This window comes from Salvia splendens, chromosome 1 (assembly GCF_004379255.2).
Source record: "Salvia splendens isolate huo1 chromosome 1, SspV2, whole genome shotgun sequence".
Taxonomy (NCBI): Eukaryota; Viridiplantae; Streptophyta; class Magnoliopsida; order Lamiales; family Lamiaceae; genus Salvia; species Salvia splendens.
In genome coordinates, this window is record NC_056032.1 from 44,250,408 (window position 1) to 44,318,709 (window position 68,302).

A 68,302-nucleotide genomic window follows, 5' to 3' on the forward strand; every position below is an offset into this window, starting at 1 on the left:
TGGCATATTTTGGCAAGGGGGCATGTGGTGGATGTAGAGTGGAAACAATTGGTAGTGGGGACTCATTTTGGAACCTAAAAAACCTATATTAATTAGTTAGTTTCTGATTTTGAGGTAGAGTAATCTATTGCATATTCATATTCTTTTTTATACTAAGAGCATCAGCAAAGGCGTCCATCCCGGCGGAATTCCGACTGGCGTGCCGGAATTCCACGGCGGACGTCCGCCATTGTGCATGGTATGCACGGATACGGAATTCCGCCGAGGACACCGTAGTTCCGCGGCGTTTACGCGGAATTCCGTCGCGACGCCGCGTGGACGTCCGCCATTGTGTTGACTCCCATGGACGTCTGGCGGAATTCCGGTTTACTGCATTAAATGTTTTTTTAAAATTTCTATAAATACGTCCCGTTGAACTTCATTTCATTCACACCACTTGTATTAACAAGTATCTCTCTCTCTAAAAATACCTTTCTTTCGAAGAACAATGAAGCACCACGATAGCGATTCCCACGCCACTAGCGAGTCACCGGCGCCTTATTTTCCCATCGGCGGGAGTGCCGGAATGCCGGGGATGAGGCCCCAATCTCTAATGCCATCGGAAATGATGCCCGGGTACTACAACATGTACCCGCAGTGGTATGGGATGATGCCCCAGATGCCCGGGGCGAGTGCCGGAATGTCGAGAATGATGCCTGGAATGATGCCCCAAATGCCGGGGATGATGATGCCCGGGATGATGCAGGGATCGCATGTCGCTGCGGGGGGAGGGGGTAGGCAGGGGGTCCCCCAATCGCCGGTGGACAACGTCTATCGGCCATATATGGATTTATTGTCGACGGACAACCCGATGAGTTCTCCTCTCGAGACTCAATTCACTGGCAATGACACGTTCTCACTCGAGGAGTTGGGGCTTTCTCCGATCCGAGATTCTCCCACCGACGCACCACCTATGACAGTGAGGAGGGGGAGGACAGGGCGAAGGAGGGGCAGGGGACGGGGCGTCCCGATGTACGGTGGTGAGGAGGGGGCCGCTGAGGTGGGGGAGGGATCCAGCGGGAACATGAGGACCGTCTGGATCATGGACGAGTGCGTCGCGCTGGCGAAGGCGTGGATCAGTGTAGTGGAGGATCCTTACGTAGGGGCGAACCAGCACATCGACCGGATGTGGTGGCGCATTAGCCAAAGCTACCTCTAGTTCAAACCGCCAGGGGGGAAGCCTCACAACGGAGAGCAATGCCGGAAACAGTGGGATCGGCTGAAGAGGCAGCTCAGCCGATTTGCCGGCATTTACACAAACAACCTCCGCTCGGCAACCAGCGGCATGTCTGCCGAGGATGTGAAGCTCCTGTCTCATCAGCAGTTCCCCGACACTCAGTTGGGCTTTGGGGAATTCAAATATTGGGCGGTGTATCTTATGGTGCAGTCTTCGGCCAAGTTCACTGTGGGTGTTGAATCTGGCTGGCCGAAGTGGACGAAGATCAGCGACTCCGGAGAGTACAGTAGCAGTGCCGGTTCCGCGGAACTCCCCCCTGCCGAGGCAGAGTTCCCGACACCCACATCGTTGGCCCGCCGTCGTCGCACGGTTAGGCAAAAGTCCGCGGCGAGGATGGCGAGAGGAAGCACCAGCCAATCCGCCGAGGCTCAATCGGCAGCACCCGCCCAAAACGATCCCGAGAACCCCTCATTCGCCCGCATCGTGGCACATGAAACCTTGTTACGTGCAATGGTTGAATGGCGCCAATCGACCGACCCCATTACAAGCGGTCGCTTAAACCCCTCATCAACAGTATGCGGCGCGATTTGGGGTTCGGAGACATGTCGGACGGTGACGGCGAAGGGGGTGGCGGCGCGGGGACGGCGGGGGGGATGGCGGAGACGGGGAATCCGAGGAGTGAGAAGTCGGTTTTTATTTTAATAATGTAATTTTTTTTAATAATTATGTATTTTTTTATAATGAAGTATGTTTTTTTAAATAAAGTGGTTGCATTTTCTCCAGTATTCGTGTCGACTATTTAATTCCGTAAATTTCTTACTTCCGGAAATTGTTTAGTTTGTGAATTTTTTTAATTGTGGGAAGTCCTTCGGGATGTCCTTGGGAATGTCCGCCATTGTGCAGTGGGAATTCCTTATGACGTGGCAGTGCAGTGGGAAGTCCGTATGACGTGGCAGGAGGTGTTTTTGGGAATTCCGCGCCATTGCTGATGCTCTAATGGAGAGTTTTTATAAAAATTAATACGGTAAAGTTTGATCAAGTTCTAGTTCCGTTCCACAATTTTAAAAACCAACTGAAAATTGAATTTGTTTATAGTAATTATTTTCTCATGGCAATTTTAATGAAATTGTATCTTATATACATATGATAGCTAGGAAATCATATATAGAGACTAATGCCACTAGGTTAAACGACGTCATCTATTCATACAGAAAATAACATTATTTAGGTGAAAATTATCAAATCACATTTACGTGCGATTAAATTTCACCATTGGATAATTGCGATCAAATCAAAATTATATGCTTTTCAGATTGATTATTAAAGTTACAAGGCACATCAGAATTGGATCACGTGTTCCTATAATAAATATATGTATGGAGTATGTAATGTCAATAGATGCTTTATTTGGAGGTGGATTTTATATTGAAGTGTATTGTAGAACTCTATAGTGAAATAGTGTCAAATTTCTCATTTTACTCTTGTCGTCAGTGGAGATTTTGTATGACACATAAATTGCTTACTTTCTTGATGTGTGAGATTCAATGCATGCGAACACTTTTTCAAAAGTACTATTATACATTTGACATGAAATTTGATTAAATATATAGGGTAATGATTTAGTGTCAAGTAAATCATCCTAGAGTTGTGGAGATGTGTTGGTAGTGAATTTGAAAACTTAGGAAGAAATCATTGATTCGATTTCAACGTTGATGTGGGTTTTACACTTTTACTAATTTTTGCTAGATGACAAATTACTTAGGAAATTGAGCGTAATCTATTGTAGTATTGCTGCAACGTCCATAGAAAACCAGCTGTGAAGAAATTTTGTGGTTAATTTTAAAACTATTTGTAGTGAATGAAAAGAGTATAATAGTTTTGACAGGTCAAGATTGGTCAATGTCTATATTGCGATTAAATTCATGAAATCTTTATAATATTTTTATCTTTTTAGCATTAATCTCTATTCCATTCTTACATCTATTGTTGGGATAATTTATTGGCAATTTCGAATCTTCCACTTGAAATTGGTACTTTCTCGTATCACATTTCATTTTATTCACATATTTATGTCCCAATGAATACTTACTTTGTTCCTAAAAAGTGTGAATGTTTAGGTTGGAATTGGATAATGTATAATTGATAAAGTAGAGAAGATATAGAACAAGAATAGTGAAAGTAGTAAGTAATAGTCAAGACTTGAGATCCACATTATTAGTAATGTAGCTGAATTTACAAAATTAAAAAGTTTATATTTCTCATAGAAGAATTAAAAAGGAAATAGTCAATGCCTTTTAAGAATGTAAGAATATACTTATAAAAATACTTTTTATGGAATGTATGTAGGTAATTGAGGTCATTTCTGAGATGAGCAAAATTACTGAAATAGGGCTTAGGCTACATCGATACAACAATGATTACATTTTTCTTTCCATTTGGTGTTACGACACATCAGTGTCTGATTGCTGACAACCATGTAACTATATATCCCCTATTTTCACCTGTCATTTAATTGCAACGAACAAAGGAGTATAAGTTTGGAAAAAGAGTGTATGGAATTCCTATATCAATCGAATCTAGATATTTTATTCAATTAGAGGAAACAAGACTAGCCACATGATATACTTCTATTGAATTGAGTTTAATTACCATAACATCTTGTGATGGAGATGGAGTATCAAATTGCTGGAAAACACTGAAATTTAGTCATATTCTTGTTCTATAATTTCAAAAATTAGTTGAAATTTTTTATGAAGTTTTAATTTGTTTCTGATTATACTATAATGAACTTTTTTTAATGAATTATATCTTATATTGGAGTCAGGATATCGTACGTAAACATTATAACCAATGAGTTAAGCAATGTCGTCTACTCATACAGAAACGGTAGATAACAGTAGATAAGTTAAAAAGCATCAACAATATATTGCATATAATTATCAGATTTTTTTATCATCAGATGTTTGCAAATAAATTCAATATTCAAGATTTTTCTGTCTGATTTTTAAAATTTTGAGACATGCCAAAATTTAACCAAATTTCCTGATTTATCCACCCTATTATAAAATACTTACCAATCTTGTGGATCAAGTTGTCACTAGTTTGCGGAGAAGACGGTGAATTAACAATTCTTTGATGATTACAAATCATACACTAATAATTATGTCACCAAAATCTTCCTAAATAATGCAAAAGGAAGTTTCTTACTTGCAAGCTTAGTAGCTTATACATTCCCCCTACTTCAAAATATTTTTTTTCATCTATTGTGTTAGTAGGAAACGGACCAAGTAACACATGTTTCTTTTCTTAAATCTTAATTATTTAATTATTTTAAATAAAAACTTTCTACTCTTAATTAAAGCTACGAACCGATCTAATTCATTGGTCTGTCATACGAAAAAATACATAATGTGAAAGTTGATTATGGTCATATATTTGATTATGTGATTCTTCTAAAAGTATTTCAATACTAGAAAAAATGGTAGGTATTTAATTTTTAAATGAACGAAACAAATGCAAAAAGGTATTATTATAATCTCGTGAAGAAATCATGGGAGATAAAGGTGTTTGGTGCCTGAATTTCAAGTCTCTATATAGTTAGATTCGATTGGATATTGTACCAACTAATGTCCAAATGATTCCTTGTCCGGAAAAGACCACTTTGTCCCCACCATAAACATGCATGAACAACCTTCAAGTTTCAACTATGAATCTCCAAATCTCCAAAAGCTAAAATGGTTGATGAGTCATGACCATGTGTTGAGGGCAAAATGGTCATTTCACACCTCTAATACGATAAACTCGAGTTTTACATGCATTTCGGGGTTAAAACTTGATGTATCTTGTGCAATTTTCAAGCTGTTTAGGTTTAATTCTCGTTAAGTTAGGTAGTTGGCGAGTTTGTCGAGTTTTAAAGGAAAATAGATGTTAAGATGACACATCGAAGAAATGGACCATGTGTCCATCGAAAACGTTCGTTAGGAGGTATCCCATCAAGCAATTTGTTTCCAAGAGTTTGTTTCAAGATAACACTACTCCATTGAATTAATGTGTGCCCAAAATCATGAAAATAATAAAAGAAAAGGCTTCAATCATCAATGGTCCAAATAAAACTTATCATAATTTCAACAACAATCACTCAAAAAATTCAAACCTAGTTAGGCATGGGTTCATTTTCATGGTTCCACCCGTCTGACAAGTTAAAGAGCGCACGTACAAACCTATGATCTAAAGCTCGGTTTGGTTTGGGGTTCGGGCACACACGTGTGAAGAATGGTCCATGAGACCATCTTGTCGTCCAAAAACTTTGTTCGCGTAGTTAACGTCGACATCTCAATCATGGAGGAATTATTTGTTTTGGGTGGGCAGACTCACTCAAACAACCATTTGGTACCAATCAAAAAAGATAAGAGCAAAGGTTTCTTGTCTTAATTCACGTTGCTTGCTACCTTGTCTTCCTATAACTCTTTCCCTTCTGTCCGAAGAGAGTTCACAACTATTTCTAGTGGCTATTGACAAGGCATGATTGTGATATCTCATGTTTGCTCTTCTCTACCATTCATTTTCAAGATTCCGGCACCGGAGCCAAACTTTTCCCAGAGCCGACCATGGAAGACGAAACACTGTTTGGAACGTTAGAGGCGATGGGGTTCAACGACCATGAGTTGGGGGGGTTGGTGAGGACCATTTGATCTTTCATTGAGGCAAAATGGAAGCATGAACCATTTTGTAACAAAAGTGTTTTGAAAAAGAATATGTTTTATTGAAGGAACTATTCTTCATTTGTCACTTTCAATATCAAGTCAAAAAGTGGCAAGAGACTATGCCTTTATATTTAATGCCAATCTTGACAACGACATCGTCTGCACCGCGACGAGAAAAGCCAGATGTCGAAAGAAAGATGCGTAAAGCACACAAAAAACTTGTGTCGGACTGTCTAACGGGTCAAAATCCGGACCCGAACTCGTATCTTGGCCCACAATAACCCTTATTTTGAAGGAAGAAAGAATATGAAACAATGTTACATCAAGAAATAATGTTGTCCAAGACAAGTAAAAACCTAACAAACTCTAGTGAAATATTACAATGGTGATAGTTTTTTCACTTGTTAGCTCTGAGGGGTAATTAATGAACTGGATCAACAAATAAGTTATCTCTGGTCTAGTCTACGACGATTGTACACAAGGAGACTTACTCGTTTCGGGCAGGATTTAAGGGAAGTTATCCGTTGCTCATCAAGCGCGTGTAGAACTTCATCATCTTCAATTCCAAACCCGAAAAAAAGAAGTAAAAACATGGTCTTCATCTTAGCTATTCACAACAGCGGTTCCAATTACCCTTACTAGCTTATAGCAACACAGATAGTAGAGTTGGTTCTTGTCATGCAACGGGCTTCATTGTTATAGTCCGTTTGAACACTCAGTATTATGAGGGATGAACGATATCAACTAGTCACTTCCACTACTATACCTAGAACCTGGTGAAAAGGAGAAATACGAAAGAAATGACTACGTTGCAAGAACGCGAAAAATGTTTTCGTTGGAGTTGAGAAACAGAGTGAAGGTGTACCTCTGGAAGCTCTTTTCCCTTCCATGGCGTCTTTCTTCACTTGGCAGCTCGTGCAGAGGAAAGGGCCGTCCCAAGGCCGTAACTTTTTCAAATCGGTTGTTCCTGAGTGTATTGAAATGCCCTCTCCGGGTTTTATCTCCGCTTGGCAAACGGCACATACGAACAGCTTGAACATGTTGCACACCGGGTACTTCGAGTCCAACCTGTGCAGTGTGCACCACACAATGAACGAATCAAGATCCACTAAACAGAACCCGTATACGGATCCAAGTCCTAGCGAGTGGTCTATTTGTAATTTTGGTTGTGTTTAAATCCATGTATAGATACATCAGACGGTTTGGGACAAGATTCCATCGTTTGGGAATAGAAAAATATTACCTTTCCGATAGGAAGGCAGATCCTTCCTCAAACATTTCCTCCACCGTATCTATTTCAACGTGTTCTTCCTTTTCGGGGAGAGAAGTTGACTCCGAGGACTTCTTCCGGAACATAGACTTGATGCCTCTTTTCCCTTGCTTCTTAGGGGGTACTTTTGGCGGGTCGTGCTTCTCGGGAGGGAGTATGTCTACAACGATACACGTTGTATCATCTCGAAGCCCTTTCACCTGTACGGCTTCCTTCACCCACGAAAATTGAACACTCAGATAACCATATAAAGGTTGTATATGAAATATGTAAGAAAAACAAAAAAGTTATAATTACTTTGACAATCTGTGAAGCTGCAGCGTCTGGCGGCATTCCTCTGCAACACTCAAAAGCTGTTTCTGCGGATATTGCATCCCAAACACCATCGCTCGAGACAATAAGCCTTCCACCAGTTGATGATAGCTGCTCGTCACAAATGAAATGAGATCAAATGACCAACAAGAACAGAGAGAAATAAGTAGTATCTCTGATATTCCATTCGATTAGGTAACATGTAGTGTTTCCGTAACATAGTTTTTTTCTCGTGTAATAAGGTTGTCACAGGAAATATATATTATGAAGCAAACAGACCTTGACTTGCTTCACATGAGGTACAGGAACAATGTACTCCCCAACATCCATATCACCAATGGATCGTGAAAGACACAAGCCACCGGGCCAACATCTCAATGGACCAATCTGCATAGCACCAAAGCATCCGTTAAAAATCTATATCTCGACTTAATAGAAAAGTAAGCCTAAAGTGTAGGTACCTCTGTGCCACCTCCAGTATTGAGGCGTCCAACTTCACCGCCACTTGCAGTTATCCGTTCCCTCCTGTTCCGTAATTAATCAGAGAACTGGGTTTTATAGTAAAAACACCAAGGAAATTGCGTATTGGCTAATAATGGTAAAGTGCATACTCTTCTTCACTGCATTCAAGTCTATGATCTGCCGAGAGATAATATATCGCCCCTTCAGCTGATTCAAGCACACCACGAGAATCACCAACTGAAGCAACAGTTAAGACCCATCCCTCTATCATTACAAAGGTTACCGTTGTTCCTGAAGTTCGAGCTGAGAACAAAAGGCACGAATTAGCATCCATTTGCAGAAAGAGGGATAGAGAGAATGTATCAAAGCATTATGCCATATGCATACGATAATACTTAAAGCAGACAAGTTTATTCGAAGTCCTACTGACTGAAGTCATTTACTACTCCGTATAATATATGCAGCAAAATTTTTCCATATGCAAACTGAAAGATTATAATATACGTAGCAGATTTTTCCATATGAAAGCTGAAAGAAATGCAGATATGCGATTGAACAATAAAGATTCTCAATTTGCGCTTGAACGATAAAGATTCTCGATTCGCACTTGAACAATAAAGATTCTCCATTTAAAGCTGGATCTTTTACTATTTCACATTAATATATGGATACACATAGTTAATATTTATAACAGTTCTTCAAAAGCTTCCAATTACTGAATTTCAAAATCCAAAACCTTTTCCATTTTTAATGGATCCAGCTCAACTTCTAATGTGTCCGATGCAAATTAATGTTCTGCCAATCAATTCTACAACTAAATCTTACTCTGTCAGATTGCGTGCTAGAAAAACACTTATACCTCTTTCCTGGAAATCTTTGTCCGTTTTGACAAACCCTGCAACTAAAGCCCTGGGTAAAGCCGCCACCCACTCTTCACTGTTAAGATCTTGTGGAATAGCATTCAAAACATTATTCAAGAGATTCTCCTTCGAATAGATTGCAGCTGCAGATCCATTATGACCATCAAATAACTACAAACAAGAATTTGGAAAAAATATTAATACTGGTGAGAATTTTTTTTAAAAAAAACAAAAGACTATAAACTACCAATTTTGGCATATGTAATAGCTTTCGATAATCACTACAAAGCATGGGAGAAAAGTTTCCACCATATGCTCACATAGCAAATATGACGTGTCAGTAAGTTAATCCTGTTATTTAATTCCGATAACTAAAAAGTACGATTTTCACATTCGAATCTCCGAACACTGCTACCTTTTATGAGAAAAGCCACTCGTGAAAAGATCACGACTTTATGATATGAAGTGAAATGGAGGCGACCGAAAGCCAAAAAAGCTCGATAATCAGCAATTTCTTCCATATCAATGAACTCAGACTAGTCTGATCCATTTTTTTCAATCTGAACACTATCTTTCATCCATATAGTCCATTTTCCCGCATAAAAAATCCTTAAAATAAAGAATTAAAGACGCAGCAACTAACATTTTAGACACTGTCTATTTTTACAAATTCCTCATGAAATGAAAACTCCAATCCTCCGTAACAAGAACCAACCAACAACTATATTTATGCAATAAATAGAGGCAAAGGGTGATGGCAGTATACCGCAAAAACAGAGTACGTGGTGACTCCATCGCCTAAGACTCGTTGGCATTCAGTCTTGATAAAGGTCAAGTCCTCGCCTTTCTTGCTCTGACTGGCCTGGCCGTGTGTGATCTCCGGCCTCTCGATCTTCTCATTCGCAAGCTCCCGTTTCAACAACACCGATAAAGGGACAGTCTGATGGTCACCACTCTTAGACAACATTGCTATGCTCTCCCCTTCCTAATACCAATAAATTCCCCCTTTTCGTCCCTTCCTTTTCCTTCACCAAATCCCAAAAATGAAATCCCTTTTCACAGAAAAACAAAACCTCCCCTCTCTCTTAATCAGTGCCAATTCCACCGGATTCAATCAACACAAATCCAAATAAATCCTACACACACAAAATTGAAAATTCCAATCAACAAACAAATCTACAATAAGAGAAACCCACAATTGCAGTGATCAAACTAAAAGGGGGATAAATCGAATTCATATCGAAAAAATGCCAAACGTTACAAACAAGATCCTCTTGCATTCCGGCAAACCCAACACAGACAGCATAAGAATCACCCACAGCTAGAGATTTTGATGAAAAGACAGCACGATGCGGATTTAAAACAGATAAATTGGCCTCCCCCATTTATTGCTAAACATATAAAGACAAAAATACAAAAACAATAAAACACCCAGAAAAAAAAAACTTGGAAGGCACGAATGATCGATGAAAATACCTTGTCGGGTTGCAATCATCAAGAAACGCAGATCCCGGCGTAGTTGGGTTCGATAAAAATCGGTTCTTGTGCATTCCAGTGTATCTCAGAGAGAGAAAGAGAGAGTTAATGGTGGGGAGGAGTGAATTGAAGAAGCTGTCCGGCAAATTGCTGCTATTTTTAGAGGGACAGAGTTGCATCAAATGTGTGTGATTTAATTGATTTAAATTGAGATAATTGGATTTAATTGATTTAAATTGAGATAATTGGATTTAATCGATTTGCGAATGAATTTAGGGAAAGTTTTGTTAATTTTATTTAATTTTTGACGAATGAAAGTTGACAATGTCTGAAATGGAAATACTTTTGTTCGGCAAATTAGAAAGCTGGAATCTGAGCTGTCAAAAATAATGTATTTATTTGTTCGTTTATTTATTTTCTCCAGCTTTTACTACGCGCCTAGCCGGCGCGTGTCATTCAAACTATTTCAGTCCACGTAGACAATGCTTTAGAAATTATAAATTTTGGCTTGCATTAGTTTTCGTTGTATTTAAGAGCATCCACAATGTCTCGGACGTCGGACCGGCGTGCCGGACGTCCACTATTAGGCAACATGCATATGGATACGGACGTCTGCTGCGGACAACGGAGTTCCGCTGCTTTCCGGGAAGTCCGTTGGGATGTCCTCCATTGCGTTGACACGACGGACGTCCTGACGGATATCCCGATTTTTTATTGTTTTTGTGTATGTCTGCCATTTTATAGTGGGATGTCCTTATGACGTGACAGTGCAGTTGGATGTCCTTATGACGTTGCAGGGGTATTTTTGGGATGTCCGCCGGGGCATCCGTCCCATTGTGGATGCCCTAATTTAAATTGTATAATAAATATGTGATGTTTATTTAAATGTGAACGATATACGACGGATTGAATTATAACTTTTTCCCCTCATGCATCATAAATTATTGCTACTTCCATTATTGCTATGTATATTTAGAAAAATAAAATAATAAAAAGGCTACCAAGTAGTGATATTTATCAAATGGAAGCATATAAAAGAAAACACTAATAAGTAAAAAATATCTGGATAATGAGATTTCTAGACTTTTTTATTGACGGTTTCAAAGAAAATTAGGCTCTTATGTTATTACATAAGGTTTTCCAATCAATTTCGAAACCTAAAGTGATAAATGTCCTAGAAAGATTAATTAATGTGGGTCATTAGATATAATAACTAATAAGGTTTATCTCGTGTATTTATCAGTAATATTTTGGTGGATAATTTTTTCACAAAAATCAAGCCGGCTATAAATAATGTGAGAGGAGTAATATATATAACTTATAAGTCATGATTATACGATGATGAATAAAAAAATATTCCCCGTCCCAACTAAGGTGTATAATACATATTTGTGGCGTTCGGTTGCCATGACTAATATCATGATACTATATTAAATTGTGGGATTATTTTAGTTGGAGGAGGGAGGCTATGACTAATTATCATGAGACTATCCATCTATGATTAAGTTGAAGAGTTCAATCTTATGAACCAAACATGATACATATTTAATCATGAGATTTAATCTTGCCAACCGAACACCCACGTGGTGGTGTTACAAACCCTTATACTTGGAAATATTATCAAATCAAAAATTGTGTCGCAATCTCCTACAAAAAGTTACAACTTTTTCTCAATTAGAATTAGTCAAATCAACAAGCTGTACATTAATCGGAATAAGTTAATAAAAACAAAGAAGATAAGATTAACCATTGTTTTCCAAGACTTTAACATCATTTACGTAAAATGATTAACTATACATAATTAAACACATAAACAAGCTATATCTAATGAGGCGACAATGACACATAATAATAATTAGTGTATTTTTTTCATATGCATATAATTACACATAGTCACACGTACAATATACTCCATATATGCATGGCTATATATCTTTTCATAGCCATATAATTACTAATTTATTAGTATAAAATAATACAAATTAAAAGCGTAATTGAAAAAAAAATATGCCACTGAGGCATGGCTTGATTGTCAAAGTTGAGACATTATAAGAGCATCCGCAGCGGTGCTAGCTGGGACGGACGCCATCCGTGCCGCTGGCCCGGCAACGCGGTGTCTGCCGCTGCGCTCTCGCCACTGGCACGACGCTGCTCGATGCATCGAGATCGTCCGTGCCACTGAGCAGGCGACGTGGTGCATTTCTATTCGCCAACGGATTATCCGTTGGATTTTTTTAAAATAAAAAATAATACCAAAAATTTTAAAACAAATATTTTCAGATTCTCAAAAATATAGCCGTTTTATTACCTTTTGAATTTTTTTTAAATTTTTTTAGATCCCAAAATCATTTATAAAAGCACACATTCATCATCCATTTTTCACATCAAATTATCTCTTATTCATATTTTTTCGTACAACTCATCTATATCTTCCTCTCTCACTCAAACCCTCTCTAAAAAATTCAAAAATGGATTTCACCGATATCATTGCGGAAGCGGAGCGCGAAGAATAAGAATACTATGAGCAATATCGTGCCGCCTATGAAGCCTATGCCGCCGCCACTATCCCCGCCCTTCCTCCTCGACCAACTAGATCAATTCGCCGCTACATCCCTCGTGACCGGGAGGGAGCCAACGAAAGGCTCATTGCCGACTATTTTTCCGACCAGTCGCGGTTTCTGGAAGATTACTTTCGGCACCGTTTTCGCATGTCAAAACGGTTATTTATGCGTATTGTCAACACATTGTCCGTCCGTATTGAATACTTTCAATCACGTAGATACGCAATCGGTCGACAAAGTCTCTCGGCGTTGCAGAAGTGTACTTGTGCCATTCGACAACTTGCTACTGGGTAAACAACTGACCTCTTCGATGAGTATTTGCATGTGGGTGAGTCAACTGGAATCCTATGCCTCAAAAATTTTTGCGACGGCGTTCGTTCTGCTTTCGGTGAGGAATTCCTTCGGGCACCCACACCGATGATTGTCAAAGGTTGCTTCATTTTCACGAAACTGTCCACGGTTTTCCCGGTATGCTTGGCAGCATTGACTGCATGCATTGGAAGTGGAAGAATTGCCCGACTGCTTGGACGGGGCAATACTTAAGCGGCCACAAAGGCGGCGGCCTAACGCTTATCCTTGAAGTGGTCGCCGACTACCGTCTATGGATTTGGCATGCATATTTCGGTGTTGCCGGATCCAACAACGACTTGAACGTGTTCTATTCTTCACCACTCTTCAATGATGTTTTGAATGGTGTAGCACCGGCGATCGACTTCACCGTCAACGGAAATGCATACCACATGGGTTACTATCTCGTCGATGGTATCTACCCAAGGTGGTCGACTTTCGTGAAGACGTTCAGCAATCCGCAAGACCCGAGACGGGTTCTTTTTGCGCAGCGTCAAGAGTCTGCTCGGAAAGACGTCGAAAGAGCTTTTAGGGTCCTTCAAGCCCGATTCAACATTGTGAATGCCTCGTCTCGGCTGTGGTACGTTAAAAATATCGCTGACATCATGTACACGTGTATTATCTTTCACAACATGATTATAGCTGACGAAGGACCGAGGGCGGCTAACTTTTACGGCGAGTATGAAGCCGGAAGCTCAACCGCAAGGTCTCCCCCACGCCGAGGTGTGCATACGACGGTGGGCGAGATGATCGAAACAAGACACACAATGCGTGATATCAGAACCCACATTGAGCTACAAGAAGACCTAATCAAACACATTTGGGCGAAATTCGACCACGAGTAGTGGATTTTTTTTATTTTTAGGATTTTAATTATGTAATTTTTATTTTTTTTTGTAATTTGTAATAGTATTCCGGGTATTTTTAATGCATTTTAATATTGTGAAAATGTTTTTATTCAAATTGAATAATAGAATGGTGAAACCCTTGAGTATGTCCTTGCGGAAGATCATGGATGTGGGTGTTGTACTCTTAGGGAAGAGCAGGAAGTAAAAAATTAATAAAAATGGGTTCGGGCTCACATTCATGCTCTTGCCAAAGAGCATGGACGTAGATGCTCTAAGACTCTTACGAACAAAACGTCTTGGTTTCAATCTCGTCTATATTAATTAATTTATACGAGTACATTATACTTTATTCAAAAACACATAAGAAAAGTGCCATAGTCATATAGAGATTTTTTATCAAGTCAATTTGAAATATACTGTATGAAGGTGTAGATCCATTAATTATAAATGAATTGAACTAAAGCGACTACATGGATGACTTGCATGAAAATCTTCACAATAACGTGTTTGCTGATCATATATATTACCAAACTTTTTTAATGATAGTTGAAGAAAATACATTAATGGATAAATTTATAGATTAACTATGTAAACAATTTTATGTTTTTTTATTATGTTTTTCATGATTGTGTATATTACTTTATAATAACGTTGGGATATTTATAGTGAGAGATCTATGTAGGTATGGGTCTTTTTGTTTGGATTTTCTTTATAGTTTTTTTTTTATAGTTAGGTTATTAAAATTTCAACTAATGTATTTTTCTACTAATTTTTTAGGCCAACAATATTGGTTAATTGTTATAGGAGTATTTACGTTGAATGAGTATATGGATAAATGATAACCAATTAATTGAGGGCTTATTTGAATTGATTCATAAATTTTAAATCACACCATTATATTAACATTTTAATAGTCATTATGAAGATTTTAATCATACCGAATCTCACTCTTTAAACGTGTTTTATTGGTAGTAGTAATTGAAATGTATAAATGGTGAGTAAAAGAAATTGAATATTTAGATAATTTAGTTGGTTGGGTGACAGCTGGGGTTTGACTCCACTCAAACTGGATTCCCGAAATCCGCGGCGCCTTCCCTATCTAAAACCTTCAATCGCCTCACCGGCGCGTGATCTCACCGCTCAAGTCTTCTTTTTTAATTGACTTATCAATTAAAAAAATACTCCTCTATACTTGGACTCGTTCCCTTGCTTGGTTGGATAGCCCAAGACATGATAGTGTGTGTACGAGGTTCGACAGTGGCCAGACTGCCCATTATGCTTGGGTTGGCGTCCTACATCGCTCGATATTTTGAAGTTAAATACCGATGTTTCACTAGAGATTGTGCTTGTCGAGCAAGCATGATCGGGGTGAAAAGTGATAGTTCTTTTTAAAGTATTCATGATTATGTGTCGTTTCTAAAGTTTCTAATAATTGTGTGTCCATAATGCAAAGGGTAATTATTTATTCTATGTGGGGTATATCACTACTTAGAAAATTGAATTGTGTTGCTGATTTTTTTTTATCATATTATGCTTTTATATTTTATCAAAACTCAATAGCAAATGTTCCACAATAGATGAGTTCCTTATATAAATATTCATAAGTTGCTTTGTATACAGACTTTGCATACTTTACTAACAAGAAAAACGATGTTGGGGTGTGATTTAATCCCCCCGTCTCATAAGAATATGCATTCTTTTTTTTAGTCTGTCTCATAAAAGCATGTATTTTATAATTTTAGAAACTTTTTTTCTCTAATGAGAAGGAACAAGGAACTTATTCTCAACTTACAATACTTTAATTATTTTTTTCTTTTTATCTCTGTTATTTTACTAATTGTGTATTAAAATTCATGTCCAACCAAAAGTGCATATTTTTGTGGAACGAGAAAAGAATATTATAGTAATTGAAAACGTAAATAAGTTGTTATATCAAAAGCCCAATAACCTTAATACACTTCCATTAAGTTTTGCATATGGCACGACAAATATATAGGACTAATGACGCATACATCACTAAATTAAAAATGTATTACAACCTAAACAGACTCAAAATACTTCTTGAGTTCACAACCAAATTCCAACTACCAAAATACTGGAGTCTGCAAACCAATAGCTTCATAACTCAATGCACCATATACACTATTCTATTCTCCTCCAACCTTATCATCACATTCACCATCACCAACTCTTGTTATAAACACCTACAAAAAAAAGCCTCACATTTCAAAAAAGACTGAAAAAGCAAATAAGCATTTGTCAAAAAATACCTTAAAAACAGTTGGTTTGATGAGCTGAAAAACAAGAGCATCACCATCCACCAAGCTATGATCAACCGCAAACTTCTTCCACCCGCCACTAAGCCCGGTTTTCCGACACAGGTACACCACCGGCCACTCCTCGCCCTGCTCGTCCACCAGCTGAACCACGCTGTCGTTTCTTGGCAGCCTCCGCCTGCAGAAATCCGTGTACAGCCCCTGCAATTTGCCGGTTAATAAACAAACCGATAGCACCGCGAAAAAAGGGTAATATTAATTTCACAATGCTGACCAGCCAAAAGCCTCCGCTGACGTGGGAGGGGAGCATTGACCTCACGAATGAGGGGTGATCGGAGCCGAGGGACGATTCGATCTCCTCGGCTTTCTTCATTGCGATGTCACGAGCTTCGCTGGAGGCGTAGACGCGGTTCGAGAAATCCCTCGTTCTGTGAGTTGTTCTGTGGTTTTTGGAAACAAAGTTAGATAAAAAAAAGGGTTGATTTTTTGTAAATGGAAATGTGGTTAGTGATTAAACCTTCTAGGAATCTGCACACGGTCGTAGACAGTAATCTGTGGAAGGTTTGTGAAGATTGAGAGAAGGGAAAGAGATGAATGAAGTAAAACATAATGTGAAAAAGGCATTGTTGTTACTATACCTCTTTGTATTCGGGAGCTGATTTGTTGGAAAATCGAAGTGATCTTCTAACAGGAACAAGCTCTGTCCTTGCAATCCGAGGTTTGGTCTTCTTCATCTGAATCAAAATGGCCTATTTTTGAGAGAGATACACTTATACAGAGTGTGTGTGTGTGTGTGTGAGAGAGAGAGAGAGAGAGAGAGAGAGAGAGAGAGAGAGAGAGAACCGGAGAGGGCTTAGGAGAGGAGGCATCTTTGAAGGCTTGAGTGAGAAGAGGGAGATGGAGCTCCTCCATTCTTTTCTTGTTCTCTTCCAATCTCTGCTGCCGTACAGCCTCATACTTCGTCTTTGCCATCACCATTTTCCCTTTCCTGCTAGAGAGAGAGAGAGAGAGAGAGTTGAACTTAAATGAAATATACTCAGAATCTGGTTCAAATATTGGTGGCAAAAATGACCGTTGGAGTCCCACTTATGAGTTATGGCTGCAGAGTGTTGCGGTAATAAATTTATTGATTTTACCACTTTACCAATGTGTTTAGATTATTTATTTGATTTATTTTGAAATATAGTACTCCCTCCGTCACATGTTACTCGCACTTTTCATTTTAGACCGTAAATTTGGGATTGATTTTTTAATGTAATTAAATTAGAATTTTAAGGGTAATGAGACATCACTTAATAAAGGAGCTCTTGACTTAAATTAACATATTAATTAAATGTAAGGAGTTTGTGACGAGCTGAAAAACAACAGTGCAAGTAACATGAGACGGAGGGAGTATTAGGTTGAACTGGATTAATGTGTATATATATGGTTAGTGGCGACTGTTACTACATTAAAAAAATTAAACTTGGATTTTCTTTTGCATTCAAGTATGGTAAAGTTGTACGACCTAATTTAGACTCAAATCAAAACAAATCATTTAGGTAAACCAAATGATGAGTACATGATTTATCTAATATTTGCAATTGTATCAATTGTGAAATCAAGAAGAATTATTAAAATCTCACTGTTGACGATTAAGGGTAACATAATTACTCTTATTTTATTTAAAGAAAATTGTCAGAAAAATTATTATATGGTCAGGTCAAATTTGGGTCTATTCCGAAACTTAAAAATAGCATGGAAAAACCATCTAGTTTGGATTTGTTCACAATGATCATACAATGAATAAATTTGACCAATCACTTGTGATATTATCGATGATACTTTGAATCAAACGACGTCGTTTTCTGTATGAATAAACAACATCGTTTAATTCACTTGCAGTGACGTTCACGTATAATTTCATAACTGTATATCAGATACAATTTCAACAAAAATTTCAGTGTGGGATCATTGCGAACAAATCCAAACAACATAATATTTTTGGCTGATTTATAAAGTTGAGGGACAAACCGAAATTTGACCATGGTTTTTTGGACAAATAGCCTTATCATTTACATCTTCCAATTTTCTTGACTGAATTTCCACCAATGTTGAATATAATGTCACTATGTTCTCAGTCAATAGATCCAATCATCCAACACAGTTTACAGTCTATGAACATTGCAATCATGCTCACTCACTCAATCAATCTAAACCAGAAGGCACATTGCTCTGCTACTAAATGGCTCTTGGGAGATAGAGAATGTAACTGAGACTGAAGTTAGCAAGAATATGCACGGCAGATACTGGTACAGTGATATGTTGATGATGATCATTCGGGAAATATAAGTAGTTAAGTGTCGCCAACAACTTTATTCAACTTACCTGCTATCACGGCATAGCCTAATATTTGATCAAGCCCAAGCTCTTTAACCAGGGGACCATCTCTGAGAGACCTTCTCTCAGACTTCTAGGGTTGTAATCCAGTTCTTTCTTTGCCTTCTCGCAACTGTACGCCCATTGATGCCTTAGAACATCAACGGTCTGTTCAATGCAATACGTATATAGTCTGTGAGTCGAAAAGCCCACCAGTATAGATCATAGATAGTCTTAAAACCAACTCTATGTTATACGACATTGCAAACATGCTTTTTTTTAACAAAGTAACTATTGCATAGTAGGAACGATACAAATGAAACTATTTATGCAGGACAAGCAGGTCACGTACAATGAGCAATATTACAGAGTAAATAAAATAATAGTTCCTCACCGGGGGGCTGATTAGGGGAAGCTTCCCAGTTATTCTGGAGACGAGGACGCATATCCATCCATATGCATCAACAAGAAAAAGTGGGATCTTGAATTGAGGCTTCGATGTCTGAGTGATCTCTGCTGCTATATCAAAAACATCTTTGAAGGATGCATTTTCCCCTGTAAGAAGATATCTTTCACCTTTCTGACCTTTAGCTAGTGCAGCAATATGCCCCTGTGCTACATCATCAACATGACAGAACGAGAACCCTTGCTCTTGGCCAACATAGCCTGGCATCCGGCCACTAAAGCGTTCCACAAGCTGCCACAGAGTGCAATCATTTTAAGAGTAAACACATTTGGATGAACATGAACACCTCTTACATCATCATGAACATCAAACACTTTTATGAATGTCGAACCAAAAAAACACGCAAAAAAAAGTATGAAAAAGCACCTAAAGATCAATATAGCATCAAGTGAAAAGACAACATCAACAAGAAACCTGTTCGGTTCCAGAGAGGTAAAAACTCCCTAATTTTCCAGTTCAAGCTTCGCACATAATCAAACATGTTTCACCTTAACCACTGACATTTTAATCTCAACTGCTAATTCATCCTATTTCACCAGCACGAAATTATCATACAATCAACTACCTAAATTGGACACCAAGCAAAAACTCCATGGTCAAACTTTATTAGAACGAGCACACATCATCATTAACATGGAACAGTTTTATCAAATTCACACCAAAAGAACGCACAAGAAGTGTGAAAACACCTATAGATCAAGACAGAATCAAGTAAAAAGACAGCATTGATAGGAAACCGTTTCAGTTCCAAAGGGGTAACAAATCCCTAATTTTTCAGTTCAAGCTTCACACATAATCAAACATGTTTCAATTTAATCACTGACATTGTAATCTTGGCAGAGGTTCATCCTTTTCCACAACATGAAAATATCACAAATCAACAACCAAAATCCAGCTTTCTTAGAACAAGCAAATGAGTAACTTACCAACTGAGCCACCATATTGCCAGTTGTGACTTTTCCTGGACCATAAATAACTCCAGGATACACTGGCACAATCGGCACCCCCTCAGCAGCAGCATCCAACGCAATCTTATCTGATAAAGCTTTCGACTTCTCATACTCAGTACAGAAATGCTTAGCAGGATGCACCTACAAACACACATTTCTCCAACAATTTTCAACAGAAATAAGAAGCCATATTTCTCCTAAAAACATTAAACTGAACTGAATTGAACAGAGTATAATAGACTACAGAGTTTTTAGTACTTGAGTCTCATCAGCAATGTACCCATCCGTTGACCCCAACGCAAAAAACGATGACGTATAAATGATCTTCTCGATCGTCTCCGTCTCCGTATACGCCTTCAACACATTCCTCAATCCTCCAACATTAACCTAACAAACTTTAAGTCAACACAAAATCTATGTTTCATTTCCACTACAAACCAATCACCACATAAAAAATCCAGCTATCAATTTAACGACTAGCAATTAATCCAGCTATCAATTTAACGACTAGCACTTGATCCTCTTCGCATCTAATCAGAAACCAATAGCATCAGAGAACCTACTGCTCAGTCAACTAATCATCAACTAACATTCCACAGCATGTTAATTTCCGATTAACGACTAGTAATTAATCCTCTTCGCATCTACTCCGAAACCAACAACATCGGAGAAGCAACTGATTAGTCAACTAATCATCAATTAACATTCAACAGAATATTAATTTCCGTTTAATAAATCAAAACATGAAGCTGAGCTCACCGAAGTGAATCTGGCGGGATCAGGAAGCCAGGGTTCGACCAGGGCGGCAGTGTGGAAGACGAAGTGGCAGCCGGAGAAAGCTTCGAGGAGCGATGGATAGTCGGTGACGTCGCCGTAGACAAGTTGGAGAGATCCATCGGCGGCGTCGGAGGGCGGCAGCAAGGAGGAGACGTCGCTGGTTTTGCGGACGAATGCCTTAACGGAGTAGCCTTGGTGGAGAAGCGCGTGGCAAAGCCTCCCGCCAAGGTAACCGGAAGCGCCGGTAACCAATGCTACTTTCTTCATTTTTATTTGCAATTTTAATTCAATCTGTTTCGGTATCTATTTATAAAATTGTGTCTCGGTCCTCGATTTATTACGATTTCATAACACGTGACATATTTTCAAAAATTATATTTTGTGCAATTTCATTTTAGACCAAGATCTAAAATTAGTTCTTTGTATTTAAAACTAATATATACAAGTGAGACATCTATTCCACTAACTTTTCTTCAACCACTTTTTTTTAACATTTCTTAAAACTCGTACCGCCGAAAAATGGTGCTCCTAATGGCGGACGGAGGGAGTAGTATGTAATTTGATTTTTATTTATATTTTTTACCCTACAATGTAGTTAGACATTTCGACATGCCACTTAAGACCAAGACGGACATTCCGGCATGCCACCTAGTTAGACATTCTGACATGTCGATTTAGAACCGAAACCCAGAACCACCGCTAGCCTTGCCTTTGATCCATTCATAAAAAGAGAAGGTAACAAGAAGTGATATGCAAATTATTCAAGAATTTAATTCATTATTCCCCTCCAAAACAGTGATACACAGTTAAAACTTACAAGTTAGAGAACGATATTACTATACATCGTGTCAAAAGTTAGAAATTCGACTTACAGTCCAAGTATTTTCGGGTGGAGAACTCTCTATAATCTGGCATTTCTTCGTATTCTTGCCCCGAATGCCATCTTGAACCGATAAAATACGGAGTATATTTCACAGGCAAGATGTTTGCACCGGAGAATAAAGCCGAACAACTATCATAATCTAGATCGAAGGATGCACTTTATAGGATTGAAAGGAGAAGACCTCCGCCCCGAAGCAAATGCAGAACTTCTCATGGAGGGCGAAAACCTCAGATCCCAGTCCTCAACATTCTTTGGAACACAAGCATCGAAGAGGAACTGACCTAAAACGCCATGGGCGCTGATCTTTGGAGGGCTCGACAGAGGTATGTAACGTCCTTTGGATTCATCCGGGATAGACCCGACATCCCTGTCCTCGTGATACTCTACAGAGCTTGGCACGTGAAAATAATCATTCAAGTCGAGGTTAACTCGGTGGAGGCTGTCTCTTGACATTGCAGCTGCTTTTCTTAGGCCGTTAAATGGATAAGAAATTTCGTCATGTCCACCTTCCATGCCCATCTTTTCGCCTTCAAGTTGTCGTATTCGTTGGGAATAGGTAATAGCAGCTTTGCTCAGTAGCTCAGTTACGGCCGCGCTGTATTCTTCTGGATGATGTCGAAAATGACCTATGGAATTGTGCAAATAGGAAAATGTGGTTTATAAAGTTTCATATCCACGAGCCCAAACAGTATGAGAGAAATCATGATCAGAGAAAAGTACAAAACCGACGGGGTTTAGTTTTCATCAGTAAGTTGTGAGTTTAACTTTAACAGAAGACAGTGTTACACAAGTTTTTTTGTGAAATTTGTTATATAGAACCTACAGATATCATTTAGATTTGTCAGCATGACTAAAAAATAAATCACAAGCGCAATATACGTATGACAGATTGGAACGGACCAAGAGGATAATGAGAGAAAAGACCAGGTATGTTTAAAAGCTTACCAACGTGTGATGATTTATTCCATTTAACCAATTTAACATCAGCTCCAAGGTTTTTCAGCCTAGTTGCGAAATTGAAGATTATTTGAAACGGAGCAAGCTCGTCATCCTCGGAGCATAATATGAGATATGGAGCCCGAAAACTCTGGTAGCATCAAAGTAACAACTGGTCACTATGAGCCAAAGAGTAAGACAACTAATACCAATAGAAGTTCTGCAGATGCTTACGACTGTTGAGTACAGAGTCTGCCAATATTCAGCACGCTGTGATTCGAATCTGCTAAGAAAGAGTGCGTCCAGGGTGGAGGAAATGCCACTTGTTATCCATGACGCTATGAGTGGAGGGCGTGAAATTGTAAGACCAGTTTGATGGAGAAAAAAACGATTCCCTGTGTCACTTACGAAATCCACAGGACAAGAATCGAATATGTAACCAGAAATTGAGTCTCTAACAAGCCGACATTCATCCTTCATGGTAAAATAGACCAGAATATGAGTAAATCTCTTTGACAAGGTTATTGTACAATGCAGAAATGAAGGGGTATATCTGTTTAATATATTTGGTTCCTAATCACCAATTTACATTTTTAGCAACATAATTTCACCGAAAGAAGGCAAAGGATTATCCTGTCATCGTAAACAAGCAGAAACTCTGCATAATGTTTCTTTTAGTGTGAACTACCCCTATATTTAGACATATGGACCATAGTATAAGGATAAAAAAACATCACATTATATATATAGCATAATATTATTAGGGTATTCAATGAAGTTACCAGATTGATTTGCTCTTCACACTTCCCTTCAATTATCTGCAACCAAATGGAAGAGGATTATTCTTTACTAGTATTATTTTGCCAAGCTTAAACAAAGAACTCGTTATCAACGGTTTCTATGATAAAATAAGTCATTAGATATAAAAAATAATCCTATATATAGGCTTTCATCAGACAAGCAAGAATACTAGAATAGTATTTACCTGGAGAACCTTGTACATACAAGCTTTTGGGCCACCAGAAAAAGATGCAAATATGATGGGGCATGGCCTTATTTTTAATTCCTGCAGGTGAAATGGAATGGAAACCAAAATCAAGTACTGATATAAAACAAAGTACTAAGTTTTGGCAAACATGTCAGATTTCATCACTTATTCTTAGGAAGGAGTTTGGTATGACAACCATGCTTTCACAAATTCAAGTAACAGGAAAGCCTAATTAAGGTCTAATGTTTTTTATCATTGATTGTTTGCAATTGATAAAATATTCAACTTCCCTTCTTATTAAGGTTGGTTGTCTTATGTGCATTTAACTAAATTGTTATCTTATTCTTATATTATCATGAAAGCTATTTTACATTTTCAGATAAGCCAGAACGATTCCTTTAAGGTTTTCCTGTACGAGACATCCTTATAAACTTAGAACAGATTGCACGAGAAAGCGCTATTATCTATTATCAGAGTGTTCGAAGTTCCAGAAGACAAAACTTTAACAGCCACTGAATTTCATAAAAACTGACCTGAATGAGCTCATTAACTATTTCCTGAGCCAACGATGCAGCCTTATCCGGAAAGAATCTGCTAACGAAGAGAATATCAGCAATTGTTATTACAAGTTACAATTAACAAGAGATGCATGCGCGCACACATGTCCATCAAATAAGAGAGTAAAGGGCATAGGCTCAAAAAATAGCTTCCGTATCAGTTATGCAAGGATCAAGCTTGCTCAACCTAACATCAAACAGTCAACCTAGCTTCCACCCGCCACAGCTAGGCATTTCCATTTCAAATGGAGTGTTCAATAATGAGTCAGTGACAAGTAACTTAACAAGTATTCTGATGGAGTATAAAATGACCTGAACCTAACAACAGAGTTTAATAGTACCCTATTTTTCACACGAAGAAACTTTGTTCGGTTTCAATTAGAAAACCGATTTAGAGAATAGCTTGATTTCCCAGAGGTTTGCTATCTTCAATAGAACATTTTCTGGAAAACACACATACCACCACCTGGTCAACCATTAGAATTTTCAACTTTATCAAGGAATAATGTTAATCGATCACCAATACCAAACCCAATGGGATTCAAAAACATCTGCAGTTAAATAATTAACCAGATTTATTCGATTAACGAGGTCCCCAACCTCAAGCACCTTATTCAAACTCCAAAACCGGTAAAATTAGTTATCCTAACTCTCCTAATTCAACCAACTAACAGATAAGCACAGAAGCTAACAATTCACACACACAGCTAAAACAGCAATTAAACCTAAAAATAGACAAATTCTAACTTCAATCAAGCATCAAACCTAAAAATTCAGCAAACAAGATCATCAAAAAAATCCAAATTGCGGAGCACCAACAAAGGGGATGAAACAGAAACTTACAAATTGAGGAACTGAGCTTGGCAAACAATGGAATTCCATCCACGAGAGGAGTACATATCAACATAATTCTTCAAATGCTTCTCCTGACTGGACATCCATGCAAATACCACAACTATTCCTTCCACTTTTCCCCTCTCCTTTCTTCCCCAATAATGACTTCCACCTAATCCCCACATCCTCTGAACTACTCAGGATCAGATTTCCTCGGATATTGGAAGTGGAACTTTGTAAATTGCAGAGGTTTTTGCTGGGCTCAAGATAATTTGATGGGGTTGCTGTTATCGAGGTCTTTATTTATACGTATATAAAGCTGTTTATTTAACTATTTAAGGAAAATTTTATGCTTAAAGATAAAGCTTATAAAATGCGGTGCTTATTCGTCAAATTGTAATTATCAATTATAAATGTTAGATTAATATTGGATTAGGTACTACACGGAACGCTGTGCTTCGTGGCAGATCAATCAGTCAACTTCCTATTTTATAATTTCCTTTGTTTTTCTACTTTTTATTACACAAATACTCGTATTCATTTCCATGTATTACACACAACAATGTTGATAGATATTTTTCATATTATATGGATGATTAAAAACAATAAATTTTTTTGTGATAATGTAAAATACTAGAATTAATATAGGGGTATAAGATAATAGGATTGGCACTCAAAATTCAATTATATTGAAAAAATTATATACAAAAATCTACATTCATAATACGGCTGTAAACCAGAGTTAGCTCTTGTTTTTATTTTTGTTTGGATTGTGTTTTATCAATCAAAAGTTCTATAGATCACCTTTGAATTTGGTCACTATCTTTTTTATTCTCATAAAAAATTGAATAGAAATAATACAAATAAATAAAAAAAATGAAAAAATAACGGCGTACGTTAGCACATTGGACAATAGACACATTATTTTGGCAAGCAAGATTAACGTAAAAGTAGTAATCTTTAATGTTTAGATAAATTTTCAAAAGAAGAAAAAAAAGTACTAGTGCACAAATTCATTTAAAAACACATTAGCAAAAAGGCCCTGCCAATTCATTGATCTGCAAACGTATGGTAGGAGTAAATCAGTAAATTAATAAACAAAATTTACACAGACAACATTCCCCTAAACTCTCTCTCCCTCCAAGAAAACTGCTGAATTCCATGTAGAGAGAAAAATGGTGAGAGGAGAGTGGGGTGTGAGTGGGAGGTGGTCTTACAAAAGGGCCACTCTCATAGTCTGTTGCATCAACGTTTTAGTTGCTTTCCATGTCATTCGCTCTCTCTATTCTTCTCTCTACACCTACCCTCTTGCTGACTCTCACACCAGTAAGAATTTCGCTTGCCCTTTTGTGAACCTTCATCAATTTTAGGATAGCTTCTTGAAATGTGTGTTCTTGCCATTTTAAACAGAATTTTATGTTTTTTTTTTCAAATTGGGGGTGTGTTGGTATGAGGTTTCTTATGCTTCAATTGGTTGATTTCTGAGTTTATTAGCTGAACAGAGGTTTAGAATGAGCGCTGTGTTCGGTTGATGTAGGTCAATTGCTTGAGATTGTTTAGCCTATAATGTGTGTTCTTGGCTTTTTTCAGATTAAAGTTTGGATTTTTATCCCAAATTTTGGAGTTTTATACGTTGATTTATGCTTCAATTGGTTGATTTTTGAGTTTATTAGCTAAATTAGGGTTTGGAATGAGCACTGTGTTGTGTTCTTGTAGCGGCTAAGTACACCTTAGATCAGATAAGGAGAATGGAAGAGTCGAATCGAATGCGAAGGGCAGCACGACCTACTGAGCTTATTGAGCTGGTGAGATGGCTCATCCCTATGTTGGTTTGGAGATAATTTGGTTTGTTTGCTGTGAATTTGAACGGCGTTTGTGTTTGAAGGTGATGCAGCTCGAAGAAAAGATTACGAGGGAAGAAAGGGTGGAGCTGCCAAAGCACTTGAGGCAACGGCTAGTAGATGAGATCCATAGTAGGTTAAGAAGCTCGGATGCTGCTGGTAATGCAACACGCCAAAATGGTGGGTAAAAATTTGATCTTGATGCGGTGTTTTGAATCACTTGTTCTTGACAATTGCTATCAATTTGTGGCTTGGAAGATCATTTATATATATACATTTTTTTTTATTTGTGGCCTTTTTTTTCGTATCGTAATGTTGAGGAATGGATGATCAGTAGGTTTCATGAGGGTGTATAGTGTACTAGCTGAGGCATGATCACACAGGACGATATGGGCTGCAATTTGCTTGCATTTCTTCATTCTTTTCTTGGTTGGAGGCAGATATTCGTTTGTGTTTTTTACCTCAATCGCTAACTTAGGTATGGGATTTCGAACAAACTCTAAATGCTTGCAGAGTTTTATAGCCGTGTTTGCAAAACATTAAATAGTGTGGACTACATATTAGTATGGTTTTCCTCTTAATATATAGTCTTGTCGACTTTATTATTAGGACACTTATGTCACGCCCCAATCGCTCGCCCTCTTTAGTAGTTTAATCCCTTTTTCGTACGAATATGTGATCTGGAGAGGCTTTATAGGAAGCTAGAACTTGTCAGTTTGCTATATAATTCTCTCTCTATAGTTGTCACTTCTTCATATACTATCTTATATACTACTAGTTTACTATTCCATTTTTTGCGAATATAGTTAGTCAGCCTCTCTAACATGCTCTTTAATATCGATGCTCGTGATCAGAAGCAGTTAGAACCTGGCATCACGAAAAGCTAGAAGAAGCACAAAGAATTAGTGGTGGGGAAACAATAAATTCGACAACCTTGCAAGAGGAAGCTGGTAAGATCGATACACTATTATTTCAATGTCAATTCTCATTATTGCATCCATCATCCTCTGATATCTTTAGCAGATATTCTTGTAAGAGCATTGAGTTCTGGTTGGGTTGAGTTTACGGAGGGGATTGGTCTCTGGATCCCGATTTCAGTAACGAACACGGAACACGACGACAAGCCTGATGGAGAAGGCGAATTTGGTATGAATTTTAGAACTTTTCTTTCTATTGTTAAGATTTTTTCCTGTTAGATAGTTCTAAATCTAAAGGTTTTCTGATCAAATTCCTGACCGGTTTCATTTCTTCGGACCGAACCGGCCAACCCCCCCCCCCCCCCCCTTCGGACAAAAAAAAAACCGTTTCAGTGTGGTTTTTATGTCCCGATTCGGTTATTACTGAGATTCATTCCCTTTGTTTCAGATAAAGAGATGTTGCCAGGGAGACAGCTACCTCCCGAATGCCACGCTGAACTTCACACCGACTATGGTGGTGCTGCCGTGAGATGGGGCCTCACCCACCATAAGGAGTCCGCCTATGACTGTTGTATGGCGTGTTTGGATGACGCAAAACGAGCCAAACCCGGGCAGAGGAAATGGAACATATGGGTTTATTGCCCGTCCGAGACTGGATGCTTCTCTCCCGATGTCTATAACCACAAATATCGAGAATGCTGGCTCAAATATGTAAGTTAGCTCATGAAATCAATTTCACATCTCGCAGTTGAGATCCTAATCGTGATCGTTCTCTGCAGTCGGAGACACCGCAGTCGAACTTCAAGGACCAGTATTCTGAGGCTTATCGAGATGCGCACCCACGAGCACCGCTGGTTGTGCCGTGGGTGTCGGGAGTGGTCGGCTGATGGTTTCGCGGTCGCCTCTCGTTTTGGACCGTGGAAGCACGAGAAATGGTAGGTGGACTGGTGCTCAAATTGGGAAGGTGAGTTGAGAAATGGTGAATGGATGTGTAGTGATAGTTATGCTCTGATATCATTCAGACCAGAAGTTGGCACTGATCAAGCCTATGACCCATTTCAACACAACACATAAGTATTAAGATAATGTATTTGGCAAAAAAAAAGTAGTAATTAAATCATAGTATTTAATGTGTCATTATTGGATATTTTAAAGTTGTTGAAATGAAATGTTTGTATATGACAACTTACAAGTACTATATATACCTTATGGTGTAAATGTTACTCTATCCTTCTTTGTGTCTCATATCCGGCTGAAGAAACTTTCACCCCATCTATTGATCGATATATGTTCTAGGGCATGAGAGAAAATTAAAAATAATTAGATACTAATTAATTATACAATTGAAAGTTACTTCTATGGTTTTCTGATACTGAATGAGACACATGAAATGGAATAACTACTATATGTCAATATCAATTTTAAATTACTATATTAGTACAAATTTAAATGCTGATCTGGAAATTTACTTAAATAAAGTAAAATTAAAAGCAAAGGAAAGGAAAGGAAAATATCCACATCTCTGCTATTCGGCTGCTCTATTTCTCTCTATTCGCCGCGCCGCTTTGCGCCGCCATATTCCCTCTTGCCGCCGGCACAATCACGTTAGGTAAGTCGCACATCTTGATAGTTGATGCTTGATTGATGAAATACTTGAAGGAATTGTGATTAATGCATCCTTGAAATAAGAATTATCCGTTTTTTCCCCCAAATTTCCAATTTGGGCTCGAATAGACGATTTTTTTTTTCGTTTTTGCACAATTATGGCTGTATCAGATGCTTTCAAATGAATATTGGGTGTAAAACATGATCTTTTTTTGTGAGGGGTTTAAGGTTAGAAAAATTGGCTCACTGCTTGCTAAAATGAAGGAAACTAAATACATTTGAATTTCCTCATGTTTGATCAAATTAATTTGTAAAAACTGGGGTAATGTTCTTATCAAAACGTTTATAGATTCAGTGATGCTTTTTATTGACTTAATCATTAGAGGTCAACCTGTGCTAAAAAATCTGGTGTAATTCTTGGTTAATACACACATATGTTAAGTTTAGGGTTTAGAGGTCTATGGTATTTATTGATTCTGATGTTGATCTTCATTACCAATGATCAATCTTGGATGTTTTTGGATATTGATAGATCATGACAAGGAACCACAACTTGTGCATCAGGACCCACTATGAGACCATTGGTGTGAAGGAAGATGCAAGCCAAGAAGAAATTCGCAAAACTTATCGATCTGCCGTTATTGCTATCCATCCAGACAAACTCGGGGATTCCCTAGGGAATGAGTTTATTGAGTTGCAGAGGGCGTGGAGAGTGCTATGTGATCCAGGATTACGGGCCCTCTACGACCAAGAATTGAGGACGTTGAGACAGGAAGCTGTAGCTGCAGAAGACGTGCGCTTAGGAGATATGGCGGTTGTCGAAGACGAAGAAGAAGATGAAGATGAAGATGGAGGCAGCTTTGAATTATCCTATCAATGCAGGTGTGGTGATTTCTTCTCTATTATGTCTTGTGAATTGGATGAAATGGGATATCGGATTCAAAGAATTGGAGGTGAGGTTTCGCTGCATTCCCCTTCGTCTTCTTCTTTGCCAGCATCGATTGTTCTTCCGTGTGGATCGTGCTCTCTGAAACTGCGTCTAGTCATTGATTGAGGCCAATGTTGATTGTATTGTTTTGAATGAGTTGGATGATAGATTTTGTTTTCAATATCCATTCATATAAGCACAGTTTTGAGTTAATTACAATTTATTTATAGTTGAAACATATTGCTATCTGGATTGAAAAAGGGGTTTGATTTTGGCAATGAGATTCTCCCTGCTTGCTGTCATTTACATGCATTTACTGCTCGGCTTGACATGTTAAGGCTGTAACGAGCCGAGCCGAGCTGTAAATAGATCGAAACGTTCGAGTCAAGCCAAGCCATGTGTCTCGACTTACGATACTTAGTTGACATTCATAAAAAGTATCTATTGAATTATGAGTTCAATACATCCTCTTTACATTAATTAATTTATTAGTTTGATTTACAGATAACCTGATTTTGACATTTATGCTCATATATGGCTCTTTACATTAATTAATTTATTAGTTTGATTTACAGATAACCCGATTTTGACATTTATGCTCATATATGGCAAGATTTCAATTTTGTCCAAATTATAATCTATTTCATTGTGGTAAATAGACATATTCAGCATTTGCATGCATTGATCACATACTAAAATGAAAATAAAAAGTGCTTGAACAGTCTTTGTTTAGAATTTGAGTGAAAATTTGGTTTCTGGTAAAGTTTTCCATCTGCTTTTTTAACTTTGGCTTCACCCCAAAGATTCAACCTTTCTATAGGTCGTTGAAAATACTTATAATCAGAAATGAATTCACAAAAATGCATACATATATATGTCTGTGAATCTTCATCTACAAACTATCAACACATCCATTCATTCTTGCACGCATTTCTTCCTCGTTGCGACTATGTTTTATCGGTATCCTTGCATCATCTGCAAATTTCTCTCCTCTGCTCTGAAAGATAGGTTCTCCAATTGCCCTATTTTTCCAGGGAAGCTGATCTCCGAAGCAGAAGATGCAGCCTGCGATTTTGATGAAGAAGATGAAGTAACTCGGCATCATCACCTCCATTGCTTCTCTGTTTCTCTGTGTTTCTAAGTAGCTTGATTTTCTTCGGAAACTCATTGCAGGTATTCGTGTCAGCAGTCATGACCAAATACATGGAGTCCAAATGCAAGCGCAGGTCTTCTTCTGGTGCAGCTACTCGGCTTTGTAGATGTTTGAGTGCTACTAGCTACAACGCGTTTTTCTCAGTCAAGAAGCGTTTCTCGCGATCCTCGAGCTGGAACGAGACGGGTTATCGAGATTTGAGCAAGCAATCCGCTGTTATTCTAGAGCTTTTGCAGGATGAAGGGTGGCCGTTTGGCCTCTCGAAGTAGGCCATTTTGCTGCCTCCTCCACTGAAGTCGCCATCGGATTCGTGGTCATGGAGGAAGAGCGCCAGAGTCGCCACAAGTATCGGTCGGGTTGGTGAAATAATCGATACCCAAACCCGTTTTTAAGCAGCCTTAGCCACAGTACATTGATGGTATATGGATAGTAGTGTTTTGCTTGAATATGATTTGAATTTTTTTCTATTTTATTTTGTTTTATCCTACAATAGTTGTAAAATGTGGACAAAAACACACATCTATCAACACTTGCCCACAAAAAAAGGTGTGGAGAAAACATAAGGAAGAATTCATATCCACTCCAACTATATCTATCTATCTATCTATCTATCAATACACATACAAAAAACCACAACTAGTTTATCTCTCTCTCTCTTGGCTGACATGGAGACCGAGCTCGAATTCGAGTTTCTCCCATATATCAGAGCCTACAAAAAAGGCTGTGTCGAGAGGCTGAAGGGAACAGAAGTCGTTCCGGCAGGCACATCCAGACACCGGCGTTTTATCAAAAGATGTCACAAATATTATCCCAGAAACAGCAGTCTATGCAAGAATCTATCTCCCAAAACTCAGCAGCACCAATGAGAAACTCCCTCTTCTAGTGTACTACCATGGTGGTGCATTTCTTGTGTACACCCCGTCCAGTCCACTCTATCACAATTTCCTAAACGCCCTTGTGCACGAATCCCGAGTCATCACAGTCTCCGTGCACTACAGAAGGGCTCCCGAGCATCATCTCCCGGTCGCATACGAAGATTCATTGGCCACACTACACTGGGTGGCTTCCCACTGCAATGGTGACGGCCCCTAGCCCATGCTGAACCACCATGCCAACTTTCAGCGCGTCTTTTTGCCCAGGAGGGAACATAGTTCATAACCTGGCTATGGCTGCAGGTCATCCAGATGGAGGGCTTACTGTGGGAATCCGAGGGGTTGTGCTGGTCGACCCGTATTTTTGGGGTTCGGATCCTATCGGGTCAGAGGGGTTGGACATGGAAAAGAAGGCATACGTGGACCGGCTGTGGAATGTGGTTTGCCCATCGTGCCCAATAGACGACCCATGGATCAACCCGGTGGCAACGGGTGGGATGAGCTTGGCTGGGCTTGGATGCTGGAGGGTGCTGGTTACTGTGGCTGAGAAGGATATTTTGAAGGATAGAGGGCAGCTCAACTTTCAAGCATTGGCTCGGAGAGGGTGGTTGGGTGCGGTTGAGATCCACGAAACACAAGGCGAGGATCATTGCTTTCATCTGGATGAGTTGGAAGGTGAAAAGGCCAAACAAAGATTGAAAAAAATTGCTGAATTCTTCAAGTTGGACTTGCCTCCTATGGCTTTTCAATGATAGAAAATAGCAGTGAAATTGTACTTTGATTTTTGAGTTATGAGCTTTGAATTCAATAAATTGCAGAAACAAATACCAGAAATTTGATATGAATACAAAATGAGCGAAGGTACAAACAAAGTAAAACTAGAAACTATTTTAGAAGTAATTACTCTCTTGCATGAAACCAGAGTCTATATAAGGTCGAGGAGAAAAGAAACAACTGCATACGTTCTCTGAAGAAAAGACTGTTTTGTATGGCTCTCAACTCCAAAATCTAGAAAACAACAGTGTCCAGCATAGTCCCCAAAGTTTGAACTATGTTTGAAGACATCAAGTTTGAGACATGCTCCTCGAGATGCTTCTTGGCGTCTTGCTTTCCCACATTGGCAATTGCTAGTTTCTCAGGTGGCAGCTCATCCTCCTCTTGGACTGCTTTATTGTACTTGATCGCTAGATTTAGCATCTCCTGTTTTTGTAGACAAATGATACATAAATTGCATTAGAACAAGAAAGCAAAAATGCATGACATTTTAGATGTGCAAGCATTAGTGTGATTCTATTTCTTGTAATCTTGATCCCTTCAAATAACATATAATCCAAATAGAAGAAATTGAATAGTATACCTGGACTGTCTGCTCATTTGTTTTGGAGTGGGTGTCAAACCGCTGGAGGGTCAGTCCATCAGTCCATTTCTTTTTGTGAAGATTAAGGAGCATCTTCTCCTCAAGTTCATTCTTCCGGTAATTTATGGCTATGGAGTAATAATGCCTGTTCAACCCATGAATCAAAGCCTGGCGAGGGATCAAATCAAAATTAGACACTGATTGTAAGACAATTTTAATGGAAGTCACTGAGCTTCAAAATTTACCTGGATAGATGGTTTATTGAGGTGACCCACATTAGATGTGGTTTGTCGTGGTTCTTGACCCAGCATCATTGTTTGAGGGTTAATGAGGCGGAATGCATCAATGACCACCTTTCCTTTAACACTCTGAATTGGATCTACCACCACAGCTACTGCCCTCTGGTTCAGAGCTTCAAAGCTCTGCATCATAATTACATCAGTTAGTCAGATTGAGAACGCACACTTGCAGTTAAAAAAACTTGACTGAATGAGTCATGATACCCTAGAGGTAGAAACAACTCATGATACATGAGAAGTAGGATACAGAATGTTTCTGCTAATGGTTAAATGTGTGATCCCCTTTCCACTTTCCAGAAATAGAACATAAGGTGCATCCAGGGTTAAATATTGCATATATCAAAATGCAAAAATAAAGATCATAAGCACAACAATTTGTAAGCAATAACCATCCCCCAAGTCCTAAGATATACTTAGCATAATTAAATTAATCAATAATATTTTAGACCAACAGCGACTAATGTGGAAAAATGACAACCTGCTGAGTGTTAATGTCAACACCAGAAAGCCAACATCCAAAGCCAGGATGTGAGTGGTACCAACCAACCACCATCTCAGGTCTGCAATATAGGAAACAGTACATGCTTCATTATCAAGGGACAACAAATTACATTAAACTAAGCTATAAAGTAAAAGGAAATTTCTTTCAACAATGTAAAGTTCAGAAAAAGGATATTCCAGTATCAACAGAACCAACACAAAGAAACATAGTACCAAAATGATACTACTCTTGATGAATATTAATAAACTAATACCCAACACTTCAACAGATAGAACATAGCAGTCAAATTTTTATTCGGAACAAATAAGAAAAGATAGCTTATTTTCCCTACTAAATGTCTATAGAAGATATAAATGCAAATGATTGCTTTAATATCTGAAATCCTATTATAAAAGTATTCAATCTCAGCCATATTATCCTGTTTTCACAGCACCATATTATGAAAATTCTGTAATTTTAGCAATTAACAACCGAGACGCTTATTGCAGAAACATAGTAAATCCAAGCACAGCTCAAGAAAGACTAATGAGAAAGCTGTAGATCATACAACAGCTAAATAACTAACCACAACTGCAACTATTTTCTAACATTGAATCTAGATCACGAATAATTTAATAGTAATTCTGGTACCTGCCGGTCTGCTTCAGCATATCAAGCATATTAGTCTGGAAAACGTGATCGACGGCCTCGACACTGACACCGGTTCCACTCTGCGGCATCGCGAAGACGTCCACCACACGCACCGTGTACTCGTCCACAAACTCCCCCAGCATCAGCCCCATCACCTCCATCGGCACCCCCGCTCTACCTGCAACAATTGACAACAAACATCATAAACCCTAACTAAATCATCGAAGGAAGAGAAAGCGCATGATAATAGAATCAATTTACGATCCTAATAGAAACCCTATATTTACCGTGTTTGAGCATTTTGAGAAGGGCTAGAGACGAAATGTAGACTTGTTCGGATGAGTCGAGAGTCGGGGAGTCCGGCGGAGGGTGGCCGAGGGCTCCTCCGGCGCCGGCGAACATTCGGTGAAGTCTCTCCATGCCCGCCATTTTTCAATTCCGAAGAAAATCTCTTTTCCGATTGCAAATAATTTTGCTGGAGAAGAGAGTTTTGAAGCAATATGCTTTTCTTTGGAAACAAGGTAGAGGGTTTGCAATGATGCCCTTATATTTTTATCTAATTCCGATTCTGGCCAAAGATATGAATATTTTGTGAATTTTTTTTGTTTTTTATATTACGTTTCCTATACTTTTTCTTTAGATGAAAAGCAAATGCCCAATTCAAATTAAACGGTAAGAGCATCCACAATAGCGAACGTCGGCTAGGACGAGCGACCGGCTAGCGGCTCGTTCGTCGTGTTCGTCCACTATTGTAGTCAGCGAGCGGGCGACGGACGAACGGGTAGGACAAGCGGTCATCCGTGGTGGGCTAGCTTTAGCCGGTCGCTCGTCCGCTATTGTGGTGACGCAACGGATGAGCGGACGGACGAACACATTTTTCGATTTTTTTTTCAAAACTCTATATACACGGTTCGTTGCACTTCATTTCATTTGCACCACTTGTATTGACGAATTTCTCTTCCTTCTCTCTACATTTCTCATTTGATTTGTAGATCAAAAAATGGCTAGTGGTGGGGATGCTGACGAGTTGCGGTGAATTAACGAAGAGTTGCGAGCCTATACGTCCGCGGAGGTGCAGTGGTTAGTCCTAGTGATGTGGCAGGAGGTGTTTTTTGTTAGTCTTAGTGCTAGGCTATTGGGACGGAGGTGTTTTTAGTTAATCCTAATGCTAGGCTATTGGGACGTCCACCTTATTGTGGATGCTCTAAACTAAAGCATACTCGCATATGAATCAATAGGGGTGGCATGATGGTTCGGCATCTCGTTCTTAAAGAATAAGGTCAGGATTTTGATCTCATTCCATGTAAATAAAGCAAATTATTTGAATCCACGATATGAACTTTAAACCGAAATTTGGAATGATTATATTTTTGTATAAAATATAAGCCCATTGAGCTTCTCTAATTAATTTGGGCCCATCATATGGATATTAAATCATAGATTCGTATCATGTTTTATATCCTTCATAAAATATAGGCTCATTGGGCTCGGCTCCTCTAATGAATTTTGGCCCAACATGTGGACTGTAATAAGTTTGGCAGAAATCTCTCTTTCAAGTGATATTCCTCAGAAATTAAGTAAGTAGGCTCTAATTTTGTTACCTTCTGAAGATATTTAGTACTATATTTACTATGCTTTCTAGAAACTTCTCATTTTTGTGGATATTTTTTATGTGACTCTCGATAAATTATCAATTTAATAAATTCAGATAATCATTTATAAAAAGAGAAAAAATTTAATATTCCTGTATTCATTATTTAGATAGAAATAATAGACTATCTCCCGACTCAATTATGTCATGATTCCAATTTCCACCGACGGAATGAATTCCAAAGATAAAAATTGATACAATTATTAAATGATGGAGATAAAATCGCTAATATTAAAAGTTGAGGTAAATTTGATAGAATAAGCAAAGATCGACGTAGGTTCATACTTAATTTTTTCTTAACAATAGATTATGAAAGTGTTTAAATTGTGTAAATTTACTATCGACGCTCGTGACGATAAAATTGTAATTTACCTTGCCTAGCCTAGTACGAAAGTCGCTAATACAGAAAACAAATACTTATACTCGAGTCCATTAATTTTAAATTTAAAGAGTAAAACATAAGTTGGCGCCTTTTGTAAATTACACATTTTAAAAGGTGAAATCAAATTAATAGATTCAAAAAAAAGGCCATTATATTCCATTTATCGAAAATGGAAAAGAATATAGTTAGACATGCCCACCGGTTCCGGTTCCGGCGGTTAACCGCCGAACCGGAACCGGCGGTTCCGGAACCGGAACCGGAACCGGCGCAATATTCCCGAACCGGAACCGTCGCAATTCGGTTCGCGGTCCGGTTCAGGTTCAAGATATTTCGAACCGGAACCGTCACCGAACCGGCGGTTTTGGTTCCGGCGCTTAAATCGAGGCAGGGGGATGGGGGCCGGTGGTGATCTTCAAAACCGGTCGAAACCGCCGGTTTTTTCGGCGGTTAACCGGCGGTTAACCGGAAAAAACCGGCGGTTAACCGCCGGTTTAGTGGCTTTCGAGGCGGCGCGGAGCACGAGGCGACAATGGAGCAGCTTTTGCAGACGGTTCGTTGACCGAACCGGCGGTTTTATTTCGGAAACCGGCGGTTTTGGCCCGGAAACCGGCGGTTCCGCCGGTTCCGGCGGTTTTCCGCCAAAACCGCCGGTTTTGTGAAAATTCAAATTTTTTTTTTTTTTAAAATTTCAAATTCGAATTCTTCCATTTTCCCCCTCATTTTTTTCTATAAATACCCCCCTCTATCCTCATTTACATTCTCCCCACTCTTGTGTTAATAAGAGTTTCTCTCTTCAATCTCTCAATTCTCTCTCTTTGTCTCCAATTTCTCATTTGTGCTATTGTGCTTCCATTTAATTACGCAATTGCTACTCTTATTACGCATTGTTATACACTTATACAGTTATACATGTTCCCGTAGTTCTATAAGTTGTCTTTCTTTCTCAATTACTAAAACAAAAAAAAATATATTATTCCATATTTCTACATTTCTACATACCATTCCAATATGTCTTCATCCCGAGAAGGTCGTGTTGATAAGGGAAAGGGAAAGGCCAAGAGGCCATCTCGGAGATCCGTTATTGATGAAATTTCTCAAATGAACATGGATGAGTGGCAGGTTAATATTTATTATCTACTAATTTCATTAATTTTGAATTACATTTCATTATTGTTCATAATTTTATTTTGTATTTACAATACAAATATTATTTTGTAGGCTCGAGAAGAGCAAGATGTGGCACATGCTATTGCTCTCTCTCGCTCTCAATACCAAGACGATGCTTATGTTGGTACCGGTAGTGGTGCTCCCGGTCGCGGTGCCTATTCCCAACAAAGTCCAACCCCCGTGAATGTTGATGAAGACGATGATGATGATGACGACGAGGAGGAGGGGGAGGAGGTAGAAGAGGTTCAAGAAATGCCACCCCCACCACCACCAAGGAGTCGGCGTGGTCGTGGTCGTGGACGTGGACAACCTCCTCAACCTCCTAGACCAGCTGAAAGGTCTTTAACCTCAAACATCTTCGTGAAACATTTCAAGAGGGTACAAGATAGTAACGATCCAAACACTTATAATGTGTATTGCAACTATTGCGAAAACGTATACACATTCCGAAAGGGTGGAGGGTACGGTACATTTACCCGTCACCTGGAGAAAGCGCATCCGGTCGAGTTTGGTATCGCTCCAACCCAAACTCAACTCAACTTTCAACATGGAGTCGGAAGTGGGACGACGGGTTCATCCCAAACATCAGGTATGTGTAGCAATACTCTTTTGAAATATGATCACAAAAATGCTCTTAATGTGATGTCTAGATTTGCCGTTATGAAACATTTTCCATTCAATGCTTTTGATAAGAAAAAAGGGTTGATCCCAAGGTAAGAGAACTACGTGGGCTTTGATTCCTCAATAAAATTGTGGATACGTAGGCAACTCAACTTAAATTTGAAAAGTTTAACTTTGAAAGTTTAAGTTGATCTCAAGCCCTTTTCAATTTTTCCTTTCCCCCCCCATTTCATTTTTTTTAAATTTACCTTCCGAGTCCGACAAGGCGACGAGCCGACGCCCGACGACACTTGTAAATTATATTACATTGTTGTATGTTGTTGTATTGTATACTTATGTATTGTAAATTGTAATGTATCGTTGTCCGTTACAACTCAAAATCAATAAAATTTATTTCATTTTCTCCTTATTCGTCTTATTTGTGCTTGAATTATGCATTGTCTTGTTCCGATTTGTTGTATAAAGCCAAATTTCAAATTTAAAAAAAAAAATAATAATAATAATTGAACCGGCGAAACCGCCGGTTCAAAAACCGGAACCGCCAAAACCGCCGGAAAACCGGCGGTTCCGAACCGGAACCGGAACCGCCCGGTTTTCGAACCGGAACCGGAACCGTGAAATAGCCTCACGGTCCGGTTCCGGTTCCGCTTCCGCCAAAATCGGAACCGGCGGTTCCGAACCGGAACCGCCGGTTTTCGAACCGTGGGCATCTCTAAATATAGTTAATGGATTAGAGTATCGACCTGGATATTATCCTTGCAGAAGAACATGGACGTGGATATTGTGCTCTTGAAAAAGAACATGAAGAAAAAAATTAATAAAAGTGGATCCGGAGTCATGCTCTTTGGCAAGAGCGGGATACCGGCGTCACCACCGGAGCGCCGATTTTTCGCCCACGCCGGTTTGACGCCGAACCATTGGAACCGGCGTGGGCGAAATCGGCGTCAAAATCGGCGTCGCCATGCCGATTCCCGCGCTGACGCCGGTTCCCACGCCGATCCTCACGGGCGCCATTGTGGCTCCCGGATCGGCGCCAAACCGGCGTCGGATTTAAATATTTTTTTTTTTTTTCGCAAAACACTATATATACGCGCGTTGAACCTCATTTTCATTCGCACCACTTGTTTTAACGAGTACTCTCTCTCTACCTTACTTTCTGTACAAGATCAATTTAAGAAATGAGTAATGCCGGTGGTAGTGGTGGGGATGCGGATGAGTACGAGCGTATGATGAACGAAGAGCTTGATGCCTATACGAGCCGTGAGGTTGATCGATGGATGCAGAGTTATATGCAGCCGGCGGCACCTCGCCCACGACCAGTTGTCCACCGTCGACAAGTGGTGCATCGTGATCATGACGCTGCACATCAGCGCCTGTTCACAGATTACTTCGCAGAGGAGCCGCGTTTTGACGCCAACCATTTCAGGCGTCGTTTTAGGATGAGGCGGGACTTATTTATGCGTATTGTTAACGAATTGGAGCAGCGATATCTGTATTTCCGCTTCAGGCACGATGCGGTTGGCAGACCCGGCCACACCCCTATTCAAAAGTGCACTGCGGCAATCAGGCAGTTGGCCTACGGCACCGCGGCAGACATGTGGGACGAATACCTCCACATCGGTGAGACGACTGCCATCGAATGTATGAAGTATTTCTGCCAGGGCGTGATCGAAGTATTCGGTGATCAGTATCTCCGAAAGCCTACCCCCGAAGATTGCCGGAATTTGCTGCGGATGCACGGGGATCAGCACGGGTTCCCGGGAATGCTAGGCAGCATAGATTGTATGCATTGGGAATGGAAGAACTGTCCCGCTGCCTGGAAGGGGTTTTACACGACCGGCTACAAGGGAAAAAATCCCACGATGATCCTCGAGGCCGTGGCTGATTACCGGTTGTGGATTTGGCATGCGTATTTTGGGATAGCCGGTTCGAACAACGACCTAAACGTCCTCAACTCGTCGCCCCTTTTCAACGAGCAGTGCCAGGGCGTCGGTCCGGCCATCAGTTTTGTCGCCAACGGCAACCAGCATGATATGGGCTACTACTTGGCGGATGGGATATACCCTAGGTGGCCCGTCTTTGTGAAGACGATCCGGTGCGCATCAGAGCCGAAGAAGGCCTACTTTGCGACGCGGCAGGAGTCGGCGCGAAAGGACGTGGAGCGCGCATTTGGTGTGCTTCAAGCTCGATGGGCTGCAGTTAAGGGACCAACGCGTTTGTGGCATGTCGACTGCATTGCTGATATAATGTATGCCTGTATTATCATGCACAACATGATCGTCGAAGATGAAGGTGTACAACTGACTGATTGGGCCACCGACGATAATGAAGCAGGTCCAAGCCACGGCGTCATCACCGCCAACGTACGAGGTGGGGTACCGCACGATGAAGAAGCCCTCCTCCAAGCACATGCCGACATGCGTCAGACGGAGGCTCATATTCGACTGCAAAATGATTTAGTTGAAGAGTTGTGGGCGCTGAGGACTGCAAGGCGGTAGTTTTTATGCAAATTTATGTAATTTTTTAAATGTAATATTTTTAATTATTGTACTTTTTTTTATATTAATGTAATAAAAAAATTTTAATATTATTATTCGAATTTTCCGTATTTGTCTCGTAATTTAAATTCCGTATGTTGATACAAGTGTAAATTAAATTATATAATTGTTATTAGTGATGTGGATAGGTAGTGTGAAGGCTATTTGATGGCTATTTGATGTCCAGTTGATGTGGCAAGCTGATGTGGCAGGAGAATTGTAGTGCTGATGATGTGGCAGTGTGAAGGCTATTTGACGGCTATTTGACGTCCGTCAGCATTGGAGATGCTCTTATCCGTTTAAAAGGAACCTCAGTAAAACCGAAAAAAAATACGTTAAACTGTCGGTGGACCCAAAGCCAATCAAGGATAAAAATAACGTACCTCTCACGTAGCGCACAGTACAACACTCACTGCACACTCGCCCCTTCCCGAAGAACACCAAACCTAATATTCTCTGCGATATAAATTTCGCATTTTTAGCGACACAGATTCCCCACAAATTCTTCAAATAGAGGAGAATAATCGAGTGTTTATGCTGCTGCGAAGAAGGAGATGGAAAAAGGAGGATTTATCGGCGAGGATTCAGCTTCTTCCGCATCTTACAGTAACAGTGGAAGCAGCAGCTCAGCCAGCAACAGAGATGCATATCTCAAGCATGTAAGCAGAAATTCCCACAAAATTGCTAAACCTATTCGGAAACCCCTCCCTCCGCCTCCCGCGGCGGCGCTACCGCCGCCCTCCGCCTCCACAGTTTCGATTATGGACCCTAATTCGACCCAATCGCAGCAGCCGCCGGTCTACAACATCAACAAAAACGATTTCCGCGACGTCGTTCAGAAGCTCACCGGCTCGCCGGCGCACGAGCGGTTACCGGCGCCGGCTGCACCGGCGGCGCCGCAGCCTAGGCCACCGAGCTCGCGCCTGCAGAGGATTCGCCCCCCTCCCCTCGCTCAAATCGTCAATCGCCCCCAAATTAGCGGCGTTCAGCAGCCGTTGACGCCTCTGCCGCCGCTGCCGTCCGTTCACCCGGCGGCGGAGTCGCCGATTTCCGCCTACATGCGGTTTTTCCAGAGCTCGGCTTCAGCTTCTTCGTCTAATTGGCCTTCTGCTCATCGGCCTGAAGCCCTAATTCCCCAATCCGAGTCGCCGGTCTCTGCATACATGCGTTTTCTGCAGAGTTCATACATTTCCTCTACCGCTCCGCCGCAGCAATCTGCGCTTCCACCACCACAGCAGCCGAATTTCGCGTCTTCTTTTGCTTCCATGCCTCCGTTTCCTTCACTGCCTTTGTCGCCGCTGCCATTTGGGTGCATTCCTTCGCCGAAGTCTCCATACGGAACCCTGTTTTCGCCGACTGCCCAATTGGGAGTGCAGCAGCTGCCATTATCACCGACTCTGCCCCTTTCCAAGGGGATGTGAGAGGATTCTCTAAATGTAAGAAAAAAGGTAAGTGATTTAGGGTTTCTACAGCTTCTTCTTGTTTAGATTTTGATGGTAGTAATATTATATATGTACATGGTTTTGAGGTATGATAGAGAAAGGAATCGTTGTATTTACAGTGGGAAAATGATTATTGTTTGTTCTTTACATGAACTGTGAAGGCAAACGAAGTTAAGGTGTATTTGTCTTTCCCAGTTTACATGTTTGTAGAATCCATTGAATTCAGTTTTAAAATTTCCCTTTTCTCTTCATTTCATTTGTTATGGACTTTTTTACTTGAGTCTTTAGTTTTATGTTTTGAGTTTTGAATCTTTTTTACTTTGTATAATGGAACATAACATACCTTGTTTTTTGGTTAATAAGGTTGGGGTGATTTAATTGAGTAATGGTTATCTATTGTTTGTATAGGATTTACAGAATTATTTCTTCAGACATTGCAAAATATCTGTAATTGCATTGCTAGAGTTCAATGAACATGTAGATTTACGAAATTTATTGACTTGGGCTGTCAAAGTGTTGCAAGTAATTCAAAGAGTTTGTAACTTTTTGTAGTCATGCTTGTTGATGAACATTATGAAACACCATTTCTTGTAGAGGCTAGAGAGTCAGAAGCCTTTTCATTCAATGGTTACATGAGTTACATGTCCACTCGTTTCCTAACTATAAGGTGGTTGTGCTTAGGAAATTCAAACAGTATATGCGTAGAGTTTAGCGGACCTTCCATTTTTGTTAGAAGAATAGTTACAAGCTTCATTCATTATATGCTTGATGTTAAAAATGAAGGGTTTGGCGTATGAACTAGTAACAATTTTTGTTGTGGGACTTAGTTTAGATGAACAATATTGACGTAGTTCTTTGATCTGAACCACTTATAATGTATAAATCTTTGATTAATCACTTCTAGTTAGTTATAAGACTGCCACATTTGTTGTTGGGATGTCTTCAGATTGGCAATAGTTGCCCCCAAATGGGAGCTCTGAGCTTGCACCTTTTCGCATAAGAGAGTGGTGATGTAAATTGGATTATGGAGTACGAGAAGTGGCTTGGTACCGGTCGGGTGAGGAGGCTGTGGGATGGGTAATTGATGCAAAGCAAAGGGGGGGGGGGGGGGCTTGACTCCTCGTGCCCATGCTATTTGCTAGGAAACTCATGTAAATGCAGAACCTGCTGCAATGGCCTATGTAGAAGTAGAGTGTGAGAAATCTGTATATACAAATATCTTTGTTTAAGATAGTCAGAAGGATCGAATGTGTATGAAATCTGGTTGTGTTACGTCTTTGTTTAAACTTTGGTTTCACGTCTTTGTTTATTTTTTCCAATGTTACATGTTTTTTGGATGGAAAAGAGTTAGATTATGTGAGTATTGATTGGACTGAAATTTGGCCATATTTATCAGGCAAAGCTAAAGCTCTCTTCGGCCATGGGGAAAACGTGAACATTTAGGATCTCATGTAGGATCTCTTTTTACTTCACATCGCAGGACATAACATAATTTTGCAAGAAAGAAGCCAATTTGATATAGCCTCCTGCAAAATATGATGTCCAACAAGTATTTGTTGAAAAGTCGAAACAAAGAACTTGGCATAATTAGATAGTAGGCGAACAAACGGCACTATTCAGTAGCAATAACATGAAGACCTAAATAAGACCCGAAAAAAATGCCGGGCTTTAAAACAGAGGATTAAATGGAAAAGAAAAAAATAGGAGTGAAGACTCTCATCCTCATTGTGGAGCTGCTGCTTCCTCAGGTTTAGGATCTTCCTTAATATCATCGGCTCCTTCGTCCTGCATCAAACTCCAATTATCACATACACATTTGCACTCAATTTTATGTATATTGCAACTTGGTAATTGGCAAATAGTAGCAAAGATAATTAGCCAGTTTCAAATTGTGTGTAGATAATTGTGCATGAATTGGCAATGTTTATCATTTCTGGTAACAGTTTGATATTGAACATGGATAAGATATGAATATGATTGTTGATTGAGGAATTTAGAGGAAACAATACCTGCATGTCAGAGGTCCACAAGGTGAGGTTGTCTCGAAGAAGTTGCATGATCAAAGTGCTATCTTTGTAGGACTCCTCGCCAAGGGTGTCCAACTCAGCAATGGCCTCGTCGAAGGCCTGAGAGTCATACAATGGGACTTAATATGCGTAGACAGTATGTATCTATGCAAGTATAGGATCATCACAGAAGATAACTACAGACTCACAGACGTGTATCACAACGACATAAGAAATACTACATGTCAATTGTCAAAAATTTTACCTGTTTAGCAAGGTTACAAGCACGGTCAGGAGAGTTCAAGATCTCATAGTAGAAAACAGAGAAGTTCAGTGCCAATCCCAATCGAATTGGATGTGTAGGAGCAAGCTCTGTGTTAGCAATGTTCTGCGAAGAGCATATCATAATAAGAAATAAACTTAGGATCTCTGCAGAAAATGGAAAGAGATAAATAAATAAATAATTGCTATTACTATATAGACGACATAACCATTTCAATCTACTGTTTAACTATTATGAAACAGTCAATCCAGTTGAACTGAATGCCGTAGCACATTTGACATAACGGTTATAACATACACCCAGACCAAACGAGGTAAAAAGCATATTGTGATAAATGTGCCCCTGTCTAGACTATTTTATTTTATTTGAAACTCTTTATAGAGAAAAAACAGAGCAGAAGCTGTCTTAAGATGATCGTTAAAAATCGCAGGTTCAGCTTACTGATTGAAATATAAAGCACCCAAAAGTTCATAAACCAAGGTGCTATGTTTCCTAGCAACCAGGAAGTTTGGGATTATACAGTGTCATATGAGAAGTACGAAATGAAATGCATTATTTAGTAGTTACTGTATTGGAACTAGTACCAAACTAGAGCCAAACAACCATGGTCACTCCCACTTTACTATGCCATCACAAAAAGAGACATCAAGTTTGTCTGGTCTGGTGAACGTTATAGTGCATCCGTTAGGCTGATTGTAAATTACAATGCTGGCTATGCTGTTCTTTTCTCATGCTAGAAATCTAAACCCTAAACCCTAGGAAGTTAGTGAAGACTGGTCGATCAGAGTTGGTTCAAATTTGCAAATATGAATTTACATAAAATCTCATGATTATAATCTGTGGAACTGTGAGATGTCAAATTCATTGAGTAAACATATCAGTGATTGAAATATTGATTGCAAAACATGATTGCTCTTCATCCTTAGAAATTCACCTAGGGGCAAGGAACCATCACCTCAATGAGGAGTTAAGGTCTTGGAAGCTCTAATTACGGAGTATTATTATAGAATACTGCTCCAATTCATTGAAGTTTTATAATCCAAACTATGACAGGTATGTCAAGTCCACAAATATTGCAGAAATAATAAGCACTCGTTCGTTTCACATAGAGGTTAGTCTGCTATGATGCTAACAGCTCTTTAATCAAAATGACAAGAAATGGCCAAGCATACATCTTCGGTGGGTGGTTATGTTCTTCCTAAAGAGTTATACCAATTGGACATCAAAATTGCAGCAATTAACAATTAGTCCAGGACTGCATTTATTATTTCAACCTTTTAGACTAAACCACGATTAACATAGAGGAACAAAAAATCAATGATATGCGTAGGTGTAGAAATCCGTGTGGTATACATAGCAAATCTGCACCTGATCTAAGCAACAAAACATTGACCAAAAAAGCTGTGAAGAAAATAAAAATAATACTAATACAAGTAAATAGAGAACCAAACCTGAGCAGCCTTGTAAGCGTTGAGAGTGTTCTCAGCAGCGTCTTTCCTCTCAGCAGCAGTCTTAAACTCAGCCAGATATCTATGGTAATCGCCTTTCATCTTCAGGTAGAAAACCTTCGAATCGCCGTTTCCGGCGGACGGAATTAGGCGATCGTCGAGCAGCTTGAGGATTCCCTCGCAGATTTTGGAGAGCTCGGCCTCGATCTTAGATCTGTAGTCCTTGATGGTGGAGACGTGATCCTCATTGCCTCGGGACTCCTCCTTCTGCTCGATGGAGGAGATGATCCGCCATGAGGCGCGGCGCGCGCCGATGACGTTCTTATAGGCGACGGAGAGGAGGTTGCGCTCCTCGACAGAGAGCTCCTCCTTGTCCTCGAGCGAGGCGGAGACCTTCTCCATGTACTCCACCATCTCCTCGTAGCGCTCGGCCTGCTCGGCCAGCTTGGCCATGTAGACATTCTCCTCGCGCGGCGCCATGGATGGATTTGGATTCAGATTTGGTGTGTGCTTGTTCTCGATCTGGATCGCGTTGTGCGAGGGGGGAGAGAGAGAGAGAGTGTGTGTGTAGTGTTGCCCACGGTTCACGAACCGGCGGTTCCGAACAGGTTCACGAACCGGCGGTTCCGGTTCGGTCGATGGCGGAACCGGAACCGAACCGTGAGGCTATTTCACGGTTCCGGTTCCGGTTCCGGTTCAGGTTCGAAAACCGGCGGTTCCGGTTCCGGTTCGGAACCGCCGGTTTTCCGGCGGTTTTGGCGGTTCCGGTTTTCGAACCGGCGGTTTTGCCGGTTCAATTTTTTTTAAAAAAAAAATTTGAAATTTGGCTTTATACAATAAATCGGAACAAGACAATGCATAATTCAAGCACAAATAAGACGAATAAGGAGAAAATGAAATAAATTTTATTGATTTTGAGTTGTAACGGACAACGATACATTACAATTTACAATACATAAGTATACAATACAACAACATACAACAATATAATATAATTTACAAGTGTCGTCGCCTCGTGGGACTCGGAAGGTAAATAAAAAAAACATGAAATGGGGGGGAAAAGGAAAAATTGAAAAGGGCTTGGGATCAACTTAAACTTTCAAAGTTAAACTTTTCAAATTTAAGTTGAGTTGCCTACGTATCCACAATTTTATTGAGGAATCAAAGCCCACGTAGTTCTCTTACCTTATGATCAACCCTTTTTTCTTGCAAAATGTTGCCCATTTTCTAAGCAAACACATATCAGCACGCCATATACACATTGCTGTATTTCTAATAGGGGCAATTTGATCTTCCAAAGCAATCAATGCATCTCGAACATACATAGTCAGAATATTATTCAAGCATGGAAAAAATTAGCACTAATAGATAGTTTGTTCTGATTTTTACCATGCTAGATGCTTGAATAATGTTCTGACTATGTGTGTTCGAGATGCATTGATTGCTTTGGAAGATCAAATTGCCCCTATTAGAAATGCAACAATGTGTATATGGCGTGCTGATATGTGTTTGCTTAGAAAATGGGCAACATTTTGCAAGAAAAAATGGTTGATTCCGAGAAGAATTGTACTTGAAGATCATTAAAATATATTCCCCATTTGATAAATATCTTATTGGTGAAAAAGTGGATATCTTTGAGGCAGATGGTACTGGAACACAAATTTATATATGGAATCTGGATGAATGAGGATCAGATTATAGTTTAAAATGGGAAGCTGGGTTCATTGGCGGCCAGTTAACCGCCGGTTTTCGGGACAAAACCGCCGGTTCGGTCAACGAAACCTCTGCAAAAGCTGCGTCATGTCGCCTCGTTTCTCGCGCCGCAACCGGAATCCCCTGAACCGGCGATTAACCGCCGGTTTTCACGGTTAACCGCCGGTTCACGACCCAAAAACCGCCGGAACCGGCCGGTTTTTCAGCTGAAAAGCTGCCGCCGGTCTGCCCCATCCACACGCCTTGAAATACGCGCCCGAACCGGCGGTTCCGCCGGTTAACCGCCGGTTCCGAACCGTCCGGAACCGCCGGTTCGGTGTCGGTTCCGGTTCGAAATATCTTGAACCGGAACCGGACCGCGACCCGAATTCTGACGGTTCTGGTTCGGGAAAATGGCCACGGTTCCGGTTCGGAACCGGAACCGGTGGGCATGTCTATGTGTGTGTGTTTGTTTTTGAGTAAAGAATAAATGGAAAAGAGGGGGAATTAGTTTTGAAATCAGAGGGAATTTAGGGCATCAATAACCCCGTCCCCATTTCCAGCCCCAAGTCCCCTTCACGTCATCATTCCTCTACAGTTGCGACCCAGGCCCCAACTGCTGTAACCCTGCAGGCCGCAACTCGGGCCGCAACTAATAAATGACATTATTCACAACTCCAACCTATTTTGAACGTAAAATAAAAAAACGACGGAAATTTATAACACGGAAAATTTAATTTCACTGAATACTGCAAAATTACAACATATAAATTTTAAAACTGAAAATAAAATACATAAAAACATAACGTCAATGCTGGAAAACGTTGGTGCGAGTCCAAATTTCTTCGATTAGATCGGCTTGGAGGCGAATGTGTTATTCCTCTTGGCGCATCGCAGCTGAACGGGTCATGACATTGCGGATGTCGGGAGGAAGGCCCTGCACGGGCGGATCGGTGACAACGTAGTTACTCCCGGTGCTGGCGAGCGGATCGTCGCTCCACAAAGTGACGTTATCTTGCTCGTCCTCAACGATCATGTTATGCATTATGATACATGCATACATTGTGTCGGCGATGTTTGACCGCTGCCAACCACGGGCCGTTCCCTTCACGACAGCCCACCGCGCTTGGAGGACTCCGAATGCATGCTCGACATCTTTCCGATCCGCCTCTTGCCTTTGGGCAAACATTGCCCTCCGATCGGTTGTCGGAGCTGTGATAGTCTTCACGAACACGGGCCACCGAGGGTAGATCCCGTCTGCCAGATAGTACCCCATACTATACCGACGGTGGTTGGCCGTGAATTCTACGTTCGGTGCTCGCCCAGCACACAAGTCGTTGAACAATGGAGACTCGTTCAACACATTGAGGTCGTTGTTGGACCCCGCGACACCAAAGTAGGCATGCCAGATCCACAATCTGCAATCGGCAACGGCCTCCAACACAATTGTGGGATGTGTGCCCTTGTGCCCGCTAGTGTATTGTCCTCTCCAAGCAGTTGGACAATTCTTCCACTGCCAGTGCATACAGCCGATGCTTCCAAGCATCCCCAGGAAGCCGTGGGCCCGCTCGTGCATGTCGACCAACTTCCTAACGTCGTCGGTCGTTGGCTTTCGCAAGTACGTATCCTTGAATGCTTCGACGACTGCCCGACAGAATCTAGCGAGGGACTCCCGGCCAGTAGGCTCGCTTACATGGAGATACTCATCGAACATATCTGATGTAGTTCCGTAAGCGAGTTGACGAATGGCAGACGTGCATTTCTGCAACGTCGATATACTTTCCCGGCCCACAGCATCGGCAGTTTGGCAGAAATACGGGTCACGAGCTACAACTGCGTTGACAATGCATAGGAACAACGGCCTCCGCATCCGGAACCGACGACGGAACATCTGATCACTCCATCGCGGATCTCTAGAGAAATAATCCGTGAAAAGCCGCAAGGCACCTTGTTCACGGTCTCGGTGAATATACATCCGGGTACGTGGTACCCTGGTTTGTTGTTCGTTCCAAGCTTGAATAGCAGCTTGGTAGCGTTCAACTTCGTTGTTGATTTCTTCTTGGATTGCCGGTACCGCCTCTGCTAACAACCGGGACATTTGATCTTCGAATATTCTTTGACGAGGAGGCATTTTTTCGAATTCTAGGAAGAGATTTGAAGTTGAATGTGAAGTTGAATGTGTATGAAAATGGAGTAGTATTTATAGAAAAAAAATTGAATTTAAAAAAAAATCGGTTGCGGCCCGGCCCGAGGAACGTGTAACGCTGGGCCGGGACTCGCCAGTTGCGACCCGTCACCGTGCAAAGCCGTCCCAGGCCGGGACGCGGGACGCTCGCTAGGCCGGGAACGCGGCCCCGGGACCGGCCTGGGCCGTGACTCTCCTCCGTGTAACGCATGGGACGGGCTGGGACTCGCGACTTGCGGCCCGGCCAGCCGCGTTACAGATGCTCTTAGGATTTTAGTGAGCTGGAGATACGTCTTGCTGGCGGCACGGTGCTTCCAATGATGTGCTGTGGCCCCTCTCACACGCACACAAAGTCACGAGCAATTTTTCTATGCTACCAAGAGCATCTAGAGTGGGACGGATGTCCTGACGGACTTCCCAAAAACACCTTCTGTCACGTTATAAGGACATCCCCTGCACTACCACGTCATAAAGACATCCCACTGCACAATGGCGGACATCCCCAATGACATCCCGACGGACATCCCACAATAATAAAAATTCACAAATTCACCAAATTAAACAATTTAAGGAATTAAAATTTCGACACGAATACGGAGAAAATGCAACCATTTTATTTAAAACAAAAAACATACATAATTATTTTTAAAAAATACATAGTTAAAAAAACAACCTCAAGCTTCGACAAATGCGGCCCCCGTCTAACTCCTCGTCGTCCCCGCCGCCAGTCCCTTCGTCACAATCGGGCAGAGGTTTTATCCCATAGGGTTTTTTCCCCAAGGGGTTTTAACGAGGCCGGCTCACTCTGGGTTTCGATGGGTGACTTGAACTGAGGTTGTTCTTGTTGGGGCTTTGCCCCTTGTTTTTTATTTCTTGGTTTCCACCATGTTTCTTCTTTCTAAACAACCTGTGGCTTTTCACTTGTACTTTCCTCGGGTATGCCCGAGTGTATGATGTAAACCAGAGTTTCAGTTTTTAATTTATTTATTCATTAAAAAAAACAATCGGGCAGGAGTGGCATCCCCAAATCGCGCCGCATACTGTCGATGACATCCTTTAGCATCAACTTTTATAAGGGGTCAGTCAGTGCAAGCCACTTTTCCATGGTGATTAAAAGTGAATCATGCTGCGTATGCAGGCGAGTGAGGGGAGCTCGGGATCGATCTGCGAAGGAGCTGCCGATTGGACCTCGGGTCCGGACCCGCTGGCCCTTTCCCTAGCCATCCGTATCGCGGACTTTGCCCAACCGGGCGACGGCGGCGGGATTGAGGGGTCGGGAACTCTGCCTCGGCGTCAGGGAGTTCGTGGTAACCGGCACTACTGTTATACTCCCCGGAAGGGTTGATCTTTGATCTTCGTCCGCTTCGGCCAGCCAGCTTCAACACCCAAACTAAATTTGGCGGAAGTCTGCACCACAAGATAAACCTCCCAATATTTGAATTGCCCGAAACCCAATTCACTGTCGGGGTACTGCTGGTGAGACAGAAGCTTCACATCATCGGCGGACATGCCGCTGATTGACGTGCGGAGGTTGTTTTGGTAGATGCCGGCAAATCGGCTGAGCTGCCTCCTCAGCCGCTCCCACTGTTTCCGGCATTGCTCTCCATCGTGAGGCTTCCCGCCTGCTGGTTTGAATTGGAGGTAACTTCGGCTAATGCGCAACCACATTCTGTCGATATGCTGGTTAGCCCCGACGTAGGGATCCTCGACTACACTGATGCAGACCTTCGCCAGCGCGACGCACTCCCCTATGCTCCAGATGGTCCTCTTTCTCCCGCCGGCTTCCTCCCCCTCCCCCTCGGCCCCCGCCCCACCCTCGTTCCCCGCACGCGCGGACGAGATAGTGCCCTTGCCCTTCCCTATTCCTTGCCTCCGCGTCCTCCTTGCCTCCGTGTCCTCCCTGCCGCCGATGGCATCTCAGTGGGAGACTCCTTGACCGAAGATAGCTCCAACTCCTCAAGAGAGAACATCTCGATGCCGGTGAACTGAGTTTCCAGAGGAGTACTCTGGGGTATCACTCGACAATAGATCCATGTAGGGGCGATAGACATTGTCCCCAAGTGATTGGGGGACCCCCTGTCTGCTCCCCCCGCAGCGGCAGACATGCCATGCATCATCCCGTGCATTTGGGGCATCATCCCGGGCATCGCGGCACTCATCCCGGGAATTTGGGGCATCATCCCCATCATCGGGCACTCATCCCGGGCATTTGGGGCATCATCCCACACCAAGGGGGTACATATTGTAGTACCCGGGCATCATCCCCGCCATTTGGGGTTAGGGCATCATCCCGGACATTGGTGAACTTCCGCCGGCATTTCCCCCAACTCTAACGGAAAAAGTTGGCGTTTGTGACTCGCTCGTAGCGGGGAATCACTATCGAAGTGCTCCATTTATCTTCAAAAGAAATGAAAGTAAAGAGAGAAACTCGTTAAAACAAGTGGTGTGAATGAAATGAAATTCAACGAGTCGTATATATAGAGTTTTTTTTAAATGAAAAATCGGGACGTCCGTCGTGTCACCGCAATAGCGGACGTCACGACGGACGTCCGCGTTCGCCTCCCTGCTGCCTAATGGCGGACGTCCGCCGTGACGGCCGTCGTTGTGGATGCTCTAAGAGCAGTAGTAATGGGGGCCAACCGCAAGGGCCGATCGATCGGCCCCCCATCAACTCCCATTGTGGAGAGGAGCTGATGGCCACTCTTTTCGGTCTCCACTACTCAGCCGATGTATCAGTTAGGCCGATTCTTCTTCTTCTTTTTTTAAATTTATTTTTTATTCTCTATATATATTTCATTCCCCACCAATTATACACATTTAATCTCATTTTATTTTATCCCACTCTACATTTTATTTTTCTCTAGTTACAATATTTTTAATATTTTATCAATATTTTTAGTTTATTTTTTTCTGCATTTTTTATAAATAAAGGATATTTTCTTTTTAATGGATTTATTTTTTATTGATTTGTCTTTAATTTATTTTTCTTGCTATTTTATATCATTTTATTTCAAACTATAAAAATAGTGTTGATGTGGAAATGATATGGTCTCTGAGAAGGGTCTGCTGACGTGGCAGGAAAAAATAAAGATAGACACTTAGATGAGCTCCGGAGAAGTGCTCCCTCATTCCCAAGGAAGATGAAACCTTCCTTAGACGGCACGAGATTTTATGCATTTTTATTTTGTGTGTTAAGTAAAGAGAGTGAAGTAAAAAAGAAGGAATAAAGTAGAGATAAAGATATTTCTATTTTTAGTAATTAGTCATCTTAGTTAGAACAAACCAAAAAAGAAAGTGAGACATCTTCAATGAGACGTAGGGAGTACTAGTTAGGTAGATATAAGGAATAGGAGTATAAAAATAAAAATCCCTCCGTCCAAATGAAGATGAACCTATCCTTGGGCGGCAATAGATTTTATGCAGCTTTATTTTGTTTGTTTAGTACAAATAATAAAGTAACAGATAATGAATAAAGTAGAGAAAAAATGTGTTTCCATTTTTAGTAATTGGTCATCTTGGTTGAGACAAACCAAAAAGAAAGAGGGTCATCTTTGGTGGGATGGAGGGAATACAAATTATGTTTGATATGATTGAAAAAAAAATTTAAAATATCAAAACTAAGATATAATTGATCAATTTTTTAAATGGCTGATTTTTTCGACAAATGGACAAAATTTATCAGTTATCGATTTTGAATTCCACATTAGATCTATTTTGATCTTGTAAGATCTAATTTGATTTAGTTACCTAGGTATATGCATTAAATTTCGATTGGATTAAGATTAACTAGATAAAAGTATTATTTTGAATTTGGAATGGAATGAAATGATACTAATATTTTCATTATATTCTCATGCTTATTCCTAAGATATCATTTGAATTCACAAATATTACTCCATCCGTCTGAAATTTTGAGTCCACACACTGCGAACATTACAAAGACTATTATCACTATCAAATAAGAGAATGAAATGGAATGGAATAATACTAATTCATTTTCATTATATATTCTCTTATTTATTCCGTAGGGTGTCCACAATAAAAACGTCCATGGCTCTGTCCAAGCCACAAAAACTTGGTCAGGCCACAAAAGTACTTGTCCACCCTAATAGTGGACAAGCCCAAGTTATCAAATTAATTATTTTTTTCATTTTTTATATTTTAATATAATTAGAATAAAATTTATCAGACTATAATAATTAGACAAAAAACATAAATTAATTAAAAAGAACTTGATAATTACAAGTAAATATATTTATTTAAATTTTGAATTTTAATTATTTCTGTAATTAGGGTGTGAATTGAAATCACAATACTTAATTAAAAAGATGACCAATTTTAATTGGGATTTAGTTTTAGAGATATTTGTTTCCTAAATTAATGCTAAATTAATTTTTTGAAAACCGTCGTCCCCTTTTTAATTACAGACTCTCTCTCCATATTTCTCTCTCTGCCCTTTATCATTCTCCACATTTCTGCCACCACAATAACTGAAAAATTTAGCACAAAAACTGAAAAAATCAAAAAATGAAAAAGAAAATTGGGCGGGCGCCGCAGCTTTCGGCCGCCACAATAGGGCGCCTCGCCTCGCCTGAGCCGCCGTTTTATTAAATTATTGAATGATACTGTTTTATTTTTATTATATTCTCATATTTATTCAATTTATTCCTTATCCCATTTTATCATATAAGTTTCGAAATCAATACGGAGTAATCATTTAAAATATACTCATAATTAAAAAGTTGAAAAGATTATGCATAATCAAAAGGTCGAAAATATACTTCAACCAATGAATATAGTATAACTCTTTTCTCATAATATGATAAAAATAAAGCAAACAAATCCGGGGTAAATACATTTTTCATACATAATGTTTCACCTTTGTTTTATATTAGTACAAAAAGTTTGAAGTTTACATAAATCATACAAAAAGTTTCATACATGTTTCAATTTAGTACATTCTGTTATATGTGTTTAAACACCGTTAACTATTTGTCTATGAGGAGTACAAAATGTTTCATCATTGTTTCATGTTGGTACAAAAATATTTATGATTGTTTCATAATTGTACAAAAAGTATCATCATTGTTTTATGGTTTGTGCGCCACATAAGTAAAAAGTTAACGCCGTTTAAACACATATAACGGAATGTACTATATTTAAAAACATATGAAACTTTTTGTATGATTTATATAAACTTTAAACTTTTTGTACTAATATAAAACAAAGGTAAAAACATTTTGTATGAGTTATGTATTTATCCCAACAAATCCATTTGCTTTACATCAAACAAATAAAATGAATAAATGAATTTCAACTGTAAAATATATATTCCTAAACACTAAAATTATTAAACCAAGGTGGAGCATTTGGAGGTGGAAGGATCATAAATCGCAGGAAGCACGTATTTCCTGCCGTTAGCACCATGCGCATTATAGCTTGCACCACTCGTCTTCTCCACCAGCAAATCTCCGGCATAGCCAGGGTATGCTCCCTTAGCGTACACCCCAGGGCACGCCGTCGCAGCTTCCAGCGGCGCATCGGCTGTTCCTTGATAGAATCCGTTTCCGAACGGATTCGTCGCGGTTCCGGCCAAAAGCGAGGCCAAATTGATCACCATTCCGTCGACGCCGACGTCGTTGTTCGGAGCAATCAACGGCGAGGTCTGTGGACCGTAGATCGGCTGGTGGAACGGCCAGGCGCAGTAGCCGGCGCACTGAGTCGCCGAGTTCCCAACCCAAATGTAGGCGAATTTCTGATTTTTCCCCTTCACGGCGACTGATTTCGATCCGTGAGTACCGCAGCGGTTTTGGCAGAAACCGTCGACGGCGACGTCTGACGCCGTTAGCACGACGTTGATCGCGTTCATCTGCTCGCCTTTGGACGCCAGATCCACGAGCTGGTTCTGAGTGAGAGATTTTCCGATCGAGTAGGAATCGTCGAGGATTTGCTTGTTGAGGTAGAGAGAGAGTGACGGCTTTTTGGATGAAGCGAGATGGTAATACTTCTCTGTGATCTTCCACCACGCCGCGACGGAGGGCTGCGATTGCGACGGCGAGGATGGGGAGAGGGAGGTGATGAAATCGGCGACGATTGCGCGCTGAGAAGGCGTGAATTTGCCGTACCAAATTAGGTTAACGGAGATTCTGCCTTGTAGAAGAGCGCCTTTGTGGTATTTCAGCAGCTGAGTTTGAATATCTTCAACTAGAGAATTGGTGGTTGCTCTTGATGCAATGCAGACATTCAAGAGATAGATAACAGCAAACAATTTGAAAATGGTGGGAAACGCCATTTCAATTTTGAGCTTTACTGCTTTGTGTTCTGAGATTGAATAGAGAGATTGGTGAGGTGAGGAATGAAGAAGGTGGAGGCGGGTATTTATACAAAGGGGAAACGCGGTTTGAGTGGGAAAAGTGAGTGCCATTGCTATTTGGAAACGCTGCTTTGTTTTTATTAGCTAAACAACAAAACATATACAGCTCTAATCCAACCAACATTACAGCTTATAAATCTATTATTATAATAATAATATAATATATATATATATATAAATTTGAACATGGCATCCTTTTTTTAAAAAATTTGTCATGTTTCTGCATTATAGGGACAATCCATTTCATATGTTTAGTAGTACAATATATTATTATACGAGTTATATTTTGTGACTTTGAAATATGAAAAATGTATTGTTGTGCTAAATATTGTGTTGATTGTAATCAAATTTTTTATGTGGCCAATTTATGGAAGTCACATTTATAAAAGTGGTTGAAAGAGATGATATCAAAACAGCCCCAATATTAGGCCAACACGCTTACATAATTAGAAATTATGACATTAATATTATTGCAACGGTCGCACAATAAAAATTGGGCATTAGTCATTACGCTATAGACCTGTCCAATGCTAATTTGCAACGCGTTTTGTGGAAATATTATTATTGATATTATTATTATTATTATTATTATTATTATTATTATTATGATCAAATTCTATTTTAGTTATGAGTAGTGATAAACGTACATAATTTCTATGTACATTTTAGGTATTTCAATTCAAAATCAATTTATTATTTTTAATTATTTTTAAATAGATTACTATATTACATATTTGTCCTTAATAATACATCCGAAAAATTAAAACTTTCAAATTAAAGATTATAGATTTGGAAAAAGATTTGCTTTTCTAATGTATATCTATTTAATTATATCGAAATCAAATGCAAATCATTATGAATCTTACAAACTGCTTCCTTCAAAGTATTTACGTCAATTAAATGTTAGTCATATAGTTGTACAAAGAAAAAATATTGTTGATATCGCTTTAAAATATTAAAAGCATTCCAAAAAATTAAAAATTATACTATAATATTCTTATAATCAAAATCGTAAACTCAATCAATATTCATATATTGTCAAATTTTAATTTATTTCATCATATAGTTAATTGAGTTAAAAACTACCTACTCCATTCACCTCTAGTAAGTGATACATTTCTTTTTCTCACGGGTGTTTTTGAGAAAATAATAATAAATAATTAAAGTACATTATTCTCCCACTTACTTTGTATTTTCATCATTTAACTATCTATATTATTTTTCCAAAACATGTGGGAAAAAGAATGTGTCACTTACCTTGGGATGAGTGGAGTATAGTAATTTTATAAAACAAACTATAAAATATTATATACAGCTTAAAAATACTAATTACATGAGTTAGGAACATGTTACTATTATTTTATCGAAATTCAACTATAACGTTCTAATAATTAAGAATTTAGTGGAGCTAAAAATTTGGAAAGTGAAAAGTTAAAAAAATTATGAAATTCTTAAATCAAAATCGTAAACTCAATTGTTGGTAACTTTAAATCATAATTATTTCCAATTTTAATTTCTTTCATGATAAACTAAAAATGTGTTAGGAAGTCTAATATTTTTACAAAGAAACAGAGAAATATAAAATATATGAATTTAAAATATTAAAGCTATTCCAAAAGTTAAGAGTTTAATTAGAAAACTAGAAATTTAGAATGTCAAGTAAATTGAGCTAAGGTATTTAATTAAAAAGATATTTAATATTTATTTTTAAAATGTTAAGTGGACAAGTTAGGAACATGTAATTATTTTCTAATAGAATTTGTCAGTAAAATTCTAAAAAATAAGAATTTAATAATATTAAAATTGAAAATTAAAGTATTAAAATTAAATTAAAGTAAGAAATAGCCAGGCTATGGTTTGTTTAGTATGGGATAGTAATTATAGGATAAATAATTAAATATTTAGCTTCAAATATAAAATAAAAAAGTTAAATATATGTGATTTTTTATATCAAGGTTCAACTATAGCATCCCAAAAAATAATAATTTAATGAATTTAAAATTTTAAAAAATAAAGATAAAACATGAAAGTTTATGAAAATATTTAAAATAAAATTGTATATTCAATTAGGATTACAATAACATATCTCAAATTTTAATTTGTTACCTGATATTGTGAATCGAGCTTGAACTCTAATATTTTATGAAGAAAAAGTTAAAAACTCTAATTTGAGCTTGAACTCAAAGTTTATGAGTTTTTTTTGTATTTTTATTTTATTCATTTTGTCATACCAAATAAATAAAATATATACCAAAATATACCTTATTTCTAAAATCAAATGGGCTCGATGCACCTAAACTTCTTGCTCAAGTTTTGATGGCTTAGCAATGCATACTTGTCTAATTTGGTGAAAATTAACTTACCAAGTTATTCGTTCTTTTTAGTAAATAAATAAAATGGTCGAAAGAAAAATGTGTCTTTTTGGGGAGGGGTGATTTTTTAATTAATAAATTTATTGATTGAGATTATATTTTAGGCTCCAAATTACTACAATTACGAGTGTGGCACTAACAAAATAATTTAAAAACAAAAATATTTTCTCCTTATATCCTAAGGAATAATATAGTACTATGACTTTATAGCATATAAAAACTAATACTAGTGAATGTGGATACTTGGAATATCAAATTAAGCCAATCATGGAAACTTTAATGATGTGCACTTACATTTTAACATATTCCAATAAATATAAAGTCAATTTTTTTTAATAATATAATGCATTACACGGCCTCAGGTTTTGTTGTTAGGAAGATTAATTATTCAGAAAAAAACACAGAACAAATAGAAAATGTTTTAGTAATATTTATATATAGAGCAAACCGCGCTAATTTGCTTAATTAACAATAAGAAAGAAAATTGAATAAATGAATTTCTATTCCACTATTTTTCTATATAAAAAACACCAAAAAAAACAATTAAACCAAAGTCGAACATTTGGAAGTTGAAGGATCATAGATCGCGGGAAGCACATACTTCCTGCCGTTAGCACCATGCGCATTATAGCTAGCACCACTCGTCTTCTCCACCAGCAAATCTCCGGCATAGCCAGGGTATGCTCCCTTAGCGTACACCCCAGGGCACGCCGTCGCAGCTTCCAGCGGGGCATCGGCGGTTCCTTGATAGAATCCGTTTCCGAACGGATTCGTCGCGGTTCCGGCCAAAAGCGAGGCCAAATTGATCACCATTCCGTCGACGCCGACGTCGTTGTTCGGAGCAATCAACGGCGAGGTCTGTGGACCGTAGATCGGCTGGTGGAACGGCCAGGCGCAGTAGCCGGCGCACTGAGTCGCCGAGTTCCCAACCCAAATGTAGGCGAATTTCTGATTTTTCCCCTTCACGGCGACTGATTTCGATCCGTGAGTACCACAGCGGTTTTGGCAGAAACCGTCGACGGCGACGTCTGACGCCGTTAGCACGACGTTGATCGCGTTCATCTGCTCGCCTTTGGACGCCAGATCCACGAGCTGGTTCTGAGTGAGAGATTTTCCGATCGAGTAGGAATCGTCGAGGATTTGCTTGTTGAGGTAGAGAGAGAGTGACGGCTTTTTGGATGAAGCGAGATGGTAATACTTCTCTGTGATCTTCCACCACGCCGCGACGGAGGGCTGCGATTGCGACGGCGAGGATGGGGAGAGGGAGGTGATGAAATCGGCGACGATTGCGCGCTGAGAAGGCGTGAATTGGCCGTACCAAATTAGGTTAACGGAAATTCTGCCTTGTAGAAGAGCGCCTTTGTGGTATTTCAGCAGCTGAGTTTGTACATCTTCGAGTAGAGAGTTGGGGGTTGCTCTTGATGCGATGCAGGCATTCAATAGAGAGAAAATAGCTAGCAAATTGAAAATGGTGGAAGAAGCCATTTGAAAATTGAGAGTGAGGTGAGAGTCGTGAGAGAGAAGGGTGTTGTTTGGATGAGGAATGGGAGAGGTGTGGGAGGGTATTTATATACAAAGGCGATTGGGAGAATTGACAGCTGAGTCTGACAAAGATGTATTGAGTGAAGAGGAAAACGCGGTTTAATTAGACCATCCACAATGCCGCCCAGCCGACCGATCAGCCGAGCGCCGGCGCTGGGCGGTTCGCTGGGCGGTCTATTGCAGTCGCCCAGCGGGCGAATGGAGAGAGAAACCGTGCAGCGCTAGTCGGTCGCGTGGCGCTGGGCGGTGCGCTGGGCGATCCGGGCGCACCGCCTAGCGCGAAATTAAAATTTTTTTTTTCCCGAAACACTATATATACGCGCTTTGCTCGTCATTTTCATTCGCACCACTTGTTTTTAAATTAATGTATTTTTTTAAATTATTGTACTTTTTAAAATTTTAATATTATTATTAAACTTTTCTCGTATATGTCTCGTAAATTAAATTTCGTATATTGTGTGATTGTTAATTATTTCATTTTGTATATATATTTGTTAATAGTGATGTGGCTAGGCTATGGCTGGGCTATTGCTGGGTTATTTGCTTGTTTTGATGATGTGGCATGAGGATTTTTAGTGCTGATGATGTGACAGTGACTAGGCTATGGCTGGGCTATTGCTGGGATATTCCTATTATGGATGGTCTTAGGTGGGTTTGTATTTTTGTTATTTAGAGAAAAAAAAAACAAAAACAAATTAAACAATACAGCTTTTATACATCTACACATTTACAGCTTGCTTACGCATCTCCCCATAAAGAGTACCCAACACAATAACTTCAATTTTCCAGAGTTAGATATTGAGAGAAAGAAAAATTTGTAGTTTCAAATTCAAATTAATTTGATGGAAAAGTTGTTTTTATTCATTTTTGCCTTAACTCATTTTCTTTTTCTGAAATGTGCGCGGTCAAATTTCTAAAAATATTAATATCATATCTACTTTATTCTTTTTTTTACTTAATTCAAAATTCGAATGCGCTAAGATTAAACATATAAATTATTCTACTTTAAAATTAGTATAACGCGGGCTTAAATCTATTTTGTTCTCAATTATATCTTTGTAAATTACAAATATATTCTCATTGTCTCAATTATATCATAGTCAAATAGTTTTTCCAAAAAATAAAGATATGCAGCCCATCCCATACATGAGGGTTTTAATATTAATAATAATGATAATAATAATAATATTAGCGTGACTTAATAAATAACCTGAGCCTTATGCAGTAGAGCAGGGGTAGTTTAGGAAAAGAAAGTGAACAGAGAGACGTTGGGAGATTCAGTCAGACAAGTGTATAGTATATCCGAGTTGGCAAGAAAAGTAAGTGAGGAGAGGGGTATCCTAGGTATTTAAATTAAAGTAGTGACTCGTTTTCACCCCTTCCAGCTGGATCAAGCTTGCTCCTTACAACTGTCTCCTATGACCTATCTATCTCTACTTTTTGCTTTTATTGCTTTTGGCCACCCTTGATACAAATTCCAAAAATTACTCCCACTCAGTTTTTTTAAGTATAAATATTTGTTTCTAACACGAACTCTATATAATTAATACAATATGAGGTTAATAAGGAGGTGGAACTCATTCTCTATAAATAATAATTTAATCACATTTTATTTATATTTTTATTATTTTATTAATTATGCATTAAAACATATCTCTTTTTTTCTACATTTATAACGTGGAGTAGTACTGTATGGATCATATTACAACATTTTCTTTATACTCAACTCTCTTTTACTTTATTAATTACTCCCTTCATCCCACAATAATAGTCATATTTGGTGTGGGCACGAATTTGAAGAAATGCAAAGAATAGTGGATTGGAAAACTTAGTGGAATATGAGGTCCACTTTTTATATTGATTTTATAATAAAATGTGAGTGAAGTGACTTAATGTAATGTTGAAACTATTTACCATTTATAGTAAAAGTAAAATATTACTTTTATTGTGTGACAGACATAGATAGTAAAATATGATCCTTATTACGGGATAAAAAGAGTATTATTATTTCATAATGAATGCTCCTATTGATGATGATCAAATTAATCTTTCAAATTAAAAACTGGTCCCCAAGGCCCCAACAAGGGTGGTGGGTGATCCATATGCAATACCTCTGTCCATAAGAGTACACATTTTTTTTAGTTGGTTCCATAATGATACTCCATTCTTCCCACTATAAGGCCATCCACAATAGGAATAGCCCAGCCATAGCCTAACCACTGCCACATCATCAGCACAACAATCCTCCTGCCACATCATCAAAACAAGCAAATAGCCCAGCAATTGCCCAGCCATAGACTAGCCACATACTATCCACATCACTATTAACAAATATGTACAAAATGAAATAAATAACAAACACACAATATACTGAATTAAATTTACGACACAAAAACGAGAAAATTCACTAATATTAATAAAATTTAAAAAGTACATTAATTTAAAAAAATTACATAATTAAAAAAAAAACTAACGTCGTGCAGTCCTCCGCGCCCATAACTCTTCAATTAAATCATTTTGGAGTCGAATATGAGCCTCCGTTTGGGGCATGTCGGCATGTGCTTGGAGGCGGCCGTCTTCATCGTGGGGTACCCCACTCCGTACGTTAGGGGCGGCAACGCCATGGCTTGGACCAGCTTCATTATCGTCGTTGGCCCAATCAGTCAGTTGTCTACCTTCATCTTCGACAATCATGTTGTGCATGATTATACAGGCGTACATTATATCAGCAATGCAGTCGACGTGCCACAAACGCGTTGGCCCCTTAACTGCCGTCCATCGAGCCTGGAGCACAACAAATGCGCGTTCCACGTCCTTGCGCGGCGACTCCTGTCGTGCCGCAAAGTAGGCCTTCTTCTCATCTCCTGGGCATCGGATCGTCTTCACAAAGACGGGCCACCTAGGGTATATCCCATCCGCCAAGTAGTAGCCCATATCATGTCGGTTGTCGTTGGCGACAAAACTGATGGCCGGACCGACACCCTGACACTGCTCGTTGAAAAGTGGCGACGAGTTGAGGACGTTGAGGTCATTGTTCGAACCAGCTATCCCAAAATACGCATGCCAAATCCACAACCGGTAATCAGCTACGGCCTCGAGGATCATCGTGGGATTCTTTCCCTTGTAGCCGGTAGTGTACATCCCCTTCCAGGCGGCGGGGCAGTTCTTCCACTCCCAATACATACAATCTATGCTGCCTAACATCCCTGGGAACCCATGCTGTTCCCGTGCATCCGCAGCAGATCCCGGCAGTCATCGGGGGTAGGGCTTCGAAGGTACTGATCACCGAATATTTCAATCACGCCCTGACAGAAATACTTCATACACTCCAGGGCAGTCGTCTCACCGATGTGGAGGTACTCGTCCCACATGTCTGCAGCGCCTCCGTAGGCCAACTGCCGGATTGGCGCTGTGCACTTTTGAATAGGAGTGTGGCCGGTTCTGCCAGCCGCATCGTGCCTAAAGCGGAAATACAGATATCGTTGCTCCAATCCGTTAACAATACGCATAAACAGGGACATGCGCATCCTAAAACGGCGCCTGAAAAGGTTGGCGTTGAACCGCGGCTCCTGTGCGAAGTAGTCTTCGTATAGGCGCTGATGTGCAGCTACGTGATCACGATCAATCACCGCTCGGCGGTGTACCACTGGTCGAGGTACCGCCGGCTGCAAGGCCCTCTGCATCCATTGATCAATCTCACGGTTCGTATAGGCATCTAGCGCTTCGTTCATTATACGCTCGTACTCCTCAGCATCCCCACCACTCCCACCACTACCACCGGCGTTACTCATTTCTAGGTGTTGATCTTGTACAGAAATTAAGATAGAGAGAGTACTCGTTAATACAAGTGGTGCGAATGAAAATGACGGGCAAGTCGCGTATATATAGTGCTTCGGAAAAAAAATTAAAAATTCGCGCTAGGCGGTTTTTTTTCGCAAAATCCGCTAGGCGGCTGCAATAGATCGCCTAGCGCACCGCCTAGCGCCGGCGCTCGGCGGTGCCCTAGGCGCTATTGTGGATGCTCTAAGTGATGGATTTCTTTTGGACACGAGAATTAAGAAACTTATATATATTGAGTTAAAGTAAAGAGAGTAAAGTATAAGAGATGAAAAAGTAAGAGATAATAAAGTAAGAAAGAAAGAATAAAGTAAGAGATGGTTGAAGTTTTGTTTTTAGCTAAAAAAATAAATTGATCACTTGTGGTGGAGCAACTCAAAATGGAAAGTTGATCACTTGTGGTGGGACGGAGGGAGTATATTTTCTAATTTTGGAAAGTCTTTTTTTTCTTTAATGAGGTGAGATTTATTCTCTATTAACAATACTTTAATTACTTTTTCTTTATATCTTTCTCTTAATATTTTCATTAAAATCGTATTAAACTAAATGTACATACTTTTATAGAAGGGAGGAAGTATTATCTTTTCTAGATATGGTCAAAATATTTAGGTCATTGTTATAAATGGATTTAAATGGGGCATGGAATAATTTTTGTTAGCTCTCAACTATTAAAAAGGTGCAAAATTTCAGCTAAACTATTCAATAGTAGGTGGGACTGGGTAGGGTATACCTCATTTGTCAAAGTCCATTTATTTTATCTTAATGTCACGTATATATTTCAACTATCATTCATGCACCCATACAGCTTTGATATGATATTAGTCAAAGTAAATAATGGAGTGGTATTTTAGTTCGCTGTTGTACTTTGTAAAACCAAAATTTACGACTAAGACTAGTTTTTTTTTCATTATTGGGATCGATATTAATTTAAACTGGAGTATAAAGTTTTGGCTAAATTTTGGCCAGTTGTATTAAGTTTGAAATCAGAATATAATATTTTAATTATGAAATTTCAATTTTTATAATTATGACATACATCTGCAAAATATTGTCTTAATGTTCAAAATGACATTATTCCATTGAAAATACTTTCTTTTTTTTGCAAAAAGTTATTAATATGGTTCTCCATTTACTATAGTAATATGACTAGTTTCTTTGAACTATTAGATAAATAAAAAATGTTGAAACTTACATTCTTGTTTCACATCAACTTTGTAGTATTCAAGTCTCTTATATGTATATTCCTGACTTTTATTGTGAAGCCTTTAAGAGAAGTGGCTCACATGTGCGGGGGCGTATGAAAACTCTCATTCTTATCTTATTGACTTGGTAGTAATCATTTTTAAATTTTACATATCCACTACAAAAAAACCTCATCTTTTAGGGATATAAAAATTTAGAAGCAATTAATAGCGTTTGGAAATTTTTAATAACCATAATTTATGACGTAAAAGAAAGTGTTCATAAGTTGAAGACAAATTATTCAATATTTTGCTTTTTTAGAACTTTTTATTTGTGTCCCCTAATTTTAGTTGGAACACTAACAATAAATACACTTTATGAAGTGTCGGTGACTTAATTAGACACACAAATTAGCTTCCTTAGTAACATTAACTTATCCAATTTTTGTTGTAGTGTTCTCTAGTTAACTTTTTTCAAGAGGATAACACTATGAATAATCTATTTTTACACCAATTAAACTACACTTTATCGTTTTCGAGTATTGATTAAGTATTACTAAAGCAAAGTTTTACTACACTTTATCGTTTTCGAGTCTTGCTTAATAATTACTAAAGCAAAGTTTTGCCAATAAAATTGTAGTAGATGGTTTAGTAGGAAGGTTCAATGGGCTGAAACCTCGATCACTGCGAGGAATATTGTATAGCTATTCCCTATTTTGTGTTTTCAAATTCAATCTTTATTCAAGAATTAAAATTTACAGTGTAATTTATAGTCTTAATGCCAGTGTAAGTACTAGATCCATCTAGTTTATGTCAAAATCTTTTAATTATAATGTAATTTTCTTAATTCCAAAAAAGAATAAACTTTCAAGAGGCGTTACCGATATCGTTTTCATAAAATTTATTTAAAATTCAGTTCTTTTTTTCCCTTTGAATCTCAATTGGTTAATTTGTTTTTGGTAATTCTAATGATCACGGACACAGTAGTTCATTAGAAAAAAGGTAACATAGACTACACACTATTATTTTGATATTAATACTCGAGTGATTAAGTAGACCACACATATTAATAAAATAAGTCAGCATTATGGAGCTCAAAAATCTATATTCGAACTCCTTTGTTTATTAAATTAACTGATTTTTAGTTTTATGTTAGTACAGCTTAGTATGATTATTAATTATGTAGTCTTCTTTATGATGAATTTAATTTCTTGTGCTCTGCACTAAATACGTAGATTCGTCTACATAAATTGAATATTATCGTTTTAATTAATTTAATTAGTATTTGTAAGAGAGTGTTCTGACATATGCTGTTTATTTGTCAGCACTATTTTTTTTAAAACAATTTACTGCATGCTAGATTCCAAATAATTGAATTAATAATTTGTTAACAGCACCAATTGAAAAACCTTACAACATAGAAAGGGAATAATAGCACTATAGCAGACAATTTTAGTTGGATTATTGAGGTTTTAACTAAGGAAGTAATAATATGATTTGGTTTCACAGCTACGTTTGCAATTATATGGGAGTGTACGCATTATATACAGCTGGCTATCCAATTTTGCAGTTTAAGTATATTAAACCAATTGATTTCTTATTTGTTCAAGGAAAACATACATTCTTTTACTAATAAAATCGGGGTAAATACAAAACTCATACAAAATGTATCACATTTGTTTCATATTAGTACAAAAAGTTTAAAGTTGGCATAAATTGTACAAAAAGTTTTATTCGTGTTTCAATTTAGTACATTCTGTTATATGTGTTTAAACGGCGTTAACTCTTTGTCTATATGAAGTACAAAATATTTCATCATTGTTTTATGTTGGTACAAAAGTTTTTTGATTGTTTCATATTGGTACAAATTTTTTTTATCATTGTTTCATGGTTTGTACGTCATATAAGTAAAAAGTTAACACCGTTTAAACACATATAACGGAATGTACTAAATTGAAACACGAAAGAAACTTTTGTACAATTTATGCCAACTTTAAACTTTTTGTACTAATATGAAACAAATGTGATACATTTTGTATGAGTTTTGTATTTACCCCAATAAAATCACTTTCTTTAGCGATGATATTTTTATATAAATAAATAGACTTTTAGCGATTCTATCTTATCGAAAAGTTTATACGAAAAAAATTAAAATTCTGCCTGGTGAAGGCATTCATGATTTTTAAATGTTTAATTATGAAAATAATACAATTTGACAACAAATAATTAAAATTTTCAATATATTCCGTGTCGGAAGGGTGTTTTGTGATTAATACTTTGCTAGAAGGATAAATGGTGTCTGGTTTCCTCAATTTCAACCATGCTCTAGCACTATAGGATAATATGTAGGTGCACGAATGGCTAGTGAGATATATTTAATTAAGCCAATTATTACATG

General features: G+C 39.1%; 11 protein-coding genes and 1 pseudogene across 17 annotated transcripts; 4 read left to right on the top strand and 8 right to left on the bottom strand.

Annotated features, from left to right (window-relative positions):
• Positions 1-6,186: 6,186 nt before the first annotated feature.
• LOC121801393 (probable protein phosphatase 2C 12) lies at positions 6,187-10,544 on the bottom strand. The gene is made up of 10 exons (XM_042200878.1): positions 10,300-10,544; positions 9,590-9,959; positions 8,823-8,994; positions 8,113-8,266; positions 7,963-8,026; positions 7,781-7,888; positions 7,487-7,612; positions 7,163-7,401; positions 6,785-6,987; positions 6,187-6,692 (listed from the first exon to the last, which is right to left on the bottom strand). The coding sequence occupies exons 2-10, from the start codon at positions 9,788-9,790 to the stop codon at positions 6,664-6,666; spliced, it is 1,296 nt and encodes a 431-aa protein (XP_042056812.1). The 5' UTR covers positions 9,791-9,959; positions 10,300-10,544; the 3' UTR covers positions 6,187-6,663.
• A 5,416-nt stretch (positions 10,545-15,960) lies between these two features.
• LOC121802636 (B3 domain-containing protein At5g42700-like) lies at positions 15,961-17,320 on the bottom strand. Of its 2 annotated transcripts, none has more exons than XM_042202324.1 (6): positions 17,176-17,320; positions 16,971-17,066; positions 16,850-16,884; positions 16,607-16,772; positions 16,371-16,533; positions 15,961-16,260 (listed from the first exon to the last, which is right to left on the bottom strand). In XM_042202324.1, exons 1-6 carry the CDS (start codon positions 17,308-17,310, stop codon positions 16,238-16,240), a joined length of 618 nt encoding a protein of 205 aa, XP_042058258.1. In that variant the 5' UTR covers positions 17,311-17,320; the 3' UTR covers positions 15,961-16,237. The 2 variants fall into 2 exon arrangements, with proteins under 2 accessions (XP_042058258.1, XP_042058252.1); XM_042202318.1 differs by having other exon boundaries at positions 16,327-16,533.
• A 980-nt stretch (positions 17,321-18,300) lies between these two features.
• On the bottom strand, positions 18,301-21,497 carry LOC121754503 (putative dihydroflavonol 4-reductase). The gene is made up of 5 exons (XM_042149852.1): positions 20,866-21,497; positions 20,365-20,493; positions 20,083-20,247; positions 19,085-19,387; positions 18,301-18,858 (listed from the first exon to the last, which is right to left on the bottom strand). Exons 1-5 carry the CDS (start codon positions 21,148-21,150, stop codon positions 18,718-18,720), a joined length of 1,023 nt encoding a protein of 340 aa, XP_042005786.1. The 5' UTR covers positions 21,151-21,497; the 3' UTR covers positions 18,301-18,717.
• A 143-nt stretch (positions 21,498-21,640) lies between these two features.
• LOC121754498 lies at positions 21,641-25,380 on the bottom strand. Its single transcript, XM_042149847.1, has 7 exons — positions 25,091-25,380; positions 24,224-24,281; positions 23,688-23,768; positions 23,485-23,520; positions 22,937-23,176; positions 22,712-22,853; positions 21,641-22,392 (listed from the first exon to the last, which is right to left on the bottom strand). The coding sequence occupies exons 1-7, from the start codon at positions 25,264-25,266 to the stop codon at positions 21,899-21,901; spliced, it is 1,227 nt and encodes a 408-aa protein (XP_042005781.1). The 5' UTR covers positions 25,267-25,380; the 3' UTR covers positions 21,641-21,898.
• Positions 25,381-26,140: 760 nt separating this feature from the next.
• LOC121754511 lies at positions 26,141-29,051 on the top strand. Of its 2 annotated transcripts, none has more exons than XM_042149858.1 (7): positions 26,141-26,407; positions 26,798-26,886; positions 26,976-27,102; positions 27,777-27,872; positions 27,946-28,068; positions 28,288-28,550; positions 28,619-29,051. In XM_042149858.1, exons 1-7 carry the CDS (start codon positions 26,257-26,259, stop codon positions 28,724-28,726), a joined length of 957 nt encoding a protein of 318 aa, XP_042005792.1. In that variant the 5' UTR covers positions 26,141-26,256; the 3' UTR covers positions 28,727-29,051. The 2 variants fall into 2 exon arrangements, with proteins under 2 accessions (XP_042005792.1, XP_042005791.1); XM_042149857.1 differs by having other exon boundaries at positions 26,142-26,407; positions 26,967-27,102.
• On the top strand, positions 28,692-32,012 carry LOC121754525 (diphthamide biosynthesis protein 4-like). Of its 5 annotated transcripts, none has more exons than XM_042149870.1 (4): positions 28,692-28,803; positions 30,009-30,397; positions 31,407-31,462; positions 31,546-32,012. In XM_042149870.1, the coding sequence occupies exons 1-4, from the start codon at positions 28,772-28,774 to the stop codon at positions 31,792-31,794; spliced, it is 726 nt and encodes a 241-aa protein (XP_042005804.1). In that variant the 5' UTR covers positions 28,692-28,771; the 3' UTR covers positions 31,795-32,012. The 5 variants fall into 5 exon arrangements, with proteins under 5 accessions (XP_042005804.1, XP_042005802.1, XP_042005815.1 ...); XM_042149868.1 differs by lacking the exon at positions 28,692-28,803 and adding an exon at positions 29,216-29,448; XM_042149881.1 differs by lacking the exon at positions 28,692-28,803 and adding an exon at positions 29,216-29,448 and having other exon boundaries at positions 30,009-30,326; positions 31,546-31,622.
• Positions 32,013-32,190: 178 nt separating this feature from the next.
• On the top strand, positions 32,191-33,227 carry LOC121754518 (annotated as a pseudogene).
• LOC121754521 (26S proteasome non-ATPase regulatory subunit 14 homolog) lies at positions 33,210-35,684 on the bottom strand. Its single transcript, XM_042149864.1, has 6 exons — positions 35,473-35,684; positions 35,186-35,363; positions 34,532-34,613; positions 34,000-34,176; positions 33,755-33,922; positions 33,210-33,597 (listed from the first exon to the last, which is right to left on the bottom strand). Exons 1-6 carry the CDS (start codon positions 35,612-35,614, stop codon positions 33,406-33,408), a joined length of 939 nt encoding a protein of 312 aa, XP_042005798.1. The 5' UTR covers positions 35,615-35,684; the 3' UTR covers positions 33,210-33,405.
• A 6,228-nt stretch (positions 35,685-41,912) lies between these two features.
• On the top strand, positions 41,913-44,371 carry LOC121754545 (VQ motif-containing protein 9-like). Its single transcript, XM_042149886.1, has 2 exons — positions 41,913-42,991; positions 43,932-44,371. The coding sequence occupies exon 1, from the start codon at positions 42,098-42,100 to the stop codon at positions 42,962-42,964; it is 867 nt and encodes a 288-aa protein (XP_042005820.1). The 5' UTR covers positions 41,913-42,097; the 3' UTR covers positions 42,965-42,991; positions 43,932-44,371.
• Positions 44,372-44,541: 170 nt separating this feature from the next.
• LOC121754553 (14-3-3-like protein C) lies at positions 44,542-47,276 on the bottom strand. Its single transcript, XM_042149895.1, has 4 exons — positions 46,726-47,276; positions 45,257-45,379; positions 44,995-45,111; positions 44,542-44,770 (listed from the first exon to the last, which is right to left on the bottom strand). The coding sequence occupies exons 1-4, from the start codon at positions 47,200-47,202 to the stop codon at positions 44,708-44,710; spliced, it is 780 nt and encodes a 259-aa protein (XP_042005829.1). The 5' UTR covers positions 47,203-47,276; the 3' UTR covers positions 44,542-44,707.
• Positions 47,277-55,818: 8,542 nt separating this feature from the next.
• Positions 55,819-56,957, bottom strand: LOC121801403 (protein PHOSPHATE-INDUCED 1-like). Its single transcript, XM_042200889.1, has one exon. The coding sequence runs from the start codon at positions 56,889-56,891 to the stop codon at positions 55,950-55,952; it is 942 nt and encodes a 313-aa protein (XP_042056823.1). The 5' UTR covers positions 56,892-56,957; the 3' UTR covers positions 55,819-55,949.
• Positions 56,958-59,752: 2,795 nt separating this feature from the next.
• On the bottom strand, positions 59,753-60,893 carry LOC121801414 (protein PHOSPHATE-INDUCED 1-like). Its single transcript, XM_042200900.1, has one exon. The coding sequence runs from the start codon at positions 60,827-60,829 to the stop codon at positions 59,888-59,890; it is 942 nt and encodes a 313-aa protein (XP_042056834.1). The 5' UTR covers positions 60,830-60,893; the 3' UTR covers positions 59,753-59,887.
• Positions 60,894-68,302: the final 7,409 nt, after the last annotated feature.

Coding starts and splice junctions, on each gene's coding strand:
- LOC121801393 (XM_042200878.1), bottom strand. CDS start 9,790: ATGTTGTCTAAGAGTGGTGACCATCAGACTGTCCCTTTATCGGTGTTG. Junction 8,995..9,589: donor CCACGTACTCTGTTTTTGCG/GTATACTGCCAT, acceptor TCTTGTTTGTAG/TTATTTGATGGTCATAATGG. Junction 6,693..6,784: donor AGGGAAAAGAGCTTCCAGAG/GTACACCTTCAC, acceptor CCTTTTCACCAG/GTTCTAGGTATAGTAGTGGA.
- LOC121802636 (XM_042202318.1), bottom strand. CDS start 17,310: ATGGTGATGGCAAAGACGAAGTATGAGGCTGTACGGCAGCAGAGATTG. Junction 16,885..16,970: donor CAGCTCCCGAATACAAAGAG/GTATAGTAACAA, acceptor AACCTTCCACAG/ATTACTGTCTACGACCGTGT. Junction 16,534..16,606: donor TCAGCGGAGGCTTTTGGCTG/GTCAGCATTGTG, acceptor GGCAAATTGCAG/GGGCTGTACACGGATTTCTG.
- LOC121754503 (XM_042149852.1), bottom strand. CDS start 21,150: ATGAAGAAAGTAGCATTGGTTACCGGCGCTTCCGGTTACCTTGGCGGG. Junction 20,494..20,865: donor ATCCCGCCAGATTCACTTCG/GTGAGCTCAGCT, acceptor AAAGTTTGTTAG/GTTAATGTTGGAGGATTGAG. Junction 20,248..20,364: donor ACATTGCTGATGAGACTCAA/GTACTAAAAACT, acceptor GTGTGTTTGTAG/GTGCATCCTGCTAAGCATTT.
- LOC121754498 (XM_042149847.1), bottom strand. CDS start 25,266: ATGTGGGGATTAGGTGGAAGTCATTATTGGGGAAGAAAGGAGAGGGGA. Junction 23,521..23,687: donor GTATGTACAAGGTTCTCCAG/GTAAATACTATT, acceptor ATTTGGTTGCAG/ATAATTGAAGGGAAGTGTGA. Junction 23,177..23,484: donor GTGAAGAGCAAATCAATCTG/GTAACTTCATTG, acceptor TTTACCATGAAG/GATGAATGTCGGCTTGTTAG.
- LOC121754511 (XM_042149857.1), top strand. CDS start 26,257: ATGGTGAGAGGAGAGTGGGGTGTGAGTGGGAGGTGGTCTTACAAAAGG. Junction 26,408..26,797: donor TCTTGCTGACTCTCACACCA/GTAAGAATTTCG, acceptor GTGTTCTTGTAG/CGGCTAAGTACACCTTAGAT. Junction 27,103..27,776: donor TAATGCAACACGCCAAAATG/GTGGGTAAAAAT, acceptor GCTCGTGATCAG/AAGCAGTTAGAACCTGGCAT.
- LOC121754525 (XM_042149868.1), top strand. CDS start 29,216: ATGAGACACATGAAATGGAATAACTACTATATGTCAATATCAATTTTA. Junction 30,398..31,406: donor TCGGATTCAAAGAATTGGAG/GTGAGGTTTCGC, acceptor CTATTTTTCCAG/GGAAGCTGATCTCCGAAGCA. Junction 31,463..31,545: donor ATTTTGATGAAGAAGATGAA/GTAACTCGGCAT, acceptor AACTCATTGCAG/GTATTCGTGTCAGCAGTCAT.
- LOC121754521 (XM_042149864.1), bottom strand. CDS start 35,614: ATGGCGGGCATGGAGAGACTTCACCGAATGTTCGCCGGCGCCGGAGGA. Junction 35,364..35,472: donor TCTCAAAATGCTCAAACACG/GTAAATATAGGG, acceptor CAATTGTTGCAG/GTAGAGCGGGGGTGCCGATG. Junction 34,614..35,185: donor ATGCTGAAGCAGACCGGCAG/GTACCAGAATTA, acceptor CCTATATTGCAG/ACCTGAGATGGTGGTTGGTT.
- LOC121754545 (XM_042149886.1), top strand. CDS start 42,098: ATGGAAAAAGGAGGATTTATCGGCGAGGATTCAGCTTCTTCCGCATCT.
- LOC121754553 (XM_042149895.1), bottom strand. CDS start 47,202: ATGGCGCCGCGCGAGGAGAATGTCTACATGGCCAAGCTGGCCGAGCAG. Junction 45,380..46,725: donor ACGCTTACAAGGCTGCTCAG/GTTTGGTTCTCT, acceptor TGCTCTTCGCAG/AACATTGCTAACACAGAGCT. Junction 44,771..44,994: donor TGTGGACCTCTGACATGCAG/GTATTGTTTCCT, acceptor AGTTTGATGCAG/GACGAAGGAGCCGATGATAT.
- LOC121801403 (XM_042200889.1), bottom strand. CDS start 56,891: ATGGCGTTTCCCACCATTTTCAAATTGTTTGCTGTTATCTATCTCTTG.
- LOC121801414 (XM_042200900.1), bottom strand. CDS start 60,829: ATGGCTTCTTCCACCATTTTCAATTTGCTAGCTATTTTCTCTCTATTG.